General features: G+C 46.3%; 2 protein-coding genes across 2 annotated transcripts; both read left to right on the top strand.

Annotated features, from left to right (window-relative positions):
* The first annotated feature begins 21,940 nt into the window (after positions 1-21,940).
* p4hb (prolyl 4-hydroxylase, beta polypeptide) lies at positions 21,941-55,224 on the top strand. The gene is made up of 11 exons (XM_070857851.1): positions 21,941-22,250; positions 32,175-32,381; positions 34,436-34,569; positions 36,208-36,345; positions 45,369-45,473; positions 46,043-46,168; positions 47,862-48,062; positions 50,860-50,980; positions 51,325-51,506; positions 52,624-52,710; positions 54,417-55,224. The coding sequence occupies exons 1-11, from the start codon at positions 22,112-22,114 to the stop codon at positions 54,495-54,497; spliced, it is 1,521 nt and encodes a 506-aa protein (XP_070713952.1). The 5' UTR covers positions 21,941-22,111; the 3' UTR covers positions 54,498-55,224.
* A 7,381-nt stretch (positions 55,225-62,605) lies between these two features.
* Positions 62,606-66,937, top strand: LOC139226812 (protein phosphatase 1 regulatory subunit 27-like). The gene is made up of 3 exons (XM_070857850.1): positions 62,606-63,021; positions 63,709-63,859; positions 65,971-66,937. The coding sequence occupies exons 1-3, from the start codon at positions 62,841-62,843 to the stop codon at positions 66,092-66,094; spliced, it is 456 nt and encodes a 151-aa protein (XP_070713951.1). The 5' UTR covers positions 62,606-62,840; the 3' UTR covers positions 66,095-66,937.
* The last annotated feature ends 4,611 nt before the right edge of the window (positions 66,938-71,548 follow it).

The following is a 71,548-nucleotide window of genomic DNA, read 5'->3' as shown; positions in this document are numbered from 1 at the left end:
ATTTTGAAATCATTATGACTTTGGTGGGCCAAACGTCTTATGGGGAGCGGGCGGAGAAGTGCTGAGGCCAAGATCAGATCAGCCGTGATCTTACTGAATGGTGGAGCAGGCTCGAGGGGCCGAATGGCCAACTCCTGCTTGCTCCTATTTCTTATGTTCTTATGTAAACATCTCCTCCCTTTTCTCTGCCAGTTGTTACCTTGTGAGGCCTCCCTCTCATTGACTATTTCCCCAGTTACTATCCCCCAAGGTGTCCTCTCTCACACCCCCATCACGTCCCCTCTCTCCTCACAGTCTGTGCAGCCCCCCTCTCTCCCCATTGCAACCCTTGTGGCCAGAGATTGCAGTCTGGTGCATGACTCAGCAGCCACTTTCAAATCGTTGGAGAAATACCACCAACGATGTCTCCGCAAGATCCTGCAAATCCCCTGGGAGGACAGACGCACCAACATCAGAGTTCCCGAACAGGCCAACGTCCCCAGCATCGAAGCACTGACCACACTCGACCAGCTCCGCTGGGCGGGCCACATCATCCACATGCCCGACACAGGACTCCCAAAGCAAGCGCTCTACTCGGAGCTCCTACATGGCAAGCGAGCCCCAGGTGGGCAGAGGAAACGTTTCAAGGACACCCTCAAAGCCTCCTTGATAAAGTGCAACATCCCCACCGACACCTGGGAGTCCCTGCTCAAAGACCGCCCCAAGTGGAGGAAGAGCATCCGGGAGGGCGCTGAGCACCTCGAGTGTCGTCGCCGAGAGCATGCAGAAAACAAGCGCAGGCAGCGGAAGGAGCGTGCGGCAAACCAGACTCCCCACCCACCCTTTCCTCCAACGACTGTCTGTCCCACCTGTGACAGAGACTGTAATTCCCATATTGGACTGTACAGTTACCTGAGAACTCACTTTTGGAGTGAAAGCAAGTCTTCCTCGATTCCGAGGGACTGCCTATGATGATCATACCTCAACACCAAGGATATCCAGTACTGAGTGTATCAGAGAAGTTTCGATGGGAATGACACCGAAGATAATTGATTCTGTGCGAACTGTAACACGTTAATGAACACATTAAACAGTTGAAACCAAACATCCTCAGACTGATTAACCCAAATTGCCTCCCAAGTGAAACCGAGCTCTCAGTCACATCAAAGACACCTCAGAGTTGCTGACTTATCCCAACTAAATGGATCGTCACCACAGGACTGTACCTTCCCCTCTCTCATACATATTTAAGATTTTGTTTTCATTGCGGAGAAGCAGGTTTAACTTGCTGCCTGGTTTGATCATGCGCTAGAATGAGGCTGAGTTAATGTCAGCTGTGGCTCAGTGGGCAGCTCACTTTCCTCTGAGTCAGAAGGTTGTGGGTTCAAGACCCCCCTCCAGGGACACAAAAGTCTAGGCTGACACTCCAGTGCAGTGCTGAGGGAGTGCTGCACTGTCAGAGGTTCCATCTTCCTGCTGAGATGTTAAACCGAGGCCCTATCTGCCCTCTCAGGTGAACGTAAAAGATCCCATGGTGCTATTTCGAAAAGGCGCAGGGGAGGTGTCCCGGGCCAATCCCTCAACCAACGTAACAGAAACAGATTATCTGCTCATTGTCACATTGCGGTTTGTGGGAGTTGCTTGCTGCGTTTCCCACATTACAACAGTGACTACATTGTACATTCATTGGCTGTCAAGCGTTTTGAGACGTCCAGTGGTCGTGAAAGGCGCTATATAAATGCAAATCTTTCTTTTTCTTTTGTATTAATAATCCATCTCAGAATGGCACTTGAACACTCCCCGAGTGTCAGAGTTTCCCCTTTGATGCTACTTTGCTTCTCCCCGGGTGAGTGGGCAGATCGAGAGTTCCTGAGCCCAAGTGTCTACCCATACCCCCTTGTAGCGAGTGGCTAGGAAATGTCCTTCTGGGTGATGGAGCTTCCACTGGACTTCTCCTCCTGGCACCTCACTCGATACTGTCGGGGTTATTTTTGTGCAGACTCATGGTTCCACCGACTGCACTGTGACTCAATGCGGTGGGGCTCCAGCAATGCACAAATCAGACCCTCGCCCCCAGGATTACGCGTCGCTTAGTTCAGATTGTCTTTCCTGCTCGCCAGTGGCTTGCGCTGGAGAACAATGACAAGGGCACTAGGAGGCCACCAGACGGGCACCCGACTGGCTATTCAAAGGTGGGAAGCATCGCATATGCTAGGATGCTGCCTGGACTGGAGAATCTCAGTTATGAGGTAGATTGGATAGGCTGGGTTTGTTCTCATTGGAACAGAGGAGGTTGAGAGGAGACCTCATTGAGGTGTACAAAATATTGAGGGGCCTGGACATAGTGGATAGTCAGGGCCTATTTCCATTGGTGGAGGGGTCTATTACGAGGGAGTATAGTTTTAAGGTGGTTGGTGGAAGGTTTAGAGGGGATTTGAGGGGGGGCTTCTTTATGCAGAGGGCTGTGGGGATCTGGAACTCGCTGCCTGGAAGAGTGGTGGATGAAGAAACCCTCACCACTTTTAAGAGATGGTTGGATGGGCAGTAACCTGCAGGGTTACGGACCTAGAGCTGGTAATTGGGATTAGACTGGATGGCCTTTTGTTGGACGATGCAGATATAATGGTAAGTACTGCAGGGAATAGAATACGGCCAGGGTGATCTCCTGGACTAGTTTCGATCGCCTGGATGGGTCGGAGAGGAATTTTCCCAGATTTTTTCTCCCTAAAATGGCCTGGGTTTTTATCTGGTTTTTGCCTCTCCCAGGAGATCACATGGCTCCGGTTGGGGTGGAGTGTAGACTGTTTCAGTGTAAGGGGTGTCACAGTTGTGGTGAGGCGGACTGGTTGGGCTGGGTGCTCTTTGCCTTTCCGTCATTGTTCATAGATTTATATGTAACCTTTAGGGCTGCTGACCAAGGGCCGTGTGGCTCTTTGTCGCCGGCGCGGACACTATGGGCCAAAATGGCCTCCTTCTGCGCTGTAAATTTCTATGTTTCTATGTTTCTATAAGCCCAATTCTGCTTCATTACAGACATCATCGGATAGCGAAATGCAATTGGGAATCCAGCCTGGTCAATTGTAGCAGCAGCAACAGTGACAATGACAAAAATGTATATAGCGCCTATAACATCCCATGGTGCTTCACAGGAGCGTTGGAGTTCAGAGGAATGAGAGGCGATCTTATCGAAACATATAAGATTATGAGGGGGCTTGACAAGGTGGATGCAGAGAGGATGTTTCCACTGATGGGGGAGACTAGAACTAGAGGGCATGATCTTAGAATAAGGGACCGCCCATTTAAAACTGAGATGAGGAGGAATTTCTTCTCTCAGAGGGTTATAAATCTGTGGAATTCACTGCCTCAGAGAGCTGTGGAAGCTGGGACATTGAATAAATTTAAGACAGAAATAGACAGTTTCTTAAACGATAAGGGGATAAGGGGTAATGGGGAACGGGTGGGGAAGTGGAGCTGAGTCCATGATCAGATCAGCCATGATCGTATTGAATGGTGGAGCAGGCTCGAGGGGCCGTACGGCCTACTCCTGCTCCTATTTCTTATGTTCTTATGTTATCAAACAAAGTTTTGACACCAAAGCCACATAAGGAGATATTAGGGCAGCTGGGTCAAAAAGGTAGATTTTAAGGAGCATCTTAAAGGAGGCAAAGATACAGAGGTGGAGAGGTTTAGGGAGGGAATTCTGGAGCTTAGGGCCCAGGCAGCTGAAGGCACGGCCACCAATGGTGGAGCGATTAAAATTGGGGCTGCTCAAGAGGCCAGAGTTGGAGAAGCGCAGATATCTCGGGGGGTTGTGGGGCTAGAGGAGGTTACTGAGATAGGGAGGGGGCAAGACCATGGAGGGATTTGAAAACAAGGATGAGAATTTTAAAATCTAGGTGTTACCAGAGAGGGAGCCAATGTAGGTCAGTGAGCAGAGGGGTGACGGGTGAGCAGGACTTGGTGCGAGTTAGGACACGGGCAGCCGAGTTTTGGAAGACCTCTAGTTTATGTAGGGTAGAATGTGGGAGGCCAGCCAGGAGTGCGTTGGAATAGTCAAGTCTGGAGATAACAAAGGCATGGATGAGGGCTTCAGCAGCAGATGAGCTGAGGCAAGGGCGGCGACGGGCAATGTTACCGAGGTGGATGTACAAGTGATGTAATGGATATGTGGTCGGAAGCTCATTTCAAGGTCAGCTATGACACCAAGGTTATGAATAGTGTGGTTCCGCCTCAGGCAGATGCCAGCAAAGATGTAATATCTTTCAGCAGCAACGTGTGGGCTGCGAAACTGTCATTGCAATGGTTACAACATGTATTTGCGTCTCCATGCATGCGTGCCTCTGTGTATTATGTTTTATTATTATTCTCGCTGGGTAAAGAAGTTTCTCTTAAATTCTCTATTGGATTTATTAGTGACTACCTTTTATTTATGGCCCCTAGTTTTGGTCTTCTCCCTCTCCCTCCCCACCCCCCCCAACACTATTTTCAGGTTTTTCCCCACTTGTTCTGGACTCCATCCACCAGAGGGAGTTATTCCTTTCCATCCATCGTAATCAACGTAACAAAAAAACCCAGGTTATCTGGTCATTATCACATCGCTGTTTGTGGGAGCTTGCTGTGCGCAAATTGGTGGCCACGTTTCCCACATTACAACAGTGACTATACTCCAAAAGTGCTTCTTTGGCTGTAAAGCGCTTTGAGACGTCCGGTGGTCATGAAAGGCGCTATATAAATCCAAGTCTTTCTTTCTTATTTATATACATATATAATGTAAATAAGTATAACTCTGTACATGTATCCACACACACACACATGCATCAATGTTCGGGGAATTATAAGTGACCCGATCACAGAGACTGTAAACCCATTAAATGTTTGGGAAATTAATGTTATTTTAAAGAGTAGATTGCTACTCTCGGTAATCGTACTCCTCTGTTCTCAGCCTCTTCCTGCTGTTGCTGTCACTTTTCCTCTTTGTTTTGATAAGACCCATGAAGGGGTTTCCCCGACACAGTTCCACTTCCGATGAAGAAACATAACCGAAGTATCAGCCCCTCTTTCTCTTTCAAATGGGTGACAGACGATGCCTATTTTCAGTACTTTCAGTTATTATTTTCAATTTCCTTTCTTTCCCCTATTTAAAGATATTTATCCATTTGTTCCCCATATTGACATGCGCCAAAATGGGAAATTTGTAGCCAAGAGTGAGAGGGTGCCTTGGAATCCTGCAGGATGGCAGCTGGCAACCTGGCCTTGTGTATGTGATTCTCTCAACAGGGAATGTAAAAAGCAATGTCTTGCATTTCTATAGCCTTTACGCGCACCCAAAAGTCCCAAAAGGCTTTACAGCCAATGAAATACTTTTTGAAATGTAGTCACTGTTGTAATGTAGGAAACACAGCAGCCAATTTGCGCACAGCAAGCTCCCACAAACATCAATGTGATAATTATTGTGTTCCTAACACAGATGAGGCTGCACACAGAGAGGTTAAAGTAACAGTGACCTCAGTCTTTATTAAGACACTCCAGAGTGAGGAACAGGCCTTAGGGGCCGGCTTATATACAGTGCTCCCAAGGGATGCTGGGATCCCTTGGGACTTCAGGGGATGAGCTCCCTGGTGGCGGAACATGGGAGTGCATGCTTTACAGATACACAACATCACTCCCCCCCCCACAAAGTCAAAGTGAAAGCTATTTACAAGGTGAGGCGGTTGGGAGCCTTTCTTTCCCTGGTGGATCGCGTCGGTACAAATGTCTATTCTGGTGTGTTGGCTGTGCCCTCGCTGGGCTGGCATGTTGGCCCTGCAGGGCTGCTAAGTGAGCCTGGCCTTGCTGGGCTGTTGGGCGTGATGGATTCGATTTTCTGGTCTGGCGTGGTGTCGTTGATCCTTTGGGTGTGTTTTGTGGGCTCGAAAAAGGTGGTGTCTGCTGTGGGTTGTTCAGGGCAGTCTGTGAACCGCAGCCTCGTTTGGTCCAGGTGCTTTCTGCAAATTTGTCCATTGTCTAGTTTGACTACAAACACCCTACTCCCTTCTTTAGCTATCACCGTGCCCGTGATCCACTTGGGACCATGTCCATAGTTTAGCACATACACAGGGTCATTCAGATCAATTTCCCGTGACACAGTGGCGCGACCATCGTTTACATTTTGTTGCTGCCGCCTGCTCTCTAACTGATCATGCAGGTTGGGGTGAACCAGCGAGAGTCTGGTTTTAAGTGTCCTTTTCATGAGTAGCTCAGCCGGGGGCACCCCTATGAGCGAGTGGGGTCTCGTGCGGTAGCTGAGCAGTACTCGGGACAGGCGGGTTTGGAGTGAGCCTTCTGTGACTCGTTTAAGGCTCTGTTTGATGGTTTGTACTGCCCGCTCTGCCTGCCCATTGGAGGCTGGTTTAAATGGGGCCGAGGTGACATGTTTGATCCCATTGCGGGTCATGAATTCTTTAAATTCGGCACTGGTGAAACATGGCCCGTTGTCACTGACCAGTATGTCAGGCAGGCCGTGTGTGGCAAACATGGCCCTCAGGCTTTCAGTGGTGGTGCTTCCCGACATTATTTCACATTCAATCCATTTTGAAAAAGCATCCACCACCACCAGCGACATTTTACCGAGAAACGAGCCCGCATAGTCGACATGGATCCTCGACCATGGTCTGGAGGGCCAGGACTACAAACTTAGTGGTGCCTCTCTGGGCGCGTTGCTCAACTGAGCACATACACTGCATTGCCGTACACAGGACTCTAAGTCAGAATCGATACCGGGCCATCATACCGGGATCTGGCTATATTTTCATCATTATTATATCCTGGTGTGTGCTGTGGAGATCCGAAATGAACGTCTCCCTGCTCTTTTTTGGTAGCACTACACGGTTACCCCACAACAGGCAGTCTGCCTGAATGGACAGCTCGTCCTTTCACCGCTGGAACGGCTTGATTGGCTCTTGCATTTCAACGGGGCTGCTGGCCCAGCTCCCATGCAGTACACAGTTTTTTACTAGGGACAGCAGAGGATCTTGGCTGGTCCAAGTCCTAATCTGGCGGGCCGTGACAGGCGATTTATCATTTTCAAACACTTCCATGACCATCAACAAGTCTGCGGGCTGCGCCACCATCAACAAGTTTGCAGGCTGCGCCATTTCCATTCCCCGTGGTGGGCAATGGTAGCCGACTGAGAGCATCCGCACAGTTCTCGGTGCCTGGCCTGTGGCAGATGGTATAGTTATACGCTGATAGCGCGAGTGCCCACCTTTGTATGCGGGCTGAGGCATTAGTATTTATCGCCTTGTTTTCAGCAAACAGGGATATGAGGGGCTTGTGATCGGTTTCCAGCTCAAATTTGAGGCCAAACAGGTACCGATACATTTTCTTTACCCCGAACACACACACTAATGCCTCTTTCTCAATCATGCTGTAGGCCCTCTCGGCCTTAGACAAGCTCCTGGAAGAATAGGCAACAGGTTGTAACTTCCCCGCAATGTTAGCTTGTTGTAATACACACCCGACTCCGTACGACGACACGTCACATGCTAGCACAAGTCTTTTACACGGGTTATACAATACAAGCAGCTTGTTGGAGCATAAAATGTTTCTGGCTTTCTCAAAAGCAATTACTTGGTTTTGTTCCCCATACCCAGTTCTCACCTTTGCGCAATAACACATGTAGGGGCTCTAAAAGGGTGCTTAACCCCGCTATGAAGTTACCAAAATAGTTGAGGAGTCCCAGGAACGCCCGCAGCTCCGTGATGTTCTGTGGCCTGGGCGCGTTCCTGATAGCCTCTGTCTCGGCGTCCGTGGGCCGAATGCCGTCTGCCGCGATCTTTCTCCCCAAAAACTCCACTTCTGTTGCCATGAAGATGCATTTCGACCTCTTCAGCCGCAGTCCTATGCGATCCAGTCGCTGGAGGACCTCCTCCAGATTTTGTAGGTGCTCGGCGGTGTCCCGACCCGTGACCAATATGTCGTCCTGAAAGACCACCGTATGTGGTACTGACTTGAGTAGGCTCTCCATGTTTCTCTGGAAGATCGCTGCAGCCGACCGAATTCCAAACGGGCATCTGTTGTAGATGAACAGTCCCTTTTCGGTGTTGATGCAGGTGAGACCCTTCGAAGACTCCTCCAGCTCCTGCTTCATATAGGCCGAAGTCAGGTTGAGCTTGGTGAACGTCTTGCCTCCTGCCAGTGTCGCAAATAGGTCGTCTGCCTTAGATAGCGGGTATTGTTCCTATAGCGAGAAACAATTAATAGTTATTTTATAATCGCCGCAAATCCTGACCGTGCCATCACTTTTGAGTGCTGGAACAATCGGGCTGGCCCACTCGCTGAATTCCACTGGGGAGATGATGCCCGCGCGTTGCAGCCTGTCCAGCTCGATTTCCACTCTCTCCCTTATCATGTGAGGTACCGCTCGCACCTTGTGGTGAATGGGTCGTGCCTCTGGGACCAAGTGGATCCGCACCTTCGTCTCAGAAAAGTTTCCAATGCCTGGCTCAAAAAGGGAAGGAAATTTGTTCAGAACCTGGGTACATGAGGCCTCATCGACATGTGATAGTGCTCGGATGTCATCCCAGTTCCAGCGCATTTTGCCCAGCCAGCTCCTTCCAAGCAGTGTGGGGCCATCGCCCGGGACAATCCAGAGTGGCAGTTCGTGCACCGTGCCCTCGTAGGTGACCTTGACCATGGCGCTGCCCAGGACAGTGATAAGCTCTTTGGTGTACTTTCTCAGTTTCGTGTGGATGGGGCTCAGGGCTGGTCTGAATGCCTTGTTGCACCACAGTCTCTCAAACATCTTTTTACTCATGATGGATTGGCTAGCACCAGTGTCCAGTTCCATGGCTACAGGTAAGCCATTCAATTTAACGTTTAGCATTATAGGTGGACATTTCGTCGAAAATGTGTGCACCCCGTGTACTTCAGCATCTGCCTCCTCTCTCTGAGGCTCGAAAGTGCTTTGATCCACCATGGACTGATCTTCCTCTGCCACGTGGTGGTTAGCAGGTTTTGCAGAGCTTGCAGCTCGTTTGCAAGCTTGTTGGAGGTGCCCCATTGTTCCACAGCTCTTGCAAACATACCCTTTGAAACGGCATGAATAGGCTGAATGGAAGCCTCCACATCGCCAACAAGGTGTGAATTGCCTTGCATTCATCCTTTGTTGGGGACTCTGAGTCATCTGGGTCACGTGAGGCCTGCTGGCAGTTGCAGACTCGTGGGTTCTGCCCTGTACATTTCTGCTCGCAAACACAGTTCCAGTTAATTTAGGAACATTGCTAGCACTTGTGTGCTGAGAGATTTGTTTGGTGTTATCACTGGTGGACATAAATGCCTGTGCTATCGCAATGGCCTTACTGAGGGTCGGTGTCTCTACAGTCAAAAGTTTTCATAGGATGGTCTCGTGGTCAATGCCCAGTACAAAAAGTCTCTGAGTATTTGCTCCAGGTAGCCATCAAACTCACATTGTCCTGCAAGTCGCCTGAGCTTGGTGACGTAGCTCGCCACTTCCTGACCTTCAGATCGCTGGCACGTGTAGAACCAACACCTCGCCATCAGCTCGCTGTCCCTCGGGTTAAGATGCTCCCGAACCAGTGTACACAGCTCCTCATATGACTTATCTGTGGGTTTCACCGGAGCCAGAAGATTCTTCATGAGGCTGTAGGTCGGTGCCCCGCAGACTATGAGGAGGACCGCTCTCCTTTTTGCAGCGCTTCCTTCTCCGTCCAGCTCGTTGGCTACAAAGTACTGGTCTAGCCGTTCGACATAGGCTTCCCAGTCCTCACCCTCCGAGAACTTCTCCAGGATGCCCACAGTTTGCTGCATTTTTGCGTTGGATTCGTATTCTTGTCGCCAGTTATTGTGTTCCTAACACGGTATTCACTAAGGAGGACACAAACAACCTTCCGGATATAAAAGGGGTCAGAGGGTCTAGTAAGGAGGGGGAACTGAGGGAAATCTTTATTAGTCGGGAAATTGTGTTGGGGAAATTGATGGGATTGAAGGCCGATAAATCCCCAGGGCCTGATGGACTGCATCCTAGAGTACTTAAGGAGGTGGCCTTGGAAATAGCGGATGCATTGACAGTCATTTTCCAACATTCCATTGACTCTGGATCAGTTCCTATGGAGTGGAGGGTAGCCAATGTAACCCCACTTTTAAAAAAGGAGGGAGAGAGAAAACAGGGAATTATAGACCGGTCAGCCTGACCTCAGTAGTGGGTAAAATGATGGAATCAATTATTAAGGATGTCATAGCAGTGCATCTGGAAAATGGTGACATGATAGGTCCAAGTCAGCATGGATTTGTGAAAGGGAAATCATGCTTGACAAATCTTCTGGAATTTTTTGAGGATGTTTCCAGTAAAGTGGACAAAGGAGAACCAGTTGATGTGGTATATTTGGACTTTCAGAAGGCTTTCGACAAGGTCCCACACAAGAGATTAATGTGCAAAGTTAAAGCACATGGGATTGGGGGTAGTGTGCTGACGTGGATTTAGAACTGGTTGTCAGACAGGAAGCAAAGAGTAGGAGTAAACGGGTACTTTTCAGAATGGCAGGCAGTGACTAGTGGAGTGCCGCAAGGTTCTGTGCTGGGGCCCCAGCTGTTTACATTGTACATTAATGATTTAGACGAGGGGATTAAATGCAGTATCTCCAAATTTGCGGATGATACTAAGTTGGGTGGCAGTGTGAGCTGCGAGGAGGATGCTATTAGGCTGCAGAGTGACTTGGATAGGTTAGGTGAGTGGGCAAATGCATGGCAGATGAAGTATAATGTGGATAAATGTGAGGTTATCCACTTTGGTGGTAAAAACAGAGAGACAGACTATTATCTGAATGGTGACAGATTAGGAAAAGGGAAGGTGCAACGAGACCTGGGTGTCATGGTACATCAGTCATTGAAGGTTAGCATGCAGGTACAGCAGGCGGTTAAGAAAGCAAATGGCATGTTGGCCTTCATAGCGAGGGGATTTGAATACAGGGGCAGGGAGGTGTTGCTACAGTTGTACAGGGCCTTGGTGAGGCCACACCTGGAGTATTGTGTACAGTTTTGGTCTCCTAACTTGAGGAAGGACATTCTTGCTATTGAGGGAGTGCAGCGAAGGTTCACCAGACTGATTCCGGGATGGCGGGACTGACCTATCAAGAAAGATTGGATCAACTGGGCTTGTATTCACTGGAGTTCAGAAGAATGAGAGGGGACCTCATAGAAACGTTTAAAATTCTGACGGGTTTAGACAGGTTAGATGCAGAAAGAATGTTCCCAATGTTGGGGAAGTCCAGAACCAGGGGTCACAGTCTGAGGATAAGGGGTAAGCCATTTAGGACCGAGATGAGGAGAAACTTCTTCACCCAGAGAGTGGTGAACCTGTGGAATTCTCTACCACAGAAAGTAGTTGAGGCCAATTCACTAAATATATTCAAAAGGGAGTTAGATGAAGTCCTTACTACTCGGGGGATCAAGGGTTATGGCGAGAAAGCAGGAAGGGGGTACTGAAGTTTCATGTTCTGCCATGAACTCATTGAATGGCGGTGCAGGCTGGAAGGGCTGAATGGCCTGCTCCTGCACCTATTTTCTATGTTTCTATGTTTCTATGAGGCTGCACACAGGGAGGTTAAAGCAACAGTGACCTCAGTCTTTAATAAGACACTCCAGAGTCAGGAACAGGCCTTAGGGGCCGGTTTATATACAGTGCTCCCAAGGGATGCTGGGATCCCTTGGGACTTCAGGGGATGAGCTCCCTGGTGGCGGAACATGAGAGTGCATGCTTTACAGATACACAACATCAATGACCAGATAATCTGTTTTAGCGATGTTGGTTGAGGGATAAATATTGGCCAGGACATGGGGCATAACTCCCCTGCTCTTCTTTTTGAAACACTGCCATAGGATCTTATACCTCCAACTGAAAGATCAGATAGAGCCTCAGTTCAACATCTCATTCGAAAGACGGCACCACACTCTCTTGGCACTGCACTGGAGTGTCAGCCTATAACTTTTGTGCTGTGGAGGGGACATGAATCCACAGCCTTCTGACTGAAAGGTAAGTGTGCTACCCACTGAGCCACAGCTGACACACAATAATAGGATAACAGGCGAGGCCTGACTTGACCGATGGAAGAGGAGACGGTAACAGGCATAGTGGATACAAGTCTCTCTTTAGAGGCTGGGGTAACTCTGAAAATTCTGCTATATTTGAATATCTCTACAGTGAAATCATCTTCATAGGTGGTCCCTCAAAAGAGGATGACTTGCTTCCACATGAGTTCACAGATGTTTCAATGAAGGACCTGATGTTCCAGTCATGAACTCCAGTTGAGGGGATGGAAGATGCCTGTGCATGAATTTTTTTAACATGTGGTTACTGTTGCACACCAGTCACCACACGGGCTTGACAGAGCTAGGCCTTTATCCAGTGGCAAGGGTTAACCAAGACGATTGGAGACCTGCTCTGCTGCACAGACCTAGTGCGCACACATATCGCAGTGTGGGCTGGCCCCTGCTGCCCCAGGCCCTCGGCTCTTCTGGGCCCCTTTACCCTCATTCACCGCACCTCCGCCACAATCTCTCGCCGCTCCTCCGCCACAAACATTCACCGCACCTCCGCCACGATCTCTCACCGCTCCTCCGCCAAACATTCGCCTCACCTACTCCGTGATCTCACACCGCTCCTCCGCCACGATCCCTCGCCGCTCCTCCACCACAAAAACATTCACTGCACCTCCGCCGCGATCTCTCAACACTCCTCCGCCACGATCTCTTGCCGTACCTGCACCACAAACTCTCGCTGCCCATCCACCCTACCTTCCCACTCTGCTGTACCTGGGCTCCGCTGATGTTCCTGCCCATGCTCCAAAACAGCGACAGCTTGCTGAATGGCTCCAAGCCGGAATTGGGGGTTCTACTCCACAATAGCTTCAAATTCTTCATACTCCCTTTGGTTGTCCTCATGCTGTGCCTTGGCATTTCCTTCTCCAGGGGCTCCATGACTCTTTGCAGGGTGAAATTGTGTAGCACGCAGTGCACTACCAGGATTCCTGTAGCTTTAAAGGGACATGCACCTACATTTTAGAAGAATAAATATATATGGCATAATTTTCCTGTCCTGACTGTGATCCACTGACTTACTGTGAGCAGTGCCATAAGAGATGCGCAAATTTTTAAAACTTCTTTTCCTGCAGCAACCTTCTAGGAGATCAAGTAGTTTTGTAAAATGTTGTGATTTCTTACATTTTTACCACATTTATTTTAATGGTCTCATGTTTTTTGCCATTGGCAAACAATATTGCACAATTGGTCCCTGCTGGGTTATCAGGTGATTTAAGCTACAAATAATGTTTGGATTTACTTTGTTGGTTAACAGAGCTATATCTTCTACATATCATAACATACTTCTTCTCATTTCAGTTCCTGTATCCACACCGCTGCTTTATCCTCTGTTGAACTCTACCGAGGTGAAGTTAGGAGAAACTCTGACACTGCACTGCATAACAAGCACAGGAACTCTTCCAATCACTTACACACTGTATCGGAATCAATTAACTCTCCAATCAGCCTCTACAACCCAGGCAATACTAGCAGTTTTTCACATAACAGTAGACACAATGGAGCATTCTGGAGAGTACAGATGTAAAGCTGAAAATCAAATTTCTTCACATTGCAGTAACGGAATATCATTTCATATTTTAAGTATGTATATGCTAACTGCACACTGTACCTTCATAGTACTATGCATTCTTAGTTACAGGTGTCACTGAGGTTATATTGGGTAACTGTGTTCATTATTCAATATTCATTTATATTATAATTTCAGTTTGCCTAATTCATTGGAGCAGTAATAATACTTGGATTTCAGTATCAACTTTAAGCAGTAATGTTTTTCTCCTCCAGGTTTCTCTTCTCTCCTAAGCATACTGGCTCTTTTAAGGCTATGGTCCTATGGGTGCTGGTAGCTCTCTGGAACCTCGCCCAAGTGGCCATTCTTCATTGCACAATTTTAAATTAGTGTTAGCAAACTATTTTAATATGAGGGGACATTCACCCAAACCCAATTTCAACATCCACACATGCACAAATTCAAGCAGGATCACTGGATAATGTGTGTCAAGGGTTCCAGGTTTATGGGAAGTGGGCAGGAAAGTGGAGTTGAGGCCAAGACCAGATCAGCCATGATCTTATTGAATAGCAGAGCAGGCTCAAGGGGCCAAGTGACCTACTCCTGCTCCTATTTCTTATGTTCTTATTGTCATGTATTCAACTATCATTGTAAACCATGTATAAGCTGACCTAAGTTGTACACCTTGAGAACATTGACCACAAGGGGTGAACTTGTGGGAGACACTCCTAACCTGGACTTTCAGGTATAAAAGGGGAAGCTCCACCCACCATCATCACTTAAGGTCTTGGTAATAAAGGTAACTGGTCACAGAGTGACCTTCTCTCAAGTATGGGCCTCGTGTGCATTTATACTGTATAGTAAGGACATATTATTGGCGACAGGAAACTGGGATTTAAACCACGCAAGCGTGGCCACTAGCAGCACAGAAGAGAGGTACTGTGTTGGTGATGATTGGGACGACTTTATTGAGAGACTACCGCAAAGTTTTGTCACTAAGGAATGGTTGGGACAGGATTCGGCCGACAAAAGCAGGGCTCATCTCCTGATGGTTTGTGGATCCAGGACGTACTCCCTGATGAAGGACCTCCTAGCGCCAGAGAAGCCGGCGGACAAGATGTTCGAAGAGCTCAGTAAGTTGATCGGGGAACACCTTAAACCGGCGAGCAGCATACACATGGCGAGACACCGGTTTTACACGCACCGGTGGCGAGAAGGGCAAAGCGTTCCAGACTTCGTGGCAGATCTCCGGCGACTGGCGAACCTATGTAAGTTCCCAGATGCATGCAGAGCGGAGATGCTGTGAGACTTTTTTATTGAGGGCATCGGGCACGCTGGGGTTTTCAGGAAACTGATTGAGACCAAAGACTTGACCTTGGAAGCGGCGGCTCTGATAGCCCAGACAATTATCTCAGGAGAGGAAGAGACCAGAATGATGAATGACAAAAATCTTGGCTCAAATGCGGCAAACGACCAGGGAGTCAACATTGTTAATGCGGCACACAGTTCTCTAGGCAGACAAGGGCAATCGGACATGCCCCAGCATGTAGTCGAACCCAAAGGGGGAATTCAACAGAGACCATGGCTAGCTGAATGGCGATTCATGCCATCGCAATGGACAATGTGGCCAGTAATGGGGCCATCAACACTTGATAATGGTGCGCTTAAGGACAGTTACAGAGACAGTCAGAGATGATCAACTGGTAATGGACCTTTTGTTTCCAACAACGGGGACTCCAGCTCATGCTGGAGGTGTGGAGGCAAACACGCAGCCAGAGCTTGCAGGTATCAGCAATATACCTGCAGAAACTGCAACGTCAGCAGTCACTTGGCGCGTATGTGCAGGAAACCTGCAGCCAGGTTGATGTACGAAGGGGACGGGCCCGAAGTCAGCCCTACAAGGCCAAATGAATACTGGGGGAAATCGCTGGAAGCTGATGTTCAGCGAGTTCATGTGGAGCACATACACAGTTCATACACCAGGACACCACCGATAATGATGAAAGTGCTCCTCAATGGCATCCCAGTATTAATGGAGCTAGACAAGGGGGCCAGCCAGTCCCTGATGAGTATCAAACAGTTCGAAAGGTTGTGGGTGTCCAAGGCCAGGAGGCCAAAATTATTGCCGATTGACACACAGCTACGGACACATACAAAGAGATCATTCCGGTGCTAGGCAGCGCCACGGTAATCATGACCCACAAAGGTTCGGAGAACAGGTTGCCACTCTGGATTGTCCCGGGGGATGGTCCTGCACTACTGAGGAGGAGTTGGCTTGCTGTCATGAACTGGAAATGGGGCGATGTCAATGCAATTTCTTCTGTGGAGCGAATATCATGCTCACAGATCCTGGACAAATTTGACTCATTATTTCAACCCGGCATCGGCACTTTCATGGGGGCCAAGGTAGTGATTCACATAAACCCGGATGCCAGGCCAGTACACCACTAGGCCAGAGCGCTGCCGTACGTGATGCGGGAAAAGATAGAATGCGAATTGGACCGCCTGCTGAGGGAAGGCATCATCTCGCCAGTTGAATTCAGTGACTGGGCGAGCCCGATCGTGCCGGTGCTCAAGGCGGATGGGTCGATCAGGATATGTGGCGATTACAAGGCCACCATCAATCGGGTGTCACTCCAAGACCAGTACCTGCTACCGAGAGTGGAGGACCTCTTTGCGACGCTATTCGGTGGCAAACTTTTTTCAAAATTGGACCTGACCTCAGCTTACATGACCCAGAAGCTGGCGAGTGAGTCGAAGAAGCTGACCACCATCACGACACACAAGGGGTTGTTTGAGTGTAACAGATGTCTGTTCGGGATTCGTTCGGCCGCCGCGATCTTTCAGCGAAATATGGAAAGCCTCCTCAAGTCGATTCCAAGGACAGTGGTTTTTCAAGACAACATCCTCATCACGGGTCGCGATACTGAAGAACACCTCCACAACCTGGAGGAGGTGCTACGCAGACTGGATCGGGTAGGGCTGTGACTGAAAAAGGCGAAGTGCGTCTTCTTAGCTCCAGAGATAGTGTAAAGTCCTGTCCCCTCAGTACAGACTCACACGAGGCATGTAGTGAAGTCAAGGTCACTCTGGACCTGCACCTTTATTTCACAGCTCTGGAATGCTACACTTGCCTGAGACCTGTCCTTATATACCTGTCTCTTGCAAGTGCACCCCTAGTGGTAAGGTATGCTGGTGGTTACAGGTCATATCTTATTACAGTCATGTATAGCATGTTGGGATACAGTTGTATATAATAATGTAAGATACATGACATCACCCTCCCCCAAGGTCTTATTGTCTTTATAAGTTCAGTCTCTCAGGTGGTCCACGCTCTCGCCTGGAGCGTCTGAGTTGTGGTTCAGTTGTTTGCCTTGGTGTCTGTTTTTCTTTGGGTGTGGTTGCTGGTATCTCACCTGGGCTGTCTGTTTCGATTGGTGTGATTGTTGTTGACTCGCCTGGGCTGTCTGTTGGGATTGCCCTTTCCTCAGGTTGTTCCCTCTGTCTGTCCACCAGGTGTGGTGCGAGTTCCACATTGTAGTCTGCCTCTGGTTCCGCAGTATTGTTGGTAAATCTGCTTTTGACTTGGTCTACATGCCTCTGGCAGGTTTTGCCATTGTCCATTTGTACTACCAGTAGCCTGTTTCCTTCCTTGCCCGTTACTGTCCCTGCAAGACATTTGGGACCCCTGCCATAGTTTAGTACAAACACTTTGTCCCTTATCTCATTCCATCTCCCCCTCGAATTTCTGTCATGGTTCTCAGTCAGCTTATGGCGCTTTGCCTCAATGATTTCGTGCATGTCTGGGAGGATTAATGAGAGCCTTGTTTTTAAAGTCCTTTTCATCAACAGTTGCGCGGGGGGGATCCCAGTCAGTGAATGTGGACGAGATCTGTATGCCAACAGCAGTCGCGACAGGTGACCCTGCATCATGGGACCTTGGATTTTAAGCATGCCTTGTTTAATAATTTGCACTGCTCTCTCCGCCTGGCCGTTGGAGGCCGGCTTGAACGGTGCCGTCTTGACGTGATTTATGCCGTGGTCAATTATAAAGTCTTGGAATTCTGCGCTGGTGAAGCACGGACCATTGTCACTGACCAATATGTCAGGGATTCCGTGCGTTGCAAACATGGTTGCGAGGCTCTCCACAGTGGTGGAGGTTGTGCTCGAGTTTAAAATGGTGCATTCGATCCACTTTGAAAATGCATCTACAACTACGAGGAACATTTTGCCCATGAATGGGCCAGCATAGTCTACGTGCACCTACAGGACCAATACCCGCATGTGTATATGCAGTAAAAAAAATGTACCAGTTCCTGTTTGGCAGGAAATTTGAGCTGGAGACAGATCATAAACCCCTAACGACTCTTTTGGCCGATAACAAGGCCATAAATGTGAATGCATCGGCCCGCATACGGAGATGGGCACTTACGTTAGTCGCCTATGACTACACAATTTGGTACAGACCGGGCACTGAAAACTGTGCCGATGCACTCAGCAGGCTCCCACTAGCCACCACTGAGGGGGCAGCTGAGCATGATGCTGAGATGGTCATGGCTGTTGAAGCTTTCGAAAGCGAAGGCTCACCTGTGACAGCCCGTCAGATTAAAGTCTGGACAAATAAAGACCCGCTACTGTCTTTAGTTAAGAAATGTGTCCTGAATGGGGACTGGGCAGCCACGTACGGGGCATGCCCTGAGGAATTTAAACCATTTCATAGGCGCAAGGATGAACTCTCGATTCAGGCCGATTGCCTACTATGGGGAAACCGAGTAGTCATGCCCCAGATGGGCAGAGAGGTGTTTATCAGAGAACTTCACAATAAGCACCCGGGCATTGTCATGATGAAGGCAATTGCCAGGTCACACGGTTGGTGGCCAGGGATAGATGCAGACCTGGAACTTTGTGTTTGCAGGGCAACGCACCCAGGGAAGCCCCCCCTCTGGTCCTGGCCCGCCAAGCCATGGTCACGCATCCATGTGGACTACGCAGGTCCCTTCATGGGGAAAATGTTTTTGGTTGTACTGGACGCCTACTCCAAATGGATTGAGTGTGCCATTTTAAATTCAAGCACATCCTCTGCCACGGTTGAAAGTCTACGGGCAATGTTCGCCACCCATGGTCTACTGGATGTCTTGGTCAGCGACAGTGGCCCGTGCTTCACAAGCACTGAATTCCAGGACATCATGGCAGGCAATGGAATCAACCATGTCAGAACAGCACCGTTCAAGCCGGCCTCAAACGGCCAGGCGGAACGAGCAGTGCAGATAATCAATCAGGGGATGCTCTGAATCGAAGGGGGTTCCCTACAAAGCCGCTTATCACGCCTCCTGTTGGCCAATAGATCCCGACCACACTTACTCACAGGGGTTCCACCCACAGAGCTGCTAATGAAAAGGATGCTCAAAACAGGTTATCCCTTATACACCCTACTATGAAAAAAATTGTTGAGAGCAGGTGTCAGTCACAATGTGACTACCATGACAGGAATGTGAGGGCGCGATGTATTGATGTCAATGATCCTGTTTCTGTCCTTAATTACGCTGCAGGGCCCAAATGGCTTGCAGGCACTGTGATTGCCAAAGAGGGGAATAGGGTTTTGGTAGTTAAACTTACCAATGGAGAAATCTGCCGCAAACACGTGAATCAAACTAAAAGGAGGTTCAGCAACTCCATAGAAGAAGCAAAGGAAGAACACGACGTAGAGTTTACTCTACCACAGGTGACCGAACACCGGAACCAAGTGGAGGAGAGCCCAGTCACTGTGGGCAGTCCAGACGGGCCTGAGGCACCGCAAACAGCAGACACTCAGGCCAGCGCCCAACAACCGGAGACCCAACTCAGGCGCTCTACAAGGGAGCGTAAACCACCAGACAGACTTAACCTGTGATCCCAACAAGACTTTGGGGGGGGAGGTGATGTCATGTATTCAACTATCATTTTAACCCATGTATAAGCTGACTTAAGTTGTACACCTTGAGAACATTGACCACAAGGGGCGAACTTGTGGGAGACACTCCTAACCTGGACTTTCAGGTATAAAAGGGGAAGCTCCACCCACCTTTATCACTTGAGGTCTTTGTAATAAAGGTAACTGGCCACAGAGTGACCTTCTCTCAAGTATGGGCCTCATGTGCATTTATACTGTATAGTAAGGACATATCACTTATGTTTGTATAAGGAGTAGGAACTCTGTCTGATATTTCTTCTCTTCAGCTCACGGTGTTAAGGCTAATTGTTATGCCCTTAATATTCGCTAAAACAATACAGACCAGGGATGAAAACCCAAGGTGTCCCTAGCTCATGTAGCTGAACAGTGCATTTACCTATTCCGACATCCGAAGAGCCCTTTATGCAAATTTGTTGCAGGCCCCGTGACTTTATTGAATATTTTCACATCTTTGAGGTTTTTATATGATTTATAGAATCAAATTGTGTAACACAGAAGGAGCCTGTGAATGAATTATTCATTTATTCCCAGTTCTTGGCCCTATCCCTGTACGCTTTCAAATTTTTCTTCTTCAAATACTTATCCACTTTTTTGTTAAAAGCTGTCCATCACAGATTCTGGTAAGGCATGTCCTAAAAGTCCTTGGTGTAAAAAAAATCTCCTAATCTCTCCCTTCATTAATGTGGTAATATTACATTTATGCCCTCCTGTTATGACTCACCAGCAGAAACAATATTTCCCGATTAAACATATAAAAACCCATCATTATTTTAAACATTTCTTAACATTTTTTTAATAATCAAAAGGGCCCAATTCCTCTACACTCCTTTAAATTAAAATCTTTGATCTGTGGTCTCATCTTAGTGCGTATTTTCTGCAACATGCAATATTTTCTTCTTGTATATACCTTCCTGCAAACACATATGTTTTGCTAATGTGACAAGTAGCAGAACAATAGCTATTAAAAGCTTGTGAAACAAAACATTTTTCTTTCCCTCCAGGTACTCAGTGGTGGAGATATGGAGTAATTGCATTCATTTCACTGGTGGCAATAGTAGCAATATCAGTAATAGCTCTATATTGGTACAAGAATAATAAAGGTGAGTGTCTCTTTGCATGGTTACATTCATTGCTCATCATTATTTGAAGTATTTTCCTAACTGGGTGGTTTAATATTTATCTTTATCATTTAATGTTTTTTCTATCATTAGATAAAAACCAAGAGGTAATGCTATAACAGGCAAGAGTCTGTATTGGAGTGGGCCTGGTGTAGGGGGGCTCTATGGTGTAGGGGAGTCTGTATGGGGGGCGGGGAGGTGTAGGGGAATCTCTATAGGGGGGGCTGGTGTAGGGGAGTCTCTATGGGGGGGGGTGTAGGGGAGTCTCTATGGGGGGGGTGTAGGGGAGTCTCTATGGGGGGGTGTAGGGGAGTCTCTATGGGGGGGGCGGTGTAGGGGAGTCTCTATGGGGGGGGGGGCGGTGTTGGGGAGTCTCTATGGGGGGGGGGTGTGGGGGAGTCTCTATTGGGGGGTATAGGGGAGTCTCTATGGGGGGGGCGGTGTAGGGGAGTCTCTATGGGGGGGGGCGGTGTTGGGGAGTCTCTATAGGGGGGGGTGTGGGGGAGTCTCTATTGGGGGGTATAGGGGAGTCTCTATGGGGGGGTTGTAGGGGAGTCTCTATGGGGGGGGAAGAGTCTCTATGGGGGGGAGTGTAGGTGAGTCTCTATGGGGGGGGGGAAGTGTAGGGGAGTCTCTATGGGGGGGGTGTAGGGGAGTCTCTGGGGGGGGTGTGTGTAGGGGAGTTTCTATGGAGGGGCAGAGTCTCTATGGGTGGGGTGTGTAGGGGAGTTTCTATGGGTGGGGGGGGGTGTTGGGGAGTCTCTATTGGGGGGAGGGGTTGTAGTGGAGTCTCCATGGAGGAGGCTGTAAGGGAGTCTCTATGGGGGGGGGGGGGAGTCTATGGGGGGGGATTGTAGGTGAGTCTCGATGGGGGGGGGGGGGAGTGTAGGGGAGTCTCTATGGGGGGGTATAGGGGAGTCTCTATGGGGGGGGTGTAGGGGAGTCTCTGGGGGGGTGTGTAGGGGAGTTTCTATGGGTGGAGGGGGGTGTAAGGGAGTCTCTATGGGGAGGAGGGGTGTAGGGAAGTGTCTATGGGGGGGGGAGGGGGGTTTGCTGTAGGCTGGTGTCGGGGAACCTCCCTCTCTCAGCAGGGCCTGGTTTGGGAAAGGGAAACAGACTGTACTGTCGGCCATGATTAATGCTGGCAGTCATCAATCGTACGGGCGGCCATGATGCTTACTGGCAGCCGAGGCTGACCCTTGACCCGCGCCGTGCCTCCGCTGCGCGCTCTCGGGTTTCACTTCCGGCGGGCGGGCGCGGGCCAGTCACAGGGCTCCACGAGCCGCTCCGCGGGGATTTAAGCGCCTGCGCACTCGCGCTCTCCTTTCTCTCCTGTCCGCCCGCGATCCGACTGCCACGTTCCCGGCCCGGCCGCCTCAGCAAACCAGCCGCCGTCCGCCCGCCCGCAGCCCGCCACCGCGCTCCCACGCTACAGGTCAGGAAGCCCCCGCCCACCTGCCCGCCATGTGGCCTGTCCGCCTGCTGTGCCTGGCCGGCCTGGCCCTGGCCGCCGAGATCGCCGAGGAGGACGACGTGCTGGTGCTGAAGAAGGACAACTTCGAGGAGGCCCTGCAGAAACACCGCCACCTGCTCGTCGAGTTCTGTGAGTGTCCGGGAGGGTCAAGCTAAGCAGCGCACTGACTGGTAAACTCGCAAATAACTAGTGACAACCCACATGTGACTGATGACAACTCTGGTGTGTAACTAGCAGCTACCCCTGGGGGGGGGGGGTGTAACTAGTAACTACCCCTGGGTGGGAGGGGGGGGGGTGTAACTAGTAACTACCCCTGGGTGGGAGGGGGGGGGGGTGTGTAACTAGTAACTACCCCTGGGTGGGAGGGGGGGGTGTGTAACTAGTAACTACCCCTGGGTGGGAGGGGAGGGGTGTGTAACTAGTAACTACCCCTGGGTGGGAGGGGGGGTGTGTAACTAGTAACTACCCCTGGGTGGGAGGGGGTGTGTGTAACTAGTAACTACCCCTGGGTGGGAGGGGGCGGGTGTAACTAGTAACTACCTCTGGGTGGGAGGGGGAGGGGTGTAACTAGTAACTACCCCTGGGTGGGAGGGGGTGTGTGTAACTAGTAACTACCCCTGGGTGGGGGGGGGGGGGCGGGTGTAACTAGTAACTACCTCTAGGTGGGAGGGGGAGGGTTGTAACTAGTAACTACCCCTGGATGGGAGGGTGGGGTGTAACTAGCAACTACCCCTGTGGGGTGGGGTGCAACTAGCAGCTAACCCTGGTTGGTGGGGGGGGTCACTAGCAGCTACTCCTGTGGGGTGGGGTGTAACTAGCAGCTACCCCTGTGGGGTGGGGTGTAACTAGCAACTACCCCTGGGGTAGGGTGTAACTAGCAGCTACCCTTGTGGGGTGTATCTAGCAGCTAACCCTGGTTGGTGGGGGGGGGGGGGTCACTAGCAGCTTTTCCTGGGCGGGTGGGTAACTCTGGTATTTAACTACCATCAGGTAACTAACTAGTAAGGAACCATCAAATATCCGACAATTGACCTAGGGTCCCTTGGGACACCGCAAGGGGGGTGGCCGCCCCTGGCCGGCTCATGCCCCTATAGAGCGGCTGTAGGGTGCTGGGGGCAATCCCCGGGGACTGGCTGCTCTCCCGAGCTGCGGGTTGTTCATGTGTCCGCCTCTGGGCTTGTGTGTGCTCCCTACACCCGGGTCACAAAGTGCCTCCTCCAGGCTGCACCGACAAACTTTGGTCGTGTGTTTTTATTTTGCCAGCGGTGCTTAAATCCCCAGCTGCAGATTAGGCCGCCCAGCGCCTCAGCTTTCTCTCTCCACTGGCCTAAGTGCCCGGCCAGTATCTGTGAAATCTCTGAATGAGGGTGCGTCCGCTGACTAGTGCTGGATTTCCAGAGTTTTAACCTTTGATTTATGTTACTTCTGATCTTGATCTGATATCTCTGTGGCTTGCACTGACTTTACTGAAAAGGGGAAATGATTCCATGTGAGAAGTGTTACTGGTTTTGCATTGTGTGGAAACAAAAAAAGTAAACTGGACTTAATTTAGGGGGGTAAAATCAGTAAATTGCTGGAAACACTCGGGTCAGACAGCATCTGTAGAGAGAGAAACAGTTCATGTTTCAGGTCGATGACCTCATCAGGACTGGACTCAATTTAGGTTTTCTTCTGACTATTTTCAAGTGGGTTTTGCATTCTGCTCAAACTCAATCTTAATATTTTAGACTACTTTTTTTTGGTTGTATCGTAATTCCTTTTGCTTCCTGTTCCTTTGCGCTCCCAGCTACACATACTGTACCAGGAAAGCCCGCAGGGCTAGTGTAACCCGGAGCGACAGGGCTTATTGACGGCTCCTGCCAAGCCACTAGCGACCCGCAGAAAAAGTGAAGGAGGCGGGCTTTCTGCCGAAGATTAAGTTGACGTGTACGAGGGCCAGTGGCCGGACAGTGGGAGCCACAGATTGCATGGTGGGGGCTGGAGAGGGAGTGTCTTGTTCGGCGCTGCTTCCAACGTGTTATTTGGAAGTTCGGGTGAGAACTTCCCCTCGCCCCCTTCCCGATATAAAACCCACCGGAATGACGAGTAATTTCAAACCAAGACTTAGGCTTTTACTTCAAAAATATAGCGAACGCCGAATATTGTAAAATATTGCCACTGGTTGCAGTCTGACCACTGGTAGTGAAGTAGAATGAATGCTGATTTTAAAAAATAACTCCAAAATTGTCCCTCATTAAGTAACTTCTTTCTTCATTGAAGTCTGCTTCAAATATGTATTTGGGATAAATGATGTGGGCAGTTAACTTTTTAATATCGTATGTAAGCTGCACGTGGATTAAAATATTTAGCCTCCTGGAGCTGTCATCGTGAGCATGTGATTTGCTGGAGTGTATAGATTTACCCCAAATCTCCCTCCCCCCACCCCCCAAATATTTCTGCCAGTTTTGGCAATGTCTAGACATGTTAGAGTATGCTTAAAAGGATCGGGGCAGCTGCTGTAGGTTAGGATGGATATGTGACCCATTGCTGTCAGAAGGAAACATTGACATCTGACTTTTGGTTTTAGCTGTTGTGCACATTTCTTAACGGCGTGCATCTTGCGGCTGGGAACTACTTTTGTGCCTAGGGATGCGTTTGGCAGCTGTCTACAGTTAATCAAGAGACTGGCAATTGTTTTCTCATTGCACCAAACTGGTTCCAAGCCTGGAATGGGGATTGGTAAATCCTTTGTTACAAGGAAGCAGGCACTGAGCAGGATGTTTGCAGAAGTCATTTTTATATTTAAAAATAAAAGGGAACTAGATAAGAAAGACTTGTATTTATATAGCGCTTTTCACGACCACCGGACGCCTTGCTGCACTTTACAGTCGATGAAGTACTTTCTGGAGTGTAGTCATAGCTGTAATGTGGGAAACACGGCAGCCAATTTGTGCACAGCAAGCTCCCACAAACAGCAATGTGTTAATAACTCGATAACCTGTTTTTGTTAAGTTAATTGAGGGATAAATGTTATCCTGGACAGCGGAAAAACTCCCCAGCTCTTCTTTTGAAATGGTGCCATGGGATCTTTTACATCCACTTGAGAGCAGTTTAACGTCTCATCTGAAAGACGGCACCTCTGACAGTGCAGCCCTCCCTCAGCACTGCACTGGAGTGTCAGCCTAGATTTATGTGCACAAGTCCCTGGACGTATAGTTGATTGTGATGGTGTATAAGCTGCTCATGGAGAGAATTTAAAATGGAGTAGTGCCAGTAATATACTGCCTGTGTCTAGTTCTTTCAGTCAGAATAGGAAATCTGCGCAAACTGATGTCAAATCTTTCCTTCTACATGTTGCTGAGCTGTCTGAATATCTTGCTGTGAAACTCTGCAATTCAGTTCAATGTTTTCTGTCCAGTGGGGTGGGATCTGGTTGAGAGAAAAAGGATACTTGCATTTATATAGCGCCTTTGTGAAAAATGACGTGATCACAATGACTTGTCTAAACATTTTAGGTTTAAGTACTTGCCTTCCATTCCTAACACAAACATTTGTTAGCAAAATGTTTAAATTATAGGATGAGGTAAGGCTTTGTATAGAGCCCAGACATGCTGTAGTCTATGATTGGTTACAAAGGGCCCAAAATTCGCCACCATTTAGCTCCAGTTTTTTGGAACTAACTTAATTTAAGGTGATTTTGCTAGTTTCGCCAATGATATAACGCCGTCCTTAAAGATAACGACTGTTTTTAAGTACTGTCTTTCTGATGTCACTCGGGCAAACACACCCATAATACCATTTTTGCGAGTTTTGCCAATAAAGATTTTTTTTAAGGATGGTGCTAAGGAGCACTTTTTAAAACCTTGCCGTACCAAGTTGGAGTCCGATCAAAATTGGTGTTACCGTCACCATCTTGGGAAACAGAGCTGAGTTATAGCTTTTGGAGGGAGGGAACAAAACTTGTATACAAACTACTTAAAAATGTTTGTGCAGAGGGAAAAGACAAATTTTATTGCAGTTCCAAACTGAAATTGCGAGAGGTGGGACTTGCGTTCCACCACCAAACTGTTGGTGTCCCGTCTCCGCTGCTCACCATGCTCGAGGCGCACAGGGTCGGAGCACTGGATGGCAGGATCACTCCCTCGGCTGGACACATGAGCTCGGCGCTCGGCTTGCACCCTCCCGGGCTTCCTTTTGAAGCTGAGCTATGTCTGGCCGAGGGAGCGCTCCGGCTGCCGCTCCGAACCTGTGTGCCTTAAACCCGGTGAACAGCAGAGACAGGGCGTCAATAGTTCGGTACAAACATTTAAATTGGACACAAGAAATAGGAGCAGGAGTGGGCCATTTGGCCGGTCGAGCCTGCTCTGCTGTTTAATAAGATCATGACTGATCTGTTCATGGGCTCGGCTCCATTTCCCTGCCTGCTCCCCATAACCCTTTATCCCCCTTTAACGCTTAAAAATCTGTCTATCTCCACCTTAAATATATTCAATGACCCAGCCTCCACTGCTCTCTGGGGCAGAGAATTCCATAGATTTACAACCCTCTGAGAAGAAATTCCTCCTCATCTCAGTTTTAAATGGGCGGCTGCTTATTCTGAGACTGTCCCCTAGTTTTAGTTTCCCCTCAGTGGAAACATCCTCTCTGCATCCATCTTGTCTAGACCTCTTATCTTAAGTTTCAATAAGATCACCTCTCATTCTTCTGAACTCCAATGTGTATGGCTCAACTTATCTTCATAAGTCAACCCCCTCATCTCCGGAATCAACTTAGTGAACTTTCTCTGAACAGCCTCCAATGCAAGTATATCCTTTCTGAAATACAGGGGCCAAAACTGCACACACTACTCCAGGTGTGTCCTCACCAATGCCCTGTACAGTTGTAGCAGGACTTCTCTGCTTTTATACTCTGTCCCCCTTGCAATAAAGGCTAACATTGCATTTGCCTTCCTGATCACTTGCTGTACCTGCATACTAACTATTTGTGTTTCAGGCACAAGGACCCCCAGATCTCGCTGTACTGCAGCACTTTGCAATTTTTCTCTTTCAATTATAATCTGCTTTTCTATTTCTGCCGAAGTGGATAACCCCACATTTTTCTACATTATACTCCATCTGCCAAATCTTTGCCCACTTAGCCTGTCTATATCCCTTTGCAGATTTTTTGTGTCGTCACAATATGCTTTCCCACCCATCTTTGTGTCATCAGCAAACTTGGGTACATTACACTCAGTCCCTTCATCCAAGTCATTAATATAGATTGTAAATATTACATTTAATGTGTTGATTTTCTCTCTTGTATTCTCTGGCCGAAATCTCTGCCGACTCGCAATTGTGCGTCGCGTTACCCTGGAAACTTAAATGTTTCGAGTTGAGTGTTGCGCATGCGTAGGATGGGTCTCACTTTATCGGCCCAAAAAATTAGCCCCACCCTCAAAACCGGAGGTATTTCTGCGCTGCGCCAAAATAAAAAATAATTTTGCCAAAACTTCGGACTTTTTAAAAAAAAAAACTGCCATTAATCGGAAATAACGGCAAAAGACGGAGCTATTTTACAATGTGGAACTTTGGGCCCAAAGTTTCTAATTTTAATCTGATTGACTAACTTTATACACTAGCAAAATGATCAACTTCTAGTCTTCGCTTGCTTGTAAAGATTCAATTAAAATGAATGTGTTGGAAGCTCCTGTTGCTTCTTGGCGTGTCTTAACTGTTTTTTGTAACCTGTGACTGCCGAGTGACGAATGTTTGCCATTTAACATTCACACTGGTTACAGATTGGGAGGAGAGTGGAGAAAGAAAAGCAAGCACTCTTCAAACGTTGAGAAGGACTATATCCAAGGCAAAATTATAAAAAGAATATTGAGGTGCTGGAGCAGGTGCAAAAAAGATTACAAGGATAGTACTGGAATTGAGAGGTTATAACGATCGAGAATGATTAAACCGGCTGGGACTCTTTTCTCTAGGAAAGAGAAAGTTTAAGGTTATGAAAAGATTTGATTGGGTAGATCTGGAGAGACCAAAACTAGGATCCATAAAATCAGATAGTCACTAATAAATCCAACAGTGAATTCAGGAGAAACTTCTTTACCCAGAGAGAGGTGAGAATGTGGAACTCGCTATCATGTGGATTGATTAATGCGAATCGTCGAGAAGCACTTATGGGGGAGTTATACAAGTCCATGAGTGAGGAAGGATTAGCGGGATATGCTGATAGGGTGGTAGGAGGCTCGTGTGCCGTTTAAAACACCGGCATAGACTATTTGGGCCGAATGTGCTGTATGTTCGATGTATGTAATTCGATGTAAATTTGATCTGACAGACATAAAATGATATGTTTAAGGTTGAAAACTGGGAAATATGCATTTCTCTTGCTATCACTTGCAGTTAGTAATGTAAACACTTCCACTCACCCATCATCCCAGTGCTCGCTGGCCTTCGTGTCCTCGCCCCTCCCTATCTCTGTAATCTCCTCCAGCCCCACAACTCCCCCGAGGTATCTGTGCTCCTCTAATTCTGACCTCTCAAGCATTGCTGGTTATAATCCCTCAACCATTCGTGGCCGCGCCTTCTATTGCGTGGGCCCAAGCTCTGGAACTCCCTGCTTAAACCCCTCTTTCCTCCTTTAACACGCTCCTTGAAACATACCTTTTGACCAAACTTTTGGTCACCTGCTCTAATTTCTGCTTGTGCGGCTTGGTGTCAGACTTTTTATCGCATAATGTTCTTGTGAAGCGCCTTGGGATGTTTCACTACGTTAAAGGTGTTATATAACTACAAGTTATTTCCTCAACAGACAAGATCTTTTGCCTGGGAGGTGCTGCTGGATTTAGTGGCCTTGTTTTTGCCTGACATCTGAACAGTGGGAGAATGGCACTCGGAGGCTGCTATAATGGTGGTTTCCTGAAATCAGTGCTGAATTCTGCTTATCTTGTTCAGAGATGCAATCATTCTACTTATCTCGTTCTGTGTCATTGGCGTAATGTCTGGTGCTGCGGTTATTTGCGAGTGATGGTGTAACTTTGTAGGGGACTTTGCAATTACAAAACCAATTGGTTCACTAGATTGATTCCTACGGTGGTGGGGTTGTGCTATGTGGAGAGATTGAGTAGATAAGGCCTATAGTAGAGATATGTTGAAGGCATCCCTCTCCCACAGAAGAGTATCTAATTGTCCAGTTCCAGATGTCGTTTGCTGGACAATGTGCTACCCAGTTCTGCCTGAAAAGTTGCTGCATGTAGAATATTAGTTTTATTGATCTGTAACACTGCAGGCACTGGAATCAGGACTAAAAAGCATTTGGACTGGAGTGATATTTTGTTTCAACATTAATCTGAAGTTGATGTAAAGTGGCATTCCAGTGATTCTGTCTGAAAGGAGAAAGGGTAGGCTATATTTATCACTGACTATAAATATTCACAGGTGTAATTTTGGCAGCTCCACCAGACCCAAGGCAATGTTTTCCCTATGCATGAACCAACTACATTGCAGACAACTGTTTGAGGAAGCGTTGTTTTCACCTTTTAATTTTAACTTTTTGCAAGCCACAAATAATAGTCTGCTGCGTAATCATAGAAATGCACTGCACTCCACGTCCCTGCCTGTTCCCCATAAACCTCAACCCCTTATCATTCAAAAATCTCCACCTTAAATATATTCAGTGACTCTGCCTCCACTGCTCTCTGGGGTAAATAATTGCAAAGATTCACAACCCTCCTGAGAAGAAATTCCTTCTCATCTCTGTCTTAAATGTGCCACCCCTTATTCTGAAACTATGTCCCCGAGATCTAAATTCCTCCACGAGGGGGAACATCCTCTCGGCATCTACGCTGTCAAGCCCCCTATTTTGAGGAAGAGCAGGGGAGTTGTACCCACACCTCTGGGGGTCCCTTCTTTCGTCCTCTCTTCCCTCTAGCTCTGATCTCTGCTTCATACCTTCACTGGGGAAAGCTGCTGATCTGAAGCTTGCCTCCTGGGCAATACTGTTGTGTTGCCACTTATAAGATTGGACTGACTGATTAAACACCATTGTTAGATTACATACTGAGTTATGAATAGTTTATCATTTTTTAAACTGCATGATTGAATTGAAAATGCTCACTGGATGAAAGAAAGACTTGCATTTATACATCTCGGTGTCCCAAAGTGCTTGACAACCAATGGAAGTATTTTTGGAGTGTAGTCACTGTTGTAATGCAGGAAACGTGAAGCCAACTTGTGCACAGCAAGCTCCCACAAACAGCAATGTGATAATGACCAGATAATGTTTTTTTTTGTGATGTGATTGAGGGATAAATATTGGCCACGGCACTGAGGACAACTCCCCTGCTCTTCAAAATAGTGCCATGGGATTATTTATGTCCACCCGAGAGCAGGCTCTGTTTAACGTCTCATCTGAAAGACTGCACTTCCGGCAGTGCAGCACTCCCTCAGTACTGCACTGGTGCGATTAAGTTGAAAATGCTCACTGGTGATTGCATCACTTGGGGATGCAATAAAGTATCGCAGACTAAAAGTTCCTGGGTTCAATCCCTGATCTGCTAATTTGGTCGGGGCACTACAATCTGCCAGAGGCAAAGTTATCGGGTATTTTGGCTCCTATTCAGATGGCCCTCTGGAAAGTACACGTCAGGACAGGATTGACCTCTACTTTGTATCCTGTCCTCTCCTCTTATCCCCTTGCCCTGAGACAGTCTGCCTGATAAAGATCACCTGCTTTCAGAAGAATGGAGAGCTGAGCTGATGTGGAATAATCCAACGTTCGTTATTGTTGAGGAGAGAAAAAATGTCAATGCAGGTTTTACTGTTGTCAGCTGCTTGCAGTAATGCAAAGTAATTGTTGGTAGCGTATGAAAACAAGTCTGTCAACTTGCTTAGTGTCATTGTGTGCTCCCGTTGAAACCGCCAGATTTTCAGAAACTGTCGCAGACCGCTTCCCTACCTGTATACCACTGCTGAGCAAAGGACCGTTGTACCCTGTATACTGGTTAATGTATTGGCTGGCCCGCTGCCTCTTAATTCTTCGGCCTTTTTATTAACTTCCCACATGCAAGGTGGAACTGGAATGTTTTGACAAGGCTATCCGCCCAGCACAAGCCTGTATTTGTAAAGAATTCATTCATAACCATATTGAAATGGTGCTGTGATTGCTGGTCAGAGGACATTGTCGTTTAGGATCTGAATGATTGCAATAGATGTCCAGGTGTTGGGTCATTGTGACATGCAAGAATTTTTCTCTTCTGACTGAAGGCTAACATTTTTGTACTGCACTGCAGCTAGTTAGTGAGCTGAATTTAAAGTGGGTGCATTAGAATTGGGCAGTCCCTTGTATCGAGGATGACCCAAGTAGGTGTCTGCTATGCCAAAGGACTCTGACCATTGAGGGACTGAGGCTCTGAATATCTGCACCGAAATTGCTGTTTATTGCTGCTGTTGGGCAAAGCCCTGCTCCAGGTGCCTGCTGTCCGTGTTAAGGGAATGTGATGCAGGTTCTCTTGCCCTCAGTTATTCTGTACTATAAGGATATATGACCTGTGCGTGGTCTCTGATATCTGGGTGTCAGTTTGTTCTGCTGTTCTACGTTGCTGCCCGTCAGCACTGTATCGCAGCACTGGAGGCTGTTAAAGTTCAACTTGTCCTACCCTAATAGTTGTTTTAGACTGGCGAGTGTCTCCGGAGTATGTAGAATGAATTTATCTTCTCCGTCCATTTCAGTGAAATCATTCCGGGACCTAAACGGTTTGAATCTGAAAACTAATTTTAAACACTCATCTTAATCTGATCGTAACCATTAACATTCTTGAATGTGAAAAAGGCTGATTTCAAATTCCAGGGGTCAATTTTTGTGCATTCCTCGTGCGCAGATGTTTTGTTGGGTGGGGGGGGTGGGGTTGGGTGGGGTTGGGGGGTTGGGGGGTGGGGTGGGGGTGGGGGGGGGGAGGTTGCTGTGGCAGAGGCAGAATGTGCTGTAAATGCAGTATCTGAGAAAATCGGCAAATTTTTCAACTTTTTCCTGAAACACTGACCCTGTTAAACATTTGCTCGTTTTGATCTGACGTGACTGTTCTCCCTACAGATGCCCCCTGGTGCGGACACTGCAAGGCACTTGCCCCTGAATATAGCAAAGCTGCTGCAAAGCTGAAAGAAGAAGGCTCCGAGATCAGACTTGCAAAAGTAGATGCCACCGAGGAATCCGATCTAGCACAAATGTTTTCAGTGCGGGGCTACCCAACCATTAAGTTTTTCAAAAATGGAGACCAGAGCAATCCCAAGGACTATGCCGGTAATGAAGATTCTTAGTGTAATGGTGCAGTGAATGCATAAATAACTTGCACTGTCCCCATGTCTTTTTTTTTTTAAACTCTTCCATTTCACTTGGAACTTGAGCAAACTACTTTTGTTGACTGTACAGCTAGGTTACCAGAATTGGGCTGCACTGCCCTTGCAGGTAGTTCAGTGTTGTAGCTGGGCTTACCGGTGAATTGTATAGCACAAATTACACTTGCAGCAGCACACAAACATCTGTTTGCTTTGACTTTAATTAATCGTTCATATTGCTGCCAAATCAGTAGCCACTTCTGTACGTTGTGGTGCTCCAGCTCTGCTTGGAATAGCAGGGATGTACCTCGTCTTTGTTCAACACCTTGTCCTGTATGTCAAACGAGACATTGGACTTGGGTCCAATCTGTCTTGTCCATGTGGATGTGCATCGTCACATGGTAAAAGTCCTGGAATGCCTTATCTAACACTGACCTTTGCCACATGGTCTGCAACGGTTGGAGGTGGCTCACCACCACCTTGTCGAGGGCAGCGAGGGATGGGCAATAAATGCTGGCCTTGCCAGTGCTGTCCATAAAACAAGATTTTTTTTAAAATAATGAAAGCTCCCACAGCATTGAGTCAATAAAAGTAGTTTGCTTTAAGTTCCAAGTAAAAGTTCTGTGTTCTGATTTATATTCCATCTTGGTGCAAGCTTGCTTTGTTTGCCTATATATTTCAAAATAGTTCATTTTTTTGAACACCTCACTGTTTTGTCATGTATTTCTTCAGTCTGATCGTATGGGCATTTTGATGAATTTGCAACCTACACCTTCACTTGAGATGTTTGGGTTTTAGAAGCTGAATTGTATCTTATTTTAGTGCATTATAAACCAGCTTCGTTTCACTTTGACTAAGACATGAGAGAGGATTAAACCTGGGTGGGGAAATAGTCGTCTTGCGGTGGGATTTCCTGTAGACTTTCTCTCTCTCTCTCTGTGAAATTGATGTCTCATTTTCATACCTTATGAAACTTGACGCAAAGTAGTTAGTATCACTTCCGAATTTGACTTTCATGATTGTTGTATTCATAAAAGCTTTTTAACGTTAAAAAAAAAATTACATCTGTCCTCCGAGCAAAGGAATCTGGTGGTCTGTGTTTTAAGTTGAAAGTTTTTTTGGGGTAAAAGCCTATATCTATGCATTTAACTGTACTCTACATTGAGGCTGTGATCACTTAATCAGCAATTCAGTCATAAAACAGATCTGACTGAAGCAGTGCAGTGCTGTGCTGAAAGACCTTTGCAGTAGGTAAGATATATCCATATATCGTGCAGGAAATGTTTCCTTTTTGATTGTTGGAAGTGTGGGAACTGTGTTTGACCTGCCTGTACCAAGCACTGTCCACTGTGTGGCTTGGAGACTAATTGAAGCTCGTGTACTGCCCCAGCATGAAACTTTCTTGCCACATCTCCTCCGAAGGAATTAACTCCTTTTGTTGAGGGGATGGTTCCATGGGCTAAAAATAGAAAATGCTTGAAATACTCAGCAGGTCAGGCAGCATCTGTGGAGTGAGAAACTGAGTTAACGTTTCAGGTCGATGACCCTTTGTCAGAACACAGAAACCTCATCGACCTAAAATGTTAACTTTCTCCCTCCACAGATGCTGCCTGACCAGCTTGAGTATTTCCAGCATTTCCTGATTTTTATTTCAGACTCCAGCATCTACAGTGTTTTGCTTTTGTATGCTTCCATTTGATGCCTTAACCAGTATTATTCGGGTATAAACCTTGGCAGTAAATGGCTTTGATGTTGGGGGGCGGGCGGCATCAGCATCAGTCGATCCCATTCCTGCTGGTGTCTAATCACGTGAACCTCGGCAGTTTGGATCACTTGGCCAGGATCTCTGGCCAAGGTTTCTCCTCTTCCCAAGAGATCTTTTTGGTCTGTGAATCACGTGAAGAGCACACAGTATAGGGTCTGGTCACTTGATTACATGATGAGTAGCATCCCTTCTGAACTAGCTTCACTTGAGCAAAGTACTTTTATTAAAGAAATGCTTTGTCGATCCTTTGGCAGCTGGAAGACAGCATGAAGATATTGTGAACTGGTTGAAGAAACGCACGGGACCCGCAGCAGACACCATCACTGAAGCAGACGCTGCTGAGAAACTAGTGGAGTCATCCGAAGTGGTTGTCATTGGGTTTTTCAAGGTACTGATTATTGCTTAAACATTTGTTGGTGTGCAACATGGGTAGACTGATGCCCCCCCCCCGGCGGCGAGGGTGGACTGACATGGCCCTCCCCCTCTTTTCTGCCCCCCCCCCATCCCTTCCCCCCCCCCTCCCCTTCCCCCCCCCAAGCGAGGGAAGAGAGCTGAGATTTTATTGGCAGTTTGTGTAGCGCGAGTGGTGAAAAGGCAGTGTTCAATGTATGTAATGGACCATATGATTTGAGTCATGCTTACTGGACAAGGACTACAAATGATGTGTTTAGTGCACAGAAACTGGCAGAATTGTCCATTCCTTGCCATGTTTAGGAATTGAATGAAGAATCGCTTCTGGGGAAAATGGGTTGAACTGTCAGTGCAGCACTGATGTGCATTGTAACTGCTGCGTACAATTACATGAACATGAATGTCGGACACGCTGTTATTTACAAGTTACGACTAGTATATGGCCAATCATTTGTGTAATTTTAATTGTCTATGGCTTTACCTGATTGTGAGCAAGATGTTTTTATTTTGCCCTAATGATCGTGTCCTTTGTCATTTAAAGCCCAGTAGGGTATGGAGTTAATAGAGTAAGTGATTATTAAGCCACTTGGGGATTCATTGTTTTTTAATAAACATTTAATTAAAGAATCATTCATTTGCAAAAAACTGCAACTGAGAATTGCCTCTAACTATAGCACTGGGTTTTACAACTTTACCCCCAAAAAATCAAAAAATATTACTTAAAAGTGGCTTCCAGGTGGAATGAAGTACAAAGTGGTCTGAAAGTCCTTCTTGCGCAAGCAAATGGGAAATATTGCATTTGGTTAACGTGGGTAATTTAGTTTCGGTGCAGAGTTGGAAAATGAGGCATGGCCTGCAGTTGGCAGTGTGAAAGCAGACTGCTGCTGCCTCTGGGTAGGCCGAGGACTCGGGCCGATGGCCACAAAAATTGCAGTGGGTTAATCCCTTGAGGGAGTACTGCATGCTGCTGGAGGCAGTAACTGTACCAAAGTCGGGGCAGCCAATGGCAGTGCTGCAATATAAATGCAGCAAGAATGGGCAGTTGGAGTGTGTGTGAAAGCTCTTGGAACAACTGGCACATCTCGGTTCACTTGTGAACCAGTGATGACGAATAGGATTTGGGTCGCACAAAAATAAATTCTGGAGTTAGGTGAAGGATTAAGAAACAGGACCTCCAGAGATTCAGATTCCCACATGAGTCAATACAAGAACAGTCATATTAAGGAGTTGAAGTGTGGCTCGATGTGCCGTTGGAGGGAACTTGTTCTGAATCTTGTGATATTTGCTTTATTTCCAAAAAAAAAACTATTTCCCCACCCGATGACCAAGTGTGTAATCTGTTTAAAATAGTTTGTGAAATCCCTTGACTTTATATCTCATAGTGCATCTGTGCAGCACTTGGTAGTTTTTGCAGTCTGGAATGGAGGAATCTGATTTGTATTTGAACCCCTTGAAGCTAAATTGTCGGGTGTATGTACCTAACAGGATTACTACTGAAAGGACATGAGCAAACCCCATCATTCATTCTCATTGCAACAAACTAAAATTTGCAGCTCTTGCAAATGTTTTTGAGGGGATTGAAAATGTGTATGAATAAAGCCTTTTCTGTTTTCAGGATGTGGAGGGGAGTGATGCCAACATATTCCTGCAGGCTGCAGAGGCCATTGACGAGGTGCCATTTGGAATCACTTCAGATGCAGACATCTTTACCAAGTATGATGTGACGAAGGATGGAGTTATCCTTTTTAAGAAGGTAAAATGGCAATTGATCGAATTGGTCTAGTTTGTAGCTGCAGAGTAAAAGTTTGTTGACGTTCTAGACTGGGGTTTGATTGTCGCCAGCTTTGGGCTCTGAGTATTGTGGAACCAAATGCTCATTAGTTGTCGACCCTTGGCACTTATTACTGCCAATTGATACTAGTTTGGTAATAAACATTGCAAGCTCCAGTCTATGCAAAGCCGATGGAAAAGTTGCAATATTGCCAAAGATTCCAGGTAACTGCGGGCAGCACTCGGCTGTCTGGAGCTCCCGGGCAACTGGCTCACCGGCTTTTGAATGGAAAAACCGCACATGTGGAAATTTGAATGGGCCGCGCAGCCTGTTTAAAGGGGCACCATACCCCCCAACAATTTAAGGAAACATGTTGGGCATGTGATATTTTGCTGCAGTATGGCTGCCGTTTCTTCTCTGATCCATGTAGCTTATAATGGGAATTTCTATGTCCAATTTAAAGATTGAAGTGCCATAGAAACAGAAATTTACAGCGTAGAAGGAGGCCATTTCGGCCCATCGTGTTCCTGCTGGTCGACAAAGCCGCACGGCCCTTGGTCAGCAGCCCTGAGGTTACATATAAACCTATGAACAATGGCGGAAAGGTAAAGAGCACCCAGCCCAAACCAGTCCGCCTCATACAAATGTGACACCCTTTGCACCGAAACATTCTACACACCACCCCAACCGGAGCTATTTGATCTCCTGGGAGGGGCAAAAAAGATTTTAAAAACCCAGGCCAATTGGGGGGAAAAAAATATGGTAAAATTCCTCTCCAGCCCATCCAGGCGATCGAAACTAGTCCAGGAGATCACCCTGGCTGTATTCGATTCCCTGCAGTACTTACGATCGTATCTGTGCCAGCCAACAAGAAGTTATCCAGTCTAATTCCACTTACCAGCTCTAAGTCCATAACCCTGCAGGTGACTGCACTTTAAGCCGTGCAATTTTAAACTTGGTTATCTGCAGCACCAGGTGAAGTATTTTTTTTTCTGGTGGGAGAGTCCAGGACATGGGGGGCAGAACTTTGAAATTAGAGCTAGGCCGTTCAGGGGTGATGTCAAGAAGCACCACTTCTTAGAGTGGAAAACTCTTCCCCCAAAAAGCTGTTGAAGCTAGACCAATTGAAAATGTCAAAACTGAGATTGGTGAAGTTTTGTTAGGCAAGGCTATTAATGGATATGGAGCAATGGTGGGTAAATAAAGCTAAGATGCAGTTCAGCCATCATCTAAATGAATGGCAGAACAGGCTTGAGAGGCTGAATGGTCTCTCTCCCGATCCTGTATTTTCAAATGCTAGTGACTGTCTTTCACTGGAAGGGATGGAAGCAGTTTGAGGTGATGCGTTCATAAAACCATACTGGAAGTGCACATTACCTGCCCCTTCCCAATGTATTTTGTTGCCAACAAACTAATTAAATCTAGTGACCGCACTAAATTTTGAATTCAGGTCCATGACTTCAATGACTAATTTATGGGTAAATAATTGACTGCCCCACCCTAGATTACTGGAAGAACCCCAGGTATCAATTTTGGTTTGGTGTAACACATTCACCTCTAATGACCTGATCACTAACCGCTATGGTCCTGAACCACTTGCAGTTCATGAATATCTCCGGTCCGCTTACACCGTCTTCTTTGAAAGTGAGTTAACACGTTTGGCTGAATTTGTAAAATTAAATGCGAAACTAGATTGTTTCTTAAAAACCAAGTTAATTACCCATAACAGTCCTGTTAACCCCACCCAGGCAAGCCATTATTGCCAGGTATTTAATGTGCAGCTGTTTGTTTTTGTAGGTTGGATGTGGGGCCTAGGTAACTGCTCCTGGGCACGGCCAAGGGTGCCATCAGCCGGTCCAGGCAGCGGGCGGTCGAGGGGGTCATTCAGCCTGACTGCCTGCCTCTCTTCCGCGCCAGGGTGTCCTTGGAGATGGAGCACGCGGTGTCCACCGGTACGCTCGCGGCCTTCCGCGAGAGGTGGGCACCGGAGGGACTGGAGAGTATTATAACCCCCAGCAACCAAATTTTAATTTGATTTTATTTATTTTACAGTTTAATTTGTTTTAATTGCCGGTTTTAGTGTCCCCCTCCCCTTTTATAGAGGGCACTTGTAAATTATATGATTTTAATGCCCCCAAAAAAAAATCACAAAAAGGAAAAAAAACACACAAAAAAAGAGGGCAGTTATAAGTGTCTGGAGTGTCCCCCAGATCGGGGGGCACTCGATCTAATGTTTATGTTGTCTCTCAAAAGAGTTGTGGGGCCTAGGTACATCCGGGCCAGGGTGTCCCTGGAGATGGAGCACGCGGTGTCCACCGGTACGCTTGCGGCCTTCCGCGAGAGGTGAGCGCCGGAGGGACTGGAGTGCATCATCACCCCCGGCAACCAAATTTTAATTTGATTTTATGTTTTAAAGTTTAATTTGTTTTAATTGCCGGTGTTTTTAGTGTCCCCCCTCCCCTTTTATAGGGGGCACTTGGGGGAAAAAAAAATTTGATTTTAGTGCCCAAAAAAACCCACAAAAAAAACACACAAAAAAGGGCCTTGAAAATGTTTGGTGTGTCCCCCAGATCGGGGGGCACAATTTAATGTTTAGTTTTTCCTCCCAAAAGAGTTGTGGGGCCTAGGAGCTGGAACTTGTGTTAGCAGCAGGTGGCAGTATTTGAATGTTGAAGGGAAGGCAGTTCAGTACTGTCTACAATGGCTTCAAGCGTTGTTTAAAAGTCCATTTGGAAATCACTGCAGTGTAGGTGTGCAAGGTTTTTTATTGTAGGTGTGTACAGCAATTGATCATGGATATGATTGGAATGGTTTAAATGTTAGAACTCCAGTTCTCTCCTCTTCCTCCCGCAGTTTTGGGCATCCATTATAGAAAGGAATTGAAGCCTTCGAGATTCACGAGGATGGTGCCAGGGATGCGCATCTATTGAGTAGCGATGTCTGATGTTGGGGCTATTTCCATTAGAGCAGAGCAGGTCAAGAGGAGATTTTGAGGTTAAGATTAGGAAACGTTTTGATCAAGACGAATAGGGAAATACCTTCCTTTCATTGGTCCAACGGTGACATGACATGTAAGAGTTAGGAGCAGGAGTACGCCATACGGTCCCTCGAGCCTGCTCCGCCATTCAATAAAACCATGGCTGACCTCCGACTCTACTGCACTTTCCTGTCCGATCCCCATATCCCTCCATTCCTTTTGGAATCTCAAATTCTATCGATCTGAGCCTTGAATATACTCAACAATTCGGCATCCACAGCACATTGGGGTAGAAAATTCCAAAGATTCACAACCCTCTGAGTGAAGAAATTGCTCCTCATCTCAGTCCTAAATGGCCGACCCCTTATCCTGAGGCTATGCCTCCTAGTTCTAGACTCTCCAGCCATGGGGAAACCACCTCTCGGCCACCTATCCAGTCGAGCCCTCTCTGACAATTGAGACATTAAACCGAGTTGTCGATTTAAAATAATCACTGTGCGGAAGGGGCTGGGGGATTGGGGTATGCAGTGCTTTGTGTGATGGGAAAATTGAACAGTGGGATTCGTCTTTTGTCCTTCCAAACTTGGGTTATGTGTGGAGTGAGAGATTTTTGGAGTCTAGGGGAATCGAGGGATATGGAGATCGGGCTGGAAAGAGGAGTTGAGGTCGAAGATCAGCCATGATCTAATTGAATGGCGGAGCGGGCTCGAGGGGCTGTATGGCCTACGTCTGCTAATTCTTATGTTATTTGGATTAAAGGCTGATCTACTGGTGACAGCAGTTTGAAATGATAATCTACCATTACATATTTGGTTGGCAGCCAGAAAGCAAAGAGTGGGAATAAACGGGTCCTTTTCAGAATGGCAGGCAGTGACTAGTGGGGTGCCACAGGGCTCAGTGCTGAAACCCCAGCTATTTACAATATACATTAATGATTTAGATGAAGGAATTGAATGTAATATCTCCAAGTTTGCAGTTGACACTAAGCTGGGTGGCAGTGCGAGCTGCGAGGAGGATGCTAGGAAACTGCAGGGGGACTTGGACAGGTTAGGTGAATGGGCATATGCATGGCAGATGCAGTATAATGTGGATAAATGTGAGGTTATCCACTTTGGTGGCAAAAACAGAAGGCAGATTATTATCTGAATGGTGACAGATTAGTAAAAAGGAGAGGTGCAACGAGACCTGGGTGTCATGGTACATCAGTCATTGAAGGTAGGCATGCAGGTACAGCAGGCAGTAAAGAAAGCAAATGGCCTGCTGGCCTTCATAGCGACAGGATTTGAGTATAGGAGCAGGGAGGTCTTACTGCAGTTGTACAGGGCCTTGATGAGACCACACCTTGAGTATTGTGTGCAGTTTTGGTCTCCTAATCTGAGGAAAAACATTCTTGCCATTGAGGGAGTGCAGCGAAGGTTCACCAGACTGATTCCCGGGATGGCAGAACTGACATGAAAGACTGGATCTACTAGGCTTAAATTCACTGGAATTTAGAAGAATGAGAGGATCTCATTGAAACATAAAATCCTGATGGGATTGGACAGGTTAGATGCAGGAAGAATGGTTCTGATGTTGGGGAAGTCCAGAACCAAGGGTCACAGTCTAAGGATGAGGGGTAAACCATTTTAAGACAGAGGTGAAGAGAAACTTCTTCACTCAGAGAATTGTCAACCTGTGGAATTCTCTACCGCAGAGAGTTGTTGAGGCCACTTCATTAGATATATTCAAAAGGGAGTTAGATGTGGCCCTTACAGCTAAAGGGATCAAGAGGTATAGAGAGAAAGCAGGAATGTGGTACTGAAGATAGAGAGAAAGCAGGAATGTGGTACTGAAGTTGCATGATCAGCCATGATCATATTGAATGGTGGTACAGGCTTGAAGGGCTGTATCGCCTGCACCTATTTTCTATGTTTCTATGTAAATGCTAACATTTATGCAATTAGAGTATTGTGTGGTGGTTTGTGTTTTCTTGATTGTTTTTGTTTTTGCTCTTTTTCTCCTCCTGCCTGCCCACTCTCCCCCTTTACCGGAACCAAAATACTAGTGATAGCACTTGCATGCTTTTCTTAACATTACCGTGGGTGATATCTGACCTTGGCTAGCAGTTTCTTTGTAAGCATTCATATTCTAGTTTAAGGAAGTGACTCCAGAAAATGAAGTGGTCGTGTCATGTGTATGAATGGCTCACGGCGGCCTCGTCTCTCATTTCATTGCCCCTTAAATTATTCACTGACGTCGGTTGCAGTGAAATGTGAAAGAGCCTCTGTGTAGAAATATGGTGCTGTCTCTGACATGTACTGGGGTTGGTAAATGCAACTGGCCTGTGGAGGGAGCCAAGTTCCACAAGAGATGTGGACTACTGAACCACTATTTGCAGTGGGCTGTTGGGGATATTTTAAAAGAATAAAGAATTTAAGTTACTGTACTTGAGCTTCAAGTAAATGAAGCTCAGCCCTGTTTTGTTGAGCAGAGCCCCAGGAATGTGTCATTTTATATTCAAATATTTGTAATTTTGAATATTGAAGGCTGGTTATATTTGGCACGTTGACATCTCTGCATTTGAGCTTGTTGCTGTTTGAGGGCTGGCTTCTTACTGGGCTGCTGCTTCCAGTATTGGAGGTGTTTCCAGTAACCAGAGTTGAAATAGTCCTCATTTCTGCTGCAGCTGATATGCTTGGAATTTTTATTGCCCATCCCTAATTGCCCTCGAAGGTGGTGGTGAGCCACTGTCTTGAACCGCTGTAGTCCCGTGTGGTTGAAGGTACTCCCACAGTACTGTTAGGGAGGGACTTCCAGGATTTTGACCCAGCCACGATGAAGGAACAGTGATATATTTCCAAGTCGGGATGGTGTGTGACTTGGAGGTGGTGATGTTTCCGTGTGCGTGCTGCCCGTGCCCTTCTGGGTGGTAGAGGTCGCGGGTTTGGGAGGTGCTGTTGAAGAAGCCTTGGCGTGCATCTTGGAGATGATGCACAGAGCAGCCACAGTGTGTTAGTGGTGGATGGGCTGCCAACTGTTTGACATAAATGCAATTACTTCATTTAATACCATTCAACACCTTGCCCAAGAGGCAGTTCAGGTAAATGCTTTTAATGGTGAGCGTCAGCAGGTTATTTGCCTGTGGTGTGCATCACAGCTGAGCTTGGTTCTGTCCTTGTCCAAAATCCACAACAGTACTTCACAGGAGGGGTGCTGGATCCCAGTCTGGGCCTATTCCCTCCCTCCCTCCCTCCCTCCCTCCCTGCTCTGCTTGGCCTGGGACTCTCCTGGGATTTTGTCTCCCTGCTATGACGAGTCGTGCACTTGGCCATTAGGTTTTGGCAGGATTTTCAATTCTTGAGTGATCACTTCAGTTAGGGTTTTAAGTTTAATGCGGAGGGAGGAATGAAGAGCTGTGACATAAGGTCCTGATCCCCTGGCTTTGAACTGATTTGGTCCACTTGTCATTGGTTTATCTCCCTAGGTGTACAAATTTAGAATATGGGCTTCAAACAGGTTGCAATGAGTCAGAAGGGATGGTCTGTTCTAACGGGACACATCAAGCCATAATTTAAAAGGGAAATGAAACCAGACACGCATTTTCCTGTTGCCAGTTTTAACCATTTTACTTGGATTGAGTCCCGTTACTGTCGGCGAGCAAGAGAATTTTAATGTTTTAGTTGAAATTTTACTAAATAGGAAGTACTTTGCATAATGTGTGGATAGGCATTCATGTTAAGAATTTCATTCCGAATTCTACATGGGGGAAGGTGGAAAGGGAAAGAACCAGTCTGGTGTGCGAAAGGTAATTGGGGTTAAAATTGTTGCTTGGCAAGCTGACTTTTGTTTGGGTGAAGAGACAGAGTATGAATATAATCCAGCTGCAGGGTGGCGTTGTGTGAACAATTGCAATTTGAGGCTCGTTTCTGTTGTCTTCAAGCAATTGCAGACCATGGCGTGTTGGGTTAAAGGGGTGGAGAGGATTGGGAGACTTTATTGAGAACTCTTTTTTTTTTCTCTTTGCCTGACCCACTTGATGCAAGGTGCAGGAAAGTGCTGGGGTGATGTGTGAATCAGCAGGGATGGCACTTTACTGAGTCTGGGCACCAATGCTCAAGTGTTACCTGCAGATCTTCAATCCAGAGTTCTGAGAGGCTTGGATCGTTGCCCTTAAGGCATTGCTGGAGAAACTGCAAAGTGACTGGAGTTTTTCTTTAAACATGCTAGTTAACGTACGTGTAAAGAGGTGGTGTCATAAGCCTTTATTTTTAGAGCTTAAATGAAAATGTGCCCTCAAGTGCTCTCTGGTGCTAAATCTGATGGCAGGTGTGTAATTTCACACCCTCTGATGGATTTGTGCCTTTATCGTGACTTAGTGCACTGTGGGGATGTGTTGATGTGCATAATCTCCCTTCTAAATTGGGAACCGTTGTCTGGTTGAAGACTATATGTAGATTGTTGCTGTTTGATTGTTTTTAATGGGGATACTATTTGGGGTTGTAATATAGAGGCAGTATGCTACTTGTGTTGGGTGTTAGGATATGTTGAGAATTGTAGTTTCTCTCATGGTGTAGTGTACGGACATGGGAAAGAGTCTGTAAATGGTATTTGAAGCAATGCTAGTTACACATGTGCTCTGCAGAAGTCCCTACAGCTGAAAATGATCATTGTAGTGGTTGGTCTACTTGTGGATATAGGTTCTACTTTAACCACGGATTTCATGAAGTTGCTGTAGCCGAAGGTACTGTGTGCCTACACACAGCACCGTGGGTTGCTTGGATGTTGGTTTGTATATTCTGTAAATGGAGTTTGGCCTGTTGGAAAGCCAGAGGATGTGAGCTAATCTTGCAGTGGTGGGGGAGTAAAAGTTAGCTCGGACCGTGCCTGTTCCTTCTGATTGGAACGAGTTGGGGGCAGGTTGTGTTCTCTTCTGTTCCTCCTCTCCCTCCCCAAAAATGGCTGGGATCCTGCCCCGATAAGTCCAGCAACTTAAATAATTGTCAGCGGCTGCAAATGTCATTGTACAGAAAGCAGTTGTTTAATTACAAAGTATTAACCATACAGAAACAGGCCATTGGGCCCAACAGGTGCATGTTGGAGTTTATGCTCCACACAAGCCTCCTCCCACCCTTCATCTATCCCCATCAGCATCTCCTTCTAATCCTTTCTTCCTCGTGCTAATCTAACTTCCCCTTAAATGCATCTATGCTTTCTGTCTCAACCACTCCCTGTGGTAACAAATTCCACATTCTAGCCATTCTCCTGAATTCCCTATTGGGTTTACTAATTGCTATCTTATATTTACAGCTCCTAGTTCTGATCTTGCCCACAAGAAAGTGTGTAAAATTGTTTGTGAATCTTTCTATAAAAGTCATTTCCTCATTTTGATTTTGGAGGCATTCATGAAGAGGTAGAGTGGCTTGTATCTGATGACCACTATTGCAGAGCAGTGTTTCATGTTCCTGAGTTAGTATATTCCTGAACAGTGACACAACATTTCACATCGTTGTAGACAACCATGAAAAAGTAATGTTTGTGTCCTTTGAGCAGTTGAAGTATGATCGGTGGTGGCTGTGAAGCAATTTGTATCCCAAATGGCGGCTTGTGGCCAAATCTCAATGTGGCAGCAGTGTAAGTGGGTGGGTTTAAGGAATAGGACAGATGATGGAAAGATGTGAGGATAGTCTCCAGTGTGCAGTCTGGGGGGAAATTCTAGAGGTTGAACACTTAAAACTGAAACTAATTTGACTTTCCACACAACAGGAATTTGAATTTGGCAGGCAAAGTAATCACCACCAGATTAGTTACATCAAGCCATCGCAGTACTGGGACTTTGGGGTGTATTGGATAGCCTGTAATATCCAATTGATGCATGGTGCGCCTGGGTTTTACACTGTTATTCGAAGGCACGTGTAGATATGGTATCGACAGGCGTTGTATGAAGAATGTGACTGCTGTTGCTCTCTCCCTATATGATGCCAGGTGTTTAGATGGATGTACTTGTTGGAATGTTTGTTTTGATTGACTAATTGTATCACTTCTCTTTCAGTTCGACGAGGGTCGTAACGTCTATGATGGAGAATATACGAAGGAAAGTCTAGTCGAATTTATCAAGGGCAACCAGCTGCCTCTGGTTATTGAGTTCACCGAGCAGGTAGGTAAACCGTTGAATACTTTCTAGAACTAGGGACTCCCCAGCACTCCATTTCCTCGAACCCAACTTCAATATTAGGAATGGAACTTAAAGGTCTGTTAAGTTTTGTGTATGTGTTGGGGGTGGGGGGAAAGGGGAAATAATCTTTCACCAGGTCCATAGTGCTTTGAATGAGACTTCTATAGGATAAAATTCCATAGCCCCATGGCAAGGAGACTCGGGTACTGAGTATTAGCATAAAACTAAACGTGTGCGTAAGTCTGAAAGCATTGACACGCTCCCTTGTTGACAGCCCAGTAACATTGCGCATAACAGCTCCTGCTTTAAGCAGATTATATGTATTTGTACACTAGTGCACAGATTTGCTTGTCTTAACAGCTAGTCCTTTGAGGATGTCAGTGGATACAGGAAAATAGCTCACATTAGACTAGGTTGAATAATGTACGTTTGGAGCTAAAACAAAGTGTAATTTTGGTTGGGTGCCTGCTCCAGTGAAATCTATGTTGCAACACAAAGTCATAAACCGGGTCAGAGTTGGTTCTGGGATGACGGTTCTTCTGCTCTTCCAGACTGCTCCAAAGATCTTTGGCGGTGATATCAAGACCCACATGCTACTGTTCATCCCCAAGAGCTCACCGACCTTCCAGGACAACTTGACCAACTTCAAGAAAGCAGCGGAAAGCTTCAAGGGAAATGTAAGTGGGCACAGTGCCAGCAACCTTTGTGTCGCTCTCGGGAGATGGGAGTGGCTTTTTAACTGCAGCTTAAATACCAAAACTCCATGATCAAAAATAGAAAAGCTGAACATGACTGACTCTACATCTCGAATATGTAGTCCAGTCTGATTAGTCTCCATAGTTCTTTTCTTTTCTCACTTCATCTGAAGGTGAAGTGTGAGGTCATCCGCTCTGGCTCCCAGAAAGACAATTGTCTTGATGTCGAGAGGAGTGTACGGGCGCAAAAGTAATCAAAAAGGCTAAAGGAATGTTGGCTGCGAGCTCTCATTGGTTGGATTACAAAAATGAGCAAGTGACACTTGGTCAGCCCCCATCCTGGGTACTGTGTTCAATTTTGGGCACCACCTCAGGAGGGCCTATGGTGCCGATTCACCCGAATCATACCAGGGATTCAAGGGTTAAGTTATGAGGATGGGTTGCCTAAACCTGATTTGTATTCCCTCGTGTTTAGATGATCGAATTGAGGTATTTAAAATGATTAAAGGGATTCAATCGGGTAGATAGAGCATCTTTCCTCTGGTGGGGTTATCCAGAACAAAGGGCACAACCTTACAATTAGAGCCTGGCCAATTAGGAGGGAAATTGGCGATCACCTGTTTTGTTTTACACGCTGTAGTGGAAATCCAGACTGATCTCCCTCAAAAGACTCTGGATGCTGGGTCAGTGGAAATTTTCACAGCTAAGATAGATTGTTTTTATTTATTGCGTAAGGGTATTGAGTGATACATAGGAACGTCTGATAAATGGGAGTTGAGGGACAGATCTAATTGAACGGTGCAACTGGTTTGAAGGACTGAATGACGTTTCTAAGCAGTTACACAGGTGCTGATAGCCCACTAAAACTTAGCCAAAGGACATGCCACCTTCCCCCATGAGTCTAGTGGAGTAAGACTATTCAGCCCAATCCTGTCCTCGTCATTTTTATTTGTTCATGGGATGTGGGCGTCGCTGGCAAGGCCAGCATTTATTGCCCTGGAGAAAGTGGCAGTGAGCCGCCTTGAACCGCTGCAGTCCATTGTTTTTGTAGCGGCTTGGTACAACTGAGTGGCCATTTCAGAGAGTCAACCACATCGCTGTGGGTCTGAAGTCACATATAGGCCAGACTGGGTAAGGACGGCAGGTTTCCTTCCCTAAAGAGCATTAGTGAACGAGATGGGTTTTTACAACAATCTGGTAGTTTTATGGTCACGATTACTGGTGCTGGCTTTTTATTTCAGATCTATTTAATTAATTGAATTTAAATTCCCCATGGTGGGATTTGACCTCGTGTCTCCGGATCATTAGTCCAGGCCTCTGGCTTACTAGTCCTGAAACATAACTGCTACTCTACCTACATGCATGTGCTTTACAGCAGAGGTCACTGGATAGTGATCAGGGGTGAGGGGCTCTAGTGCTTTTCATTTCCTCCTTTGCCCTAACCGAGGGATGCTGAGGTCCGTTCTGTTGCCCAAGTGCTAACCCCCACTGAAATCGGCGACTTTGATATGAACTGCCCTCCATATTCCTGGGTTTGGGGAAACGACTGAGTGTCTCTTGACTTTTAACTCCAGGCTTGAGTTTAAAAATGCTAATATTTTTCATTGTTTGGAGCTGTTCTTTCTACCAAACTGAATCTCTCAAGTAATTTTCCCCTTTAAAACTCTCCCGGCAGGTCCTGTTCATCTACATCGACAGCGAAGTTGATGACAACCAAAGAGTTCTGGAGTTTTTTGGCTTGAAGAAAGAGGAATGCCCAGCCATTCGCCTCATCACCCTCGAAGAGGAGATGACCAAATACAAGCCAGAGGCCGAGGACATCACTGTAGAGAATGTCAGAGATTTCTGCAACCAGTTCTTGGAAGGGAAGTTAAAGGTGAGAAGTCTTCCCCCAATCCCCAAATGCTGACTACCCGGGGAAGTCTGCTACATGAATTATTTGTCCTAAAAAGCAATAAACTTGATAAAGAATGCAAAACTCGCAACCGTGTGGAGTAGTTGAGGTGACTAGCATAGATGCATTTAAGGGGGAGCTGGATGAGCACTTAACGGAATCACAGGATATGCTGATGGGGGTTAGATGATGTAGTGAGGGGAGGCTCCTATGGAGCATAAACACCAGCATAGACCCGTTACACTGAATGGCCTGTCTGCTGTAAATTATGTGCAAATTGGTTAAATGCCAAAGCCCCAACTTGCATTTATATAGCATCTTTAATGTAGTAAAACATCCCAAGGTGCTTCACGAGCGTTATCAAACAAAATTTGACACCGGGCCATGCGATCAGTGCTGGGACCCCAACTGTTTACAATCCAAATGAACTACTTGGAAGAAGGGTAACGTAGCCAAGTTTGCTGACGATACAAAGCTGGGAGGAAAAGCAATGTGTGAGGAGGACTCTCTCAATCTGCAAAAGGACATAGACGGGCTAAGTGAGTGGGCAAAAATTTGGCAGATGGAGTATAATGTTGGAAAGTATGAAGTCATGCACTTAGACAGAAAAAAAATCAAAGAGCAAGTTATTATTTAAATGGAGAAAGATTGCAAAGTGCCGTAGTACAGCGGGACCTGGGGATACTTGTGCATGAAACACACAAGGATAGTATGCAGGTACAGCAAGTGATCAGAAAGGCCAATGGTATCTTGGCCTTTATTGCAAAGGGGATGGAGTATAAAAGCAGGGAAGTCTTGCTACAGTTATACAAGGTATTGGTGAAGCCACACCTGGGATACTGCGTGCAGTTTTGGTTTCCATATTTATGAAAGGATATACTTGCTTTGGAGGCAGTTCAGCGAAGGTTCACTGGGTTGATTCTGGGGATAAGGGGGTTGGCTTATGAGGAAAGGTTGAGTAGGTTGGGCCTCTGCTCATTGGAATTCAGAAGAATGAGAGATGATCTTATTGAAACGTTTAAGATTATGAGGGGGCTTGACAAGGTGGATGCAGAGAGGATGTTTCCACTGAGGGGGGAGACTAGAACTAGAGGGCACGATCTTGGAATAAAGTGCCGCCCATTTAAAACAGACGAGGGGAAATTTCTTCTGAGGGTTGTAAATCTGTGGAATTCATTGCTTCAGATGTGGAAGCTGGGACATTAAGAAACTGTCTTTGTCTTAAATTTATTCAAACGATAAGGGGATAAGGAGTTATGGGGAGCAGGCGGGAAAGTGGGGCTGATCATGGACTCAGCTATGATATTGAATGGCGGAGCAGGCTCGAGGGGCCGTATGGCCTACTCCTGTTCCTATTTTTTATGTTCTAATATCGGGGCAGATTACCAAAGGCTTAGTCAAGGAGGTCAGTGTTAAGTAGCATCTTACAGGAGGAAAGAGGTGTTGAGTGAATTCCAGAGCTTGGGGCCTTTGTAGCTGAAGGCACGGTCGCCAATGGTGGAGTGATTTAAAATTAGATGCTCGGACAGAATTAGAGGAGTGTAGATATCCGGAGTGTTGTAGAGCTGGAGGAGATTGGATAGGGAGGGGTGAGGCCATTGATGGGTTTGAAATTGAGGATGAGAATTTTTAAATCAAAGCATTGCTTAAAGGGGAGCCAATGTAGGTCAGCGAGCACTGGTGATGGGTGAGTGGGATTTGATGCGAGTTAGGACAAGGGCAGTAGAGTTTTGGATGATCTCAAGTTTACAGAGGGTAGAATGTGAGGCTTGCCAGAAGAGCATTGGGAGTAGTCTAGTCTAGAGGTAAAAAAGGCATGGATGAGGGCTTCAGCAGCAGATGAGCTGTTGTTGTATCGTGTTCCTCCTGATACCAGAAATCATTTTTTTTCCTAATTTCTCATGGTGCAATACCTGGTTCTGGAGCACTGGCAGACTCCAGCTACCCTGTTAGTGCGACATCTTCTGTGGAGTGTCACTGAGCTCCATATTCCAGCAACCATCATTTAGCAATTGAGCAGAAAACCCTTGCCCTCCCGAGCCTGCAGGGTCAGTTATGATGTGGGGCAGGCCCCTTCGAGGATGAAATGTGCAAGTGGAACCATTGTAGAACAGACAGCACCAGGTTGAAATGTGAAAACAGATAATGAAGCTGAGAACAGTTAATGAGATGAGCCAGTGAACCTGGAGCAAATCGGAACGCAGACTGGAAGAGGATTCACATTAGGAGGGCTGTGAATTGCGGTCGAGCGTGGGTTAATGGAGGAATTGAGTGGAACAAAGGTAGCAGCATCAGTGAGTAATGGTGAATCAAGATGATGTAAATCTGAGTTGAGGTGGAATAGATAAGATTGTAAAATGCAATATTAAATTCCAGAATAACATACTTGAGAAACTTGATCATCTGTCTGTGGTTGTCTAGGTCATTCAACCTTGAGGTTAAAAGCAAATTCCTCCATCAGTGCAGTTTTCCTTATCATATCCTGAATATAAAACCCCACGCAAAATAATTTGAGGTGTAAGGCTACAGGAAGGAAAAAGTTGCGTAATGTGGTAGCTGTGTCCTCTGGGAACCATCCATTGCATCACAGGCACAGTAAATACTGCTAAATGCACCTTTCGTTAGTGTGCGTCATGTTGATGGAGATTGCTACTGAAGTTTGTTCAATCTAAATGTGACTAATGAATATTGTGGAATAAATGTTAAAACTTCACAAAGTTATGGTATACATTCTGAAGCTAATAGCTTACAAAGTTTTATTTTTGTTAACTACTTTTAGCCTCACCTCATGAGCCAAGACATTCCTGAAGACTGGGACAAAACAACTGTCAAAGTCCTAGTTGGCAAAAACTTTGAGGATGTTGCCTTTGATGAAACAAAGGATGTTTTTGTTGAATTCTGTAAGTATGAGTGCTTGCCTGAGCATTAATGTACTGCACTTCTCTTCTGGTTAATCTTTGATCCTTTCATTGTGCCCAACGTGCCTCTTGAAAGGTCTGCGATTCCGCAATTGGCTCGATCATTGAATGTAGACCACCAGTACAGCGTATCTTATGGCCCTTGTAAAAAAAAAAAAAGCTGTGCCGGGTTTAAAATTGAGATCAGTGACATGTGGTCCAATTAGAGCTCTGAGCTGGGGGCATGTATGAGCAGAAGCTTTAATACGGTTAACTATGTTTGTACTGTTCCTGTTTAAAATTTGAGCTCACTTACCTGTATAAAACATTCTTTTTGCTGTACATAGATGCTCCATGGTGCGGTCACTGCAAACAGCTGGCTCCTATCTGGGAATCTCTGGGCGAAAAGTACAAGGATAATGAGAATATAATTATTGGAAAGATGGATTCCACTGCCAATGAAATTGAGTCCGTGAAGATTCACAGTTTCCCGACCCTGAAGTTCTTCCCTGCCAGCTCTGAGCGAACGGTGAGTCGTGAGCCATGAGATCACTTCCATCTGCCTGGTTCTACTTTAGGACACATTAAAGGGCACTGGCTCTTGTATAGTCGAGATGAGCTAGTTTAAATTCTTGGCAGTTTTTACACGCTCCTATTTAAACCAGCATTGCTAGCGTCAGCCCATAAATAGTATCTAGTTCAATCTGGATGCAACTGACTTTCCTGGAATGAAGTAGCCCCATTTGCTCCTTTTGAGTATTTTATAATTCAAAAACAAAACATCTGTGCAGAAGTGAATATTTACTTTAAACCTGTGCTGTATATCTGTCCAGCCTGGCACATTGCTGCAAATCATGTCTATCTCCTGTGCCAATATTTAAGAGTGGTACATTTGTGACTTGGGCTGAGATTAGTTCGAGGGGGAGGAAGGTTACTGGTGCTGTTGCCTCTTCAATATTGCATTGGGTGTTGATCCAGAATTGAAATCTTGACCAAGGCAATCTTGAAATGGGGCATTGCTGATTCTCTGGAGATGCAGAAGTGTTTTGCAGCAGGGTGATTTCTTTTAACAGAAACCTTAATGAACTAGACTGGTTCCTGGGATGGTGAGGGTGGGATTGTCCTAATGAGATTGCAGACTAGGCCTATATTTTCTAGAGTTTAGAAGAATGAGAGGCGAGAGGCTTGACACAGTAGATGCTGGGAGGATGTTTCCCCTGGCTGGGGAGTCTAGAACTAGGGGGCACAGTCTTGGGATAAGGGGTTGCCCATTAGGGCTGAGATGAGGAATTTCTTCAGGGGGTTTGTGAATCTTTGGCATTCTCTACCCCAGAAGGCTCAGTCGTTGAGTATATTCAAGGCAGAGATTGATTGATCTTTGGATTCTGGAGGAATCAAGGGATATGGGGATAGTGCGGGAAGGTGGAGTTGAGGTAAAAGATCAGCCATGATATTGAACGGGAGAAAGCAAGCTCGAGGGGCTGAATGGCCTACTCCTGTTCCTATAAGGTTCTCAGATTCTTGTCTCTCGGACAGGAGTTTGGGCTGTCCATGAAGTGTGTTAACCGTAATCTGAATATTTAAACATGTTTACCATTTCTCCGTGGAAGTCTTTTACTTAAGTTGTTTCTCTTTTATATTTGCAGATTGTAGATTTCAATGGTGAAAGGACACTTGAATCTTTCGTCAAATTCATAGAGAGTGGAGGAAAAGATGGAGGTGCTGTTGATGAGGTGAGTACAGCGTAGGAATATACAGGACTGGCAAAGACCACGGATCAGTCTGGCTAGTCGCACTGGCAGCTTATGAGGCTTTGATTCAAGCTGAAAGGTGGGCGGGGCGGGGGGGGGAGGGGGGGTGGTGTGTGATATCCAGGAATCTTCTGGCCAACTCTGGTGCCGAACATAATGAACTTCAGTGGGAACTTGAGGCTGGAACGTGACCCTGCCTACCAGATCATGTAGTCTGGAGTATGTGTCACAAGTGCCAGAGATAGAAGTATTAGTGAGTGTACATCTCGAGGTTTGATTGCATTGGGCAGCACGTAAAACCCACTGTTTACCATAAAGCTATATTGTCACATGTTTCATTTCTCTGAACTTCACAGTCGATCCTGTTTGAATATTGTGTACTGACGATGTTTTGAATATTCAGAGCCACTGGGGGGTGGGTGGGGGGGTTTAAAGTGAGAAGAAATGGTCATTTAAATATACTTAACCAGACTATTTTAAAAGTACACAGTATATTTTTGGCCTCATAAGAGATTGGACAGTTCTTGCCATCTTCATTCCTTAGTGCTTAGACATTTTTATCTTCCCAGAATAGTTAAAAGATCTTTTTGTAGCAGTCTGGTCTAATCGAGTTGGTAAAGGGCAGCTTGCGGTAAATGCCTGTTGCTTTCCCAGTTTAGTACATTGAGTTTTAATTTTAAATACTTGCACGTGTCCTTGGCCAGCTATACATTGTCCATGCGGGTCAAGTTTGCTGCTTGTGAATCCCTGCTGGCTTCACCAGACCACATCTGTTAAACGATTAAAACTTTCAGGGTGAAAATCTCTGGAAGAGGAATTGAATTTCTCAAGTGCTCATTTGTGCTGGAGTTTGATAGGTGCCAGCTGCCTTCTGGTACCTCTACTGATGCATTCTGAATGTGTGACTGTCTTGATGGTAAAGGAAAAAGGGTATTAGCTGTCTAGTGAAACTATTGATGTCTGGCAGGAGCACGGACCCTAGCTTTGTTTTTCTTCCCATTGTTCTGGAGCGTGATTCCATCACTTCCTGCTGGCATCCCTCTGGTATGTCCTACAAGTAGCCAATCTTCATGGGTTGTGGGGAGAGGTTTGCCGTCTGAACCCAGTTGCTATCCTCGCTGATGCTGCGTGTGTAAAATGTTCCAGTATGGATTGATGGGGTAACAGTCGGGAGTGAGTAGCCTTCAGCTTTCTTTCCTCCCCTTCCCACCGTGTCTCTTGGCATGCTGTGGTCAGTTCCAGTATCGCAGTTGTTCCCCGGGCAGAGGTCAGCTTGAGTTGGACCTTCTGGTCTTGTGTGACTCAGTTTCACATGGGCGGTGCCTTTACCCATTGAGCTGTTGGTGGGAGGGTTCGCATGAAGAAAGTGGAGGTTTACCAGAGGTGCATAGATATAATGGATTGATCACCCTGTGTAAGTGGCCAGTGAAGTTGACTGTGAGTTTTGGCTCTTGGAGAGTGCAGTTAAGCCATTGGTCCTGTCCTATTTTAAGCATGTGATGTCCCCAGATGCATTTCCCATTCTAGAACACCACTAATACAAGGCTGGTAATACATTGTGTGCATTGGCAGGCGTGGGACTGTTCCTGGAAATGGAGGGAGGGGGGCTAGTGCAATGCTGTAAACAGCTCGTGGTCCAGAAGTTGGTGCTGTGCTGTGCTTACACCTGCTTCTGTCTGTTTGCACAGGGCCTTGAGGATCTTGACGAGGATGAGGAAGAGTTGGAGCCAGAAGATGAAGAAGTTGACCATTTTAAAGACGAATTGTAAAAAAAAAAAATTACAGCCAAAAAACACTACAGTTTTTTGTACAATTCACAAATGCAGTAAAGGTGAAATATTTAACATCAAGTCTGAGTTGATAAACCAGGGATTATCCAACCATTTGTCAGTGCACATTGTGCAGTTGCCATCAATTTGTTAATTTATTAGGGATTATCATCCTTAATTGTTCCAGCCACAAACTGATATCTACACTTGGGAACTTTTTTTTCTGTTGTTACTGATTCATGTAATGTACTTTTGTACAGGATTTTTAAACTTGTTTGTATTAACATTATGTATTTGCCTGGTGATGGAAGGTTGCCTGGCACTTCGTGTGTCCCAGTGCCTAGATGGAGATGAGTGCATGAACTAGGGGCCACTGCTAGGGGAAGAAAAAAAAAATATAGGCCATTGGAATCCTTCAGAAGCAGTATTGTTAAAAGGAAGAGGCTTCTAGTTTTGTAGCTCAGGGATTCTTCTCCTGTTTCAAAGTAAACTCTTTCCTGATTTTTTTTTTTAAAAATCTGGACCCAAGATAGATTTTGTTTGTTTTTTTTTGGTTAAAGGGGTGGGTGGGTGGGTCAGGGGAGGAGTGGGGATACCATGCAACAGATGACGGGTGGGGAGAGGAAGCTTTGGAAGTGAACTGTGCAATTCTTCAAGCATTCCAACCTGTTTAAACAGAGGCAAAGATTTGGTGGCCAGGATGAAATTAAAGAAAAATTAAACTTTTCCATTCTGTGACTTCTGTTTGCGTTCTGTCGAGCTGGTTCGTGGACTTGGGCTAGGGTATTGAGGGGGCGGGGCGCTGTGAAACCCAAGGCGGGCGGATGGAGTTGAGATGCAGATCAGCCATGATCTAATTGAATGACTGAACAATCTCTCAAGGGACTGAATGGCCTCCTCCTGTTCCTATGGTGCAACCCCCAGCAAGTTGTGGCTCTGCTCAGTCATTGCACATTTGGACTTGCACCTCTCTGAGCTCTTAACAATCAGTGCCTGGGTTGTAAGACATTTATACATCTGTGACCTGGAGGTGATCTTCACAATTCTAACTGTTATTTTATCATTGTAATCCAGACTGCAGTAGGTAGGCTCTGGTCACTGGAGTCTGAAATTCTGGTAGCAGTTGAAGTACAGTCTACCTAAAAACTAAGCAGTTTTGTCCTGTTGCCCTGTCATTATTGCAGCTGATCCCAGCTTTTAACTGCGCCCCACACTCCCCACCACCAGTTTTCCTTTTTGGAGGGACAAATTCTTGCAGCTGCTTTGCTCTAGTTCATGGAGAGGAGCGGGCAACGTAGCTGAGCCCAGTCTTGTCTGTACATATGCTTTGCAGCAGGAGTCAGTGGATTGGGTTGCTGCTGGACCTGCCCATTAGAACACTATCTAATGTTATATGAGGGTTATCTGGAGGTAAGTGGAAAGAATGCACAGGTCTACACCGGTACCTTTAATGAGCAGCGTCCACAGTACTGTGGTGCTGATGGGGAAGATTCTTGGTTCCAGATTTCTGTTGTGGAGGCATATCGAGGGTGTAGAGTCTTTCTTGGCAGTTCCCTCTGAGCTTAAGCTGGAATAAAATCTATGGGTGCTCGGGATGCAGTAAGGGTAAAAAGTACTATTGTCTCAGTACTATTAGCAAGGTAAAGAAAAAGATTTGCATTTATATAATCCCTTTCATGACCACTGGATGTCCCAAAGTGCTTTACAGCCAATGAAGTACTTTCTGAACTGTAATCACTTGTAATGCAGGAAATGCGGCAGCCAATTTGCACACAGCAAGCTCCTACAAACAGCAATGTGATTTAAAAACCTATCCGGTCATTATGTTGGTTGAGGGATAAATAATTGGCCAGGGCACCAGGGATAACTTTCCTGCTCTTCTTCGAAATAGTGCCATGGGATCTTTTACATTGGGGAGAGTAGATCGGAGCCTCGGTTTAACATCTCATCCGAAAGGCGGCACCTCTGACAGTGCAGCCCTCCCTCAGCATTGCACTGGAGTGTCAGCCTAGATTATTTTTTTTAATACTCAGTCTCCTGAGTGGGACTTGAACCTGTAACTTTCTGACTGAGGCGAGTGCTAACCACTGAGCCACAGCTGACACTCTGGGTCAGCCAGGGTCCACGCTTGTCCAGTGACTCTTGCTGGAAAGTGCCTGTGCATTGTGGGTGTGGATGAAATTGGGCTCAGCTGGAATGCTTTAATGAATCATGGCAAACTTACTGGTGCTAGGTCATGTGAAGAATTCAGTTTTGGGGGTGGGAGGAGAGTTATTACAGGTCCGAAACGCATACATGCACTTGTCTTCCACATTCCCAGAAGGCTTTTGAAGTCATCCGGTATTGGCCAGTCCATGGGGTGGTGATTCGATGCTTCTGTCTGTGCTGCTCACGCTGAGACTTGTTCAGTCATCACTCTGTCAATGTTATGTGTGGGACGTGCAGTGTGTGATTTTGGTATACATCCAGCATCTAAGTACTGTGCGCCAAGTCTGTGGTCTTTGAGGAAAGGGGAAGGCCAGGAAATGAGTAGCAATTTCTTGTCTGTCAGATTAAAATAACAGGAAATTAATTTCATCCCATCCCTGAAAACAGCCAATCAGTGAGTGAAGTGTATCGTTACTGGATTGCATGTTGGACCTGATGGGGCAGGTAGCTCTCCTCGCCAACAATTTCCCATCCAGCACTTTCAAGACACCATTCTTTGTATACCTGCGGTTTCTAGTGAGCAGCTTGCCTTGAGTAATTGACCTGCTTTCCATGTTAAGTGCATAGGTCTTACCCTATGCTCTACAGAAATCAAAATGATTATATATTTTTTTAATCCACCATATTAGGTTCTAGTTGAGTTGCCAGGGGTCTGATGCATTTCTTGCTGGGCTTTGGTTCCCAGGGTAGTCTAGCTCTCCTCTCTTGCCCCAAGTGATTGTCACTCAGCTGTAAACCTGTACAGTGAGTGTTGGCAGGATATTTTACCATTTGGGAGGGGCATCACCAAGCATGCCCTTGCCTGATCTACCCACGTCGTTTTCAGCAGCAACATTTGGACCACCCTCGAGTGGAGACTGGTTACTCATTGTGCCTCTTCCTACACAGGCTAATTCATGGAATGATGCAGCGCAGGAGGAGGCCATTCGGCCCGTTGTGCCTGTCGGCTTTTTGAAAGATCTATCCAATTAGTCCCACTCCCCTGCCCCTTTCCCATAGCCCTGCAAAATTTTCCCCTTCCATGTATTTATCCAATTCAATTTTGAAAGTTACTATTGAATCTGCTTCCACAGCCCTTTCAGGCCGTGCATTCAAAATTCAACCTGCAGTTTCCAAGAAAATTGTACATTTTAGAAATTGACGTGTGAATCTATTTTCCTCAAAGATGGTAGTGTTTATAAAACAAATGGTTTTGTCACTAATTCCATCACTTGTGCTAAATTGCCCAATCAATGAATTTTTAAAACTGTTTTCACAAATGTTTATGTAAATGACACCACAGAATCTAAAATGTTCAGTGTTTTAAAAAAAAAACATTGATATGCCTGATCTTAATTGTAAAATCCAATTTGTTATCCTGGCCTGGGAACCACATCGGATTACATCCTGGTCTGTATAACTCTGTACAACACCGCATATTCCTGGTAATACCACCTCTGCAGTTCCCTGTAATAGTGATGTAAAGCTACACCTCATTGTAATGTAATCACATGCACTTCAAATCACATGTACTCTGCAGTTGAAGGGCAGAAATAAATGAAATGTAACCCTGCATGTGTGACTAAAAAGGCAAACTCCCAGTGTTTTGTAGTATTTACAGCACAAACTCAGGCCATTCAGCCCAACAGGTCTATGCTCCACACAAGACTTCCTCCCTTCACCTAACCCCAGCAACAACTATTCCTTTCTCTCGTGTATCGATCATCTAACAAAGGATATTCTCGTGTTCTAGCTTCTCAAATATATCTTTGTCTCAACTAGTCCTTGTGGTAATGAGTTCCATATTCTCTGCGTAAAGAAGTTTCTCTTGAATTTCCTATCAGATTTATTAGTGACTCATATTTATGGCCCTAGTTCTGGTCTGTGCAAGTGGGAACATCTCTACATCTACCTTATTAAACCCTTTTGTAATAAAGACCTCTCTAGTCACCCCTCAGTCTTTTCTAGAGAAAAGAGCCCCAGCTTGTTCAATTGTTCCTCAGTTATAACCTCACTTCTGGTATCATTCCAGTAAAAAATATTTACACCTCCATATGTGCGTTTTATAATGTGGCGATCAGAACTGTTCACTGTACTCCGTACTTCCAAGTGTGGTCTAACCAAGGTTCTAAACAAGTTTAACATCACTTCTCACTTTTCAATTCTATCCCTTGAGAAATGAGCCCCCAGTGCTTTGCTTATTTTATGGCCTTAGTAACCTGCATCGCTGCATTTAGTGATTTTGTATCTGTACCGTCATTTATCCCTTTGGCCCTCTAAAGGGACTATCTAAATACAAGTTGTGGATATTCAGTTTTCATCCAAGCAAAAGCAATGTATGCATAGCAAGATCCCATAAACAGCAGATAAGTTGACTAGTTTTAAACAGGCAGATTGGTTCCTCAACAGGAACAGCTTCAGGAAAAAAAATTAGATTCAAGGTCCCATTATTAGAAAGCAGAATTTTTTGGAATAGGTCAACCACAGATGGGATAGATAAATAGGTTAATGTTTCAGATGTGAAGACTCCTCAGAACTTGGATGAAGGTACACTGATGTGCAGAGGAGCTGGGATGTAGATCATGTCCTGGTGCTGAATTTGAAAGGTTGAGTGAATCCATAGGGTGATGTCCAGTACAGGGAGGGATTACATGAAGCCGGGAGAGCAGTGGTCAGAGGGACATTGAATATTGCAGAGATATTAGTGATTGTAAAGGAACCTGAAATGTGGCTTCACATTCAGCGGGTGTCTACGAGGAATGGGCTGGAGCTGGAGACGAGCGCTGTTGAAAAGATAAGGCAAATGCTGGCTACCCACAACAGGTCAGGCAGCTTCTGTGGAGACAAGATAATGTTTCAGGTGTAATAAAAACAGAAAATGCTGGAAATCTCAGCAGGTCAGGCGGCATCTGTGGAGAGAAAAAGAGTTAATGTTTCAGGTCGCTGACCCTTCCTCAGAAGAGTTTCTGAGGAAGGGTCATCGACCCGAAACGTTAACTCTGTTTCTCTCCCGACAGTTGCTGCCTGACCCGCTGAGATTTCCAACATTCTCTCTTTTTATTTCAGATTCCAGCATCTGCAGTATTTTGCTTTTGTATTCGTGTTTCAGGTGTGGCCCTTTCAGAATGCAGGAAAGAAATGGAGTAGTGACATTGTTTTTGGTAAATACACAATATTGAACGAGAAGGGGGGAAAAAAGCAAATTTAGATTTTGAATGAAAATCAAAAGTAGCTGGAAGGATTAGAGGGGGGTTAAGGAGAAATGTTTTCACCCAGAGGGTGGCGGGGGTCTGGAACTCACTGCCTGAAAGGGTGGTAGACAGGAACCCTCATCACATTTAAAAAGTACTTGAATATATACTTGAAGTGCCGTAGCACTGTTGGAGGTGCCGTCTTTTGGATGAGACATTAAACTGAGGCTCCGTCTGCTCTCGGGTGGATGTAAAAGATCGCATGACACTATTTCGAAGAAGAGCAGGGGAGTTATCCCCGGTGTCCTGGTCAACATTTATCCCTCCATCAATGTAACAAAAAAACATTAAGTGGTCATTATCACATTGCTGTTTGTGGGAGCTTGTTTGAGTGCAAATTGGCTGCTACATTTTCCACATTACAACAGAGACGACACTCCAAAAGTACTTCATTGGCTGTAAAATGTTTTGAGATGTTTGGTGGTCGGGAAAGGTGCTATATAAATCCAAGTCTTTCTTGTTTTCCCGTAAATGCTGGTACTAAAAATATCTGCTTATTTAAGAGTGTTAACTCGAGTAGGATTAAAAGCAGAGGGATTTGGTATGAGAACAAAAAAAGACTTGCATTTATATAGTGCCATTTATAACTGCAGGACGTCCAAAAGCACTTCACAGCCAATGAAGTACTTTTGTAGTGTAGTCACTTGTAATGTAGAAAACGCTGCAGCTAATTTGTGCACAGCAAGCTCCCACAAACAGCAAGGAAAGACATAACCAGGTCCTCTGTTTGAAAGCTAAATATTGGCCGGGACACTGGGGAGACCACCACTGCTCTTCTTCAAATAGTGAGATCTTTTATGTCCACCTCAAAGTGCAGACGGGGCCTCAGTTTAACATCTCAACTGAAAGACAGCACCTCCGACAGTGCAGATTATGTGCTGAGGTCTCTGGAGTGGAACTTAAACCCACAACCTTTTGATTCAGAGGCGCAAGTGTTATAAACGCATCATCGGCGGTCCCTCGAATGAGGATGACTTGCTTCCACGAATTCACAGATGTTTCAATGAAGGACCCGATGTTCCAGTCCTGAACTCCAATTGAGTGGGTGGAAGATGCCTGTGCTTGGATTTTTTTTAACGTGTGGTGACTGTTGCACACCAGCCACAACACGGGCTTGACAGCTAGGCCTTTATCCAGTGGCAAGGATTAACCAGGATGACTGGATGCCTGCTCTGCTGCACGGACCTAGTGCGTACACATATCGCAGTGTGGGCTGGGCCGTGCTGCCCCTGGGCCCCGTACCCTCATTCGCCGCACATCCGTCACGATCTCTCAGCGCTCCTCCCCCACAAATCACTCACCGCATCTCCGCCACGATCTTCCGGCCGCACCTCCGCACCAAAGATTCGCCGGACCTCCGCCACGATTACCCACCGAATCTCAGCCATGATCCCTCATCGCTTCTCCGCCTCGAACACTCGCTGAACCTCCACCACGACCTTCCTGCTCCTCTGCTGTACCAGGGCCCCGCCGATGCTCCTGCCCACGCTCCAAACGGTGACCTGGGTCCTGATGACATCACTCAATCGCCCACCTCGAAGCTGTCGCACACTTGGAACAGCTCGCGCTCTTTTATCCTCCTGACCTGTGGAGGTGTTCTCTCACAGTTCACGGGGCCACGATGCGATCAATTGAGCCACAGCTGACACTCTGCATAGTCTCAGGATAAGAGGTCGGCCATTTAGGACTGAGATGAGGGTTGTGATTATTTGAAATTCTCCACCCCAAAGGGCAGTGGATGTTGAATCTTTTATATTCAAGGCCGAGGTCGATAGATTTTTGGACTCTAGGGAAATTAAGGGATATGGGGATCGGGCGGGAAAGTGGAATTGAGGTCGAAGATCAGCCATGACCTTATTGAATGGCGGAGCAGGCTCGAGGGGCCGTATGGCCTACACCTGCCCTAATTCATGTTTTTATGAGGTTGTTGAAGATTGTTTGTTTCGGAAAGTAATATACATTGAAACAAATTACACAAAATGAGAGATTGTCCTTCTTAATGAATTAATACTGACAGATATGTTAAAAGAACTCACAGTAGGCACACTGCCCAATGCATGGTTTTGGTCATCTTGTATCTGTGATTGCATCTCGGTCAATATTCATCTTGCCTCATACATACCACGTGCACTTTCTATGTAACTTTCTTTAAATGACAGAACCCCAACTCTCGCACCTCCTCCGCTGACACTTGCCCCCCCCCCCCCCTCCCCCTGTTATGTTGGGCCGGGAACAGCCCGTCCCTACACAGAGACCAAAAGTAGACAACAAGATGGACTGTAAACAGGATAATTGCAACACTGTGTAATCTGCCTTGTATAACCTACTACAAGCTCAGCCCCTGAGCTGCCCTGGGAGCTCAGTGGCGGTAATCTAATAACGAGACATATTTTTGCGTACTATCAGTTAACAGAAGGAGGACGAACAAGGCCCAGGGGAGGGGGGGTTAGATGATGGTGAGATCTAAGAGACTTGGGGTGTTACATTATGTGTGTGTGGGAGGGGGGAGGGGTCTCAGATCACCCACTCCCTCCCACCCCCTCCCTCCCTCACCAAGGGCAAAGGCAGCATTTCCCAACTTCATTCATTCCCTTTAATGGTGCAACACGTGGGCGAATGAGGCGATTCTAAAATAAGCCCCTTCCTCCTCCTCCTCCCCTCAGTGACTCTGCAACTGAGCCCGAGGATTGAGGATAGTGAGACGGGTGGGGAGAGGTGGCAGGCACCGCCCCCACCCCCGGTCAATGAGGCAAGGTCCCTATAAATAGAGTGGGTGCAGTATAAAGGTCAGTGCAGTGTGGGGGCAGAGTTAAAGCCGGCAGCGCCGCTATCCAGAGGGGGAAAAGGGCAGCTCGCTCTTATTTCTCCAGTTGACTGCTTCTCCTTTATAATCTTAGCCATTGCGATGAAATACAACTCGACCCTGTCCAGGTACGCCGTCCCTTCGGCCAGCCTCAAGCCCGCCCGCACCGTGCGCTTCCCCAATGACATCGTCTTCCAGGATCACATCCGCCAGGGTGACCTCGAGCAGGTTGGGCGCTTCATCAGAGCAAGAAAGGTGAAGCTGGACACCTTATACCTGTCGGGTGAGTGTAGCCCAATGACAACACCTGTCCCAGAGAGAGAGAGAGAGGAGGGGGGGGTCTCCCTGTCCTCGCTGGGGGCACCTTCCACTTTTTAATCATTTTCAGTGCCCTTTATTTGAGTTAAAATCAAACGACCCGTGCATCCAGTTCAATTGTCATTAAATGCAGCCTTACAGGAAAATACAGAATGGATGCAGAAATATAATGAGGTTGTAACGCAATGTGTAGTTTTATGTGGAAAGAGCCGTCATTACATTACAGCACAGCACTGTCACACTTGCACAGGTCTCCAATGTTACACACTGCTCTCAGTTCTCAATGCGTGTCTTTTTAATCGTAACTTAAACTGGGGGCAACTTCCAGCCGGGCAGTTGTGAGATTTCCCCACGTTCAACATCACGGACTCGTTGAACTCAGCCATGATCATATTGAATGGTGGTGCAGGCTCAAAGGGCAGAATGACCTACTCCTGCACCTATTTTCTATGTTTCTTCTGCGGATAACCTCTTTGCCCGTTTGATGTTTTGTGTCTGGTGCAGTCTCTCTCACTCCATGTGAGCTGTACAGACTGCAATACATTGTGTTTACTCGGCTCATAGATTTATTCTTGTGCTATGAAAAACATTTTTTTAACAGTGATCTTGGAAACATTATTTTTCAAACGGTTGGCCTGCATTCTAATTTCAGGAATGGCAGCTCTGCACGAAGCCGTGCTGTCCGGGAACCTGGACTGTGTAAAACTGCTCATCAAATACGGGGCTGATGTTCACCAGAGAGACGAGAACGGCTGGACACCTCTACACATGGCCTGCAGCGATGGACACACAGACATTGCAAAGTAAGCACAGACTTTTAACATCAATGCAGACAGTCACATCGTTTGGGAAAGTAGATTAAACATTGAAAATACCAATCCGTTTCCTGTCCCTCTCACCGCCTCTTGTCCATGTAATGACAGCTGTGGCCCAGTGGGTAGCACTCTGAGGCAGAAGGTTGTGGGCTCAAGTCTCACTCTCGACACTTGAGCACATAATCCAGGCTGATACTCCAGTGCAGTGCTGAGGGAGCGCTGCACTGTCGGAGGTGCCGTCTTTCGGATGAGACGTTAAACCGGTGCCCCGTCTGCTCTCTCAGATGGGCGTAAAAGATCCCACAGCACTATTTCGAAGAAGAGCGGAGGAGTTATCCCCGGTGTCCTGGCCAATATTTATCCCTCAATCAACATAACAAAAACAGATTATCTGGTCATTATCATCTTGCTGTTTGTGGGAGCTTGCTGTGCGCAAATTGGCTGCTGTGTTCCCTACATTACAGTCTACTTTTTTCTTTTGATATATTGTCCGCCAGCCTGTCTAATACCAGCTGATGACTCATTGCCAGCTGCCCCTGTTGTACCATCGCTGTCTGCTTCTATGGCAACTGCGCCCCTCCCTTCTAAAGCAGCTCTCCAGATCTATCGGTCTTGCCACCTCCCATTTTACTTTGGAAAACCTGCTCAAAACCCTTCTTTTTGATCGTGACTACACCTCACCGTATGATTTAATTTATTTAACATATTCATTTTCTCCCCCACCTCTTGCCCAACATGTCCCACCTCCCTTCGACTCACTCTGAGGGGCAGTGAGGTTGTTGCTGGATAATATGTTCATTGAGCCGATTGCTCACCGTTGCCTATATTTGACCCGACATCCTTGTGAGAGTAGCAGGAATTCTTAAAACCAGTGTTTTGTTTGTAAATAATGAATAAGCCGAGGCTTCATAAAAACATAAGAAATAGGAACAGGAGTAGGCCATACGGCCCCTCGAGCCTGCTCCGCCATTCAATAAGATCAGGGCTGATCTGATCATGGACTCAGCTCCACTTCCCCGCCCGCTCCCCATAACCCCTTATCGTTTAAGAAACTGTCTATTTCTGTCTTAAATTTATTTAATGTCCCAGCTTCCACAGCTCTCTGAGGCAGCAAATTCCACAGATTTACAGCCCTCTGAGAGAAGAAATTTCTCCTCATCTCAGTTTTAAATGGGTGGCCCTTTATTCTAAGATCATACCCTCTAGTTCTAGTCTCCCCCATCAGTGGAAACATCCTCTCTGCATCCACCTTGTCAAGCCCCCTCATAATCTTATACGTTTCGATAAGATCACTTCTCATTCTTCTGAATTCTAATGAGTAGAGGCCCAACCTACTCAACCTTTCCTCATAAGTCAACCCCCTCATCCCTGGAATCAACCGAGTGAACCTTCTCTGAACTGCCTCCAAAGTAAGTATATCCTTTCGTAAATATGGAAACCAAAACTGCACGCAGTATTCCAGGTGTGGCCTCACCAATACCTTGATTGCTACAGGCCCAGTCTCTGCCCGACGATTACTTCATGCTCGCTGAACTTTCAGCGATGAACGTGCGAGCAGTCTTGCTTCTTGGAGTCAGAAGGTCGTGGGTTCAAGCCCCATTCCAGAGACATGAGCACAAAATCTAGGCTGCCACCTCCCAGTGCAGTACCAAGGGAGCGCTGCACTGTCGGAGGTGCCATCTTTCAGATCAGATATTAACCCAAGGGAGGCCCTGTCTGCTCTCTCAGATGTAAAGTTTCCCATGGCATTATTCGAAGAAGAGCAGTGGCGTTTTCCCCGGTGTTCTGGGGGACAATATTTATCCCTTATCCAACAGCTAAAAAATATACAGCTTATCAGATGATTATCACATTGCTGTTTGTGGGAGCTTACTGTGTGCAAAAAATTGGCTGCCGCGTTTCCTACATTACAAAAGTGACTCAACTCCAAAAATACTTCATTGGCTGTTCGGCGATTTGGGACATCCTGAAGTTGTGAAAGATGATCTATTAATGCAAGTCTTTCTATAGGAACAATAAAGCCCTAGATCTTGTGTAGAAACCATGTATTAGATGGTTTTTTTTGCATCAGTGTTTAATTTGACCTCTGACACTTGCAGATACCTGCTCTCCCAGGGAGCCCAGGTGGACATGGTGAATGATGACGGTGAGGTGCCCAATGACCTCATTGACCCTGAAGACATCAAACTACGGGTGCTGTTTGCGCTGAGAGGGGCCGTTTGAAGGGATGGCGTATTCCACTGCTGCACAATGTATCCTGACTGGAACAGAGACTGGAACAAATCTTCAGTTCAGCTGTGATTCTGGAGAGAAGGCGTCAGCATTTCTGCACCAACTAGGAGAGGATTGTGAGGTGCAGAACTTGGTCGAGGACCTACATAGCTACTCTGAGCTTATTTCCTTTTGTTTCTTGGCTTTACGAATAACATTGCTCCAGTGATTTTAAACGATGCTATCGAGAGGTTACTGATGATTTTTAAAAATACCTTATTTCTGCTGCAAGGTGTATTGATGTCAGAGTTTCAGACTTCCAGCACCAGCATTTAGGACTGACCACTTTTGCCAGCTCCTTGTTATGAACTGAAAAATAACAAGTCCTACATGCACTCGAGTCTTAATTTGCGGTGATGCCCCCCCACCCCCCCCACACTGCTTTCGACATATCCAGCATAATCATTAACTTGTTTCTAAATATTGTTGCAATTAGTACCATTTAGTTAGAAAACAGCTCACTCCTTTATGTCAGAGTGTGAAATTTTAAAACTGTGTGGTGAGCAATGTTTGCTGAATTTTAAATACTAAAGTTACCAATTATATCTGGATGTCTCTTCCTAAACTTCTCCGCCTCTCTCTCTCCTCCTTCAACACCTGCCTTAAAACCTACCTCTTTAACCAAGCCTTTAGTCACCTCTCCTAACATCACCTTCTTTAGCCTGATTACACCCCTTGGGATGTTTTACTACGTTATATAAATGCAAGATGATGTTGTAATAATATGTACTGGACCATGTTTTGTATATTTATAAATCAATAAAGTTCGACATTTTGTTACTAATAGTTGCGAAAGTTGACTTCTAGTTTTTTTGTTTTATTATCTTGTATGTGACACTTCAGTGTGCCAATTATCTGTCTGTTGATAAAAGTGTAATCTTTTACACCCTCTTTAATAAGTCATCTAATCCAAAAATAAGCTTTACTCTTACCATTTGATGCTTTTCATAAATTGTTCAGTTTTTAAAAACTTTTAAAATTCATTTTTTATGCTATAGAATTAAACATCTTTCACTTTTTTGCATCACATCCGGTGTCAGCATCAAACACTTCCAGGTCTAGTACAGCAAAGGATAAGTGTTAAAGCTCCTTTTATGCTGCCGCGAAATATGTCCCAACCACAGAAGGGTATCGGCTGCAATTCCAGTCTGGCATTTCAGTTTCCTGCATTAATCATTTTTGTAGCTTCTGAGTGAAGTTGTCATGTTAGCGTCCATTGGGATTGGTGCCGGACTGTGGACTGTACTGTGAACTTGCACCTAGGAGGAATTAGTCTAGGATGCATTTCCAGACACAGGTCACAAAGGAACTTTAAAGATGGCAGAAAGAGACTTTCATTGCACCAGTTTGAAACCCAGTTCAATGAAGTAATGTTGAAGTGTAGTCACTGCTGTAATGTAGGAAACGCAATGTGATAATGACCAGATAATCATTTTTTTTTGCGATGTTGATTGAGGAATAAACAATGGCCAGGACACCAGGGATAACTCCCCTGCTCTTCTTTGAAATAATGCCATGGGATCTTTTACATCCACCTGAGAGCAGACAAGGCTCAGTTTAAGAATTCATCCAAAAGACAGCACCTCTGACAGTGCAGCACTTGCTCAGCACTGCACTGGAGTGTCAGCCGAGATTTTTATGCTCAAGTCTCTGGAGTGGGACTTGAACCCACAATCTTCTGACTCAGAGGTGAGGGTGCTTTCCACTGAGCCATCATCATCATAGGCAGTCCCTCGGAATTGAGGAAGACTTGCTTCCACTCTTAAAATTAGTTCTTAGGTGGCTGAACATCCAATACAAGAATCATGGTCCCTGTCACAGGTGGGACAAATAGTCGTTGACGGAAGGGGTGGGTGGGACTGGTTTGCTCTTTCTGCTGCCTGCGCTTGATTTCTGCATGCTTTTGGCGATGAGACTCGAGGTGCTCAGCGCCCTCCCGGATGCACTTCCTCCACTTAGGGCAATCTTTGGCCAGGGACTCCCAGGTGTCAGTGGGCATGTTACACTTTATCAGGGAGGCTTTGAGGGTGTCCTTGAAACGTTTCCTCTGCCCACCTGGGGCTTGTTTGCCATGAAGGCACAGCTTCAGTCTCTCTGGAGCTTAAGGAGAACCTCCAACTAATACACATGCTTTGGCTCCCCAATGGCTCAGCGTAACATAGCAACACAGACCACGAGATCCCAGCTTTGGGCTGAGCTAACTGCAACAGCGGTGTGGGCACAAATAGTTACAGCGCCCTGGGGCGAGAGAGAGGAGTCGGTCAGGGGGTCCATTCCTGTTGCTATTTTCTTGGCTCCTGTGGGAAAGTATGTGAATACGTGGTGTTCGCGTGCGGGCAGACCGGTCTCTCGGCTGTAATGAACCCAGGGAACTTTTACAGCGCATCTGTTAAGTATAAGTTGACAACGCAGTAAATGCAACGTCGGTGCAACATAATAGCAGCATTCTGAAAAGTTAGTTGTGGCTTCTGGTCACAAGTCAACTAATAATCTTGGCGTGCTTTCTAAAGTAGGGTGGACATTCCTTTAAGCAAGGTCTAGCTATTGGACCAGTATATCACGAGAACCTTTTAAAAAAAAGTGTTTTAATATCACATAAGTGTGTTGATATCAATAAGCACCCAATTATCATTCACAAGGAATTTCTGATCCAACAATGCAAAGCAATTGATGCTGGGATACAGGCTTTGTCCTCTGCAGGCTTTGGGACTTTACTGTCCCAGGAAAGCACTGCCTGTAAACACAAAAACAAAATACTGTGGGTGATCAAAATCTGAAATATAAACAGAAAATGCTGGAAATACTCAGCAGGTCAGGCAGCATCTGTGGAGCGAGAAACAGAGTTAACGTTTCATGCGATGACCTTTCGTCAGAACTGGTAAAAGTTACAGAGCCAGGGAAAGTGGGGAGGGGAGGAACGAGATCTGTGATAGGGTAGCAGGCGGGAGAGATTAAATGACAAAAAGCACGAAGGTGCGAGGCAAATGTGGATGGCAATGTGACCAGCGAAGAGACAAAAGGTGGGTCTGGAATAGATATAAATAGCAACATGGATCTTACAAATGCCCTGGGAGGACAGACGCACCAACATTAGTGTCCTCGACCAGGCCAACATCCCCAACATTGAAGCACTGACCACACTTGATCAGCTCCGTTGGGTGAGCCACATTGTTCGCATGTCAGACACGAGACTCCCAAAGCAAGCGCTCTACTCGGAGCTCCTTCACGGCAAACGAGCCAAAGGTGGGCAGAGGAAACGCTACAAGGACACCCTCAAAGCCTTCCTGATAAAGTGCGACATCCCCACCGACACCTGGGAGTCCCTGGCCCAAGACCGCCCTAAGTGGAGGAAGTGCATCCGGGAGGGCGCTGAGCATCTCGAGTCTCGTCGCCGAGAGCATGCAGAAAACAAGCGCAGGCAGCGGAAAGAGCGTGCGGCAAACCAGTCCCACCCACCCTTTCCCTCAACGACTATCTGTCCGACCTGTGACAGAGACTGTGGTTCTCGTATTGTACTGTTCAGCCACCTAAGAACTCATTTTAAGAGTGGAAGCAAGTCTTCCTCGATTCCGAGGGACTGTCTATGATGATGATGATGATGACATGGCAACAACACAACCATTACCAGCACCTTTTGAAAAATTGGAGCAGTGGTAATGATCTATAACACTGTCCAATGAAAAGGCCACTGTTCCAACATCTATATTCCCTTTGGAATGACACAGTTTGAATATCCAGTAGATGTAGCGGAAGGTGGCATCAGCTCTAAGGTAGGGGTGCAATTCACACATTACTACAATATATATAAGACTTGCATTTATATAGCGTCTTTCACGACCTCAAGCATCCCAAAGCGCTTTACAGCCAAGGAAATATTTTTAAAATGTAGTCACTGTTGTAATGTGGGAAATGCGGCAGCCAATTTGCACACAGCAAGCTCCCACAAACAGCAATGTGATAATCATAGAATCATAGACATTTACAGCACAGAAGGAGGCCATTTCGGCCCATCGTGTCCGCGCCAGCCGACAAGAGGCTACCCAGCCTAGTCCCACTTTCCAGCTCCAGGTCCGTAGCCCTGTAGGTTACGGCACTTCAGGTGCATATCCAAGTATTTTTTAAATGTGATGAGAGTTTCTGCCTCTACCCCCTTTCAGGCAGTGAGTTCCAGACCCCCACCATCCTCTGGGTGAAGACATTTCCTCTCAAATCCCCTCTAAGCCTTCTGCCAATTGCTTTAAATTTATGCCCCCTGGTTGTTAACCCCTCTGCTAAGGGAAATAGGCCCTTTCTATCCACTATATCTAGGCCCTTCATAATTTTATAGACCTCAATGAGGTCTCCCCTCAGCCTCCTCTGTTCCAAGGAAAATAAACCCAGCCTATCCAATCTGTCTTCATAGCTTAGATTCTCCATTCCCGGCAACATCCTCGTAAATCTCCTCTGTACCCTCTCCAGTGCAATCACATCCTTCCTGTAATGCGGTGACCAGAACTGCACGCAGTGTTCCAACTGTGGCCTAACCAGTGTTTTATACAGTTCAAGCATAACCCCCCTTCTCTTGTATTCTATGCCTTGGCTAATAAAGGCAAACATTCCGTATGCCTTCTTAACCACCTTATACACCTGACATGCTACCTTCAGGGATCTGTGGACATGCAGCACCGGAGGGACTGGAGTGCATCGTCACGCCCGGCAACCAAATTTTAATTTGATTTTATGTTTTAAAGTTTAATTTGTTTTAATTGCCGGTGTTTTTAGTGTCCCCCTCCCCTTTTATAGGGGGCACTTGGAGAAAAAAAAAATATATATGATTTTAGTGCCCAAAAAAAAACTAAAAAAAAAACACACACACAAAAAAAGGGCCTTGGAAATGTTTGGTGCGCCCCCCAGATCGGTGGGGGGGGGACACGATTTAATGATTTAATGTTTTAATTTTCTCACAAAAAGAGTTCTGTGGACATGCACTCCAAGTAGAATGGGAAACCATGGCAGGTTTAAAAAAGAACATTTGTTGGAGTCCTGTTAGTGAAGGGGATGCTGGACTATTACTGCTAGCTTCACAATAAGGAACCTGATGGGAGGTTTGGAAGGGTCGATTATTTGAACCACCAGTTTTCTGCTGCCCAAAGGTATTCCACTAGATGAAGAGCTGTTTGTTCTACTGTCAAAGATGAATGGACATGAGACCGAGTTACAGTCCTGTGTATTATAAACAGCAGAATCAAGAAAAAAGATGCTAAGAAAATTTGGACAAATGCTTCAAAGGCTCAGTTGATGAATGTACTGTGGGATTGAGCCATATAGCAGGGTGCAGAGGCTTAGGCATAGGAGGATAATTAGCCAAGGGTTCCCACTCCCAACCATTTAGCCCAAGTGAACTCAGATTGACCCTGTGCTGGAAAA

The sequence above is a fragment of the Pristiophorus japonicus genome, chromosome 16 (assembly GCF_044704955.1).
Source record: "Pristiophorus japonicus isolate sPriJap1 chromosome 16, sPriJap1.hap1, whole genome shotgun sequence".
Classification (NCBI taxonomy): domain Eukaryota; kingdom Metazoa; phylum Chordata; class Chondrichthyes; family Pristiophoridae; genus Pristiophorus; species Pristiophorus japonicus.
Note: the sequence above shows the minus strand (reverse complement) of the source record. Positions and strands in the feature narration are given on the sequence as shown.

Coding starts and splice junctions, on each gene's coding strand:
- p4hb (XM_070857851.1), top strand. CDS start 22,112: ATGTGGCCTGTCCGCCTGCTGTGCCTGGCCGGCCTGGCCCTGGCCGCC. Junction 22,251..32,174: donor CCACCTGCTCGTCGAGTTCT/GTGAGTGTCCGG, acceptor TTCTCCCTACAG/ATGCCCCCTGGTGCGGACAC. Junction 50,981..51,324: donor GGATGTTTTTGTTGAATTCT/GTAAGTATGAGT, acceptor TGCTGTACATAG/ATGCTCCATGGTGCGGTCAC.
- LOC139226812 (XM_070857850.1), top strand. CDS start 62,841: ATGAAATACAACTCGACCCTGTCCAGGTACGCCGTCCCTTCGGCCAGC. Junction 63,022..63,708: donor GGACACCTTATACCTGTCGG/GTGAGTGTAGCC, acceptor TTCTAATTTCAG/GAATGGCAGCTCTGCACGAA. Junction 63,860..65,970: donor GGACACACAGACATTGCAAA/GTAAGCACAGAC, acceptor TGACACTTGCAG/ATACCTGCTCTCCCAGGGAG.